Source organism: Galeopterus variegatus, unplaced genomic scaffold (genome assembly GCF_000696425.1).
Source record: "Galeopterus variegatus unplaced genomic scaffold, G_variegatus-3.0.2 Scaffold4055, whole genome shotgun sequence".
NCBI classification, from domain to species: domain Eukaryota; kingdom Metazoa; phylum Chordata; class Mammalia; order Dermoptera; family Cynocephalidae; genus Galeopterus; species Galeopterus variegatus.
This window is the reverse complement of record NW_007730166.1, coordinates 53,883-115,422: the sequence shown is the minus strand read 5'-3', so window position 1 is coordinate 115,422 and position 61,540 is coordinate 53,883. Positions and strand designations below refer to the sequence as shown.

At 54.0% G+C, this 61,540-nt stretch overlaps 1 protein-coding gene across 1 annotated transcript; it reads left to right on the top strand.

The window, feature by feature from the left end:
- Positions 1–20,256: 20,256 nt before the first annotated feature.
- Positions 20,257–42,281, top strand: UNC5B (unc-5 homolog B (C. elegans)). The gene is made up of 18 exons (XM_008586631.1): positions 20,257–20,358; positions 22,014–22,064; positions 22,561–22,837; positions 27,520–27,663; positions 28,118–28,221; positions 29,493–29,673; positions 30,409–30,576; positions 31,369–31,533; positions 31,748–31,780; positions 33,703–33,897; positions 34,163–34,552; positions 35,202–35,289; positions 36,096–36,264; positions 36,403–36,636; positions 38,498–38,647; positions 39,247–39,411; positions 40,224–40,405; positions 41,462–42,281. The coding sequence occupies exons 1-18, from the start codon at positions 20,257–20,259 to the stop codon at positions 41,625–41,627; spliced, it is 2,964 nt and encodes a 987-aa protein (XP_008584853.1). The 3' UTR covers positions 41,628–42,281.
- Positions 42,282–61,540: the final 19,259 nt, after the last annotated feature.

Sequence of the window (61,540 nt, the reverse complement as noted above, 5' to 3'; positions counted from 1 at the left end):
AATTAGCACCATTAATACCTGAGAATAATCCACATTGTGGGTGTACTTTAATTTTCTCCACCAGTTTGCCCGTTGTTGGATATTTTACTCTGGTAAATAACACTGCAGTGAACATCTCCATATTCACGGCTTGGTAAATTCCTTGGGAATAATTAGCACCATTAATACCTGAGAATAATCCACATTGTGGGTGTACTTTAATTTTCTCCACTAGTTTGCCCGTTGTTGGATATTTTACTCTGGTAAATAACACTGCAGTGAACATCTCCATATTCACGGCTTGGTAAATTCCTTGGGAGAGCTTCCCGGAAGTGGAATTGTAGGTGGAAGGACATGCCCTCCTTTATACATGTTGTCAGATTGCTTTGTGGATTTGGAGCAAGAGTCGTCCACAAGTTGTCATTCTCAGAAATCTCGATAGATGTTTATGGGCCCATGGGTGGTAAAAAAGTATTTCCCAGACAGCACAGACTTCTACGCATCACCAGGCCACACTAATTATGGGGAAAAGAAATGTGACTTGGGCACAAGGAGCTCAAGGTTCTTACTTCCAGAGTTGGTAACTGAGAAACACCTGGCCTTTAGGGACCTGCTTTACTGAGCAGGCCACTCCTCTTCCATAATTAGTCAGATCTGGAATGAGCGGAAGCCCTTTAAAGTAATTTGCTCTTTTAATATCACCGCTGTGATCTCATTTCATTTCCTCAACTAAACTTTGTTCACTGAGAAAGCCTAAGGCTCCTGCTCTCCACCAGCCCAGGCTGAATTCTCACCCTTTCCAAACAGTGGGTCTCACTTCTGGAAGCTCTGCTAATATTGATTTCACCTCTGACAGGTTGGATCCAGGTGAAATAGCTGCCCAACTACAAAAGGGAAAGCTATCGTGTAAAAGATGTGGCTCTATACATAGGTGACAGTCTGCTACTCCATACTCTCTGACAAGCTCTGCACTGGGCATTTTTGTGTGTGTTGGGAAGGTCATGTCTCAGGTGATCCTCCCGTGAGCCCTCTGAGATTGTTCTGATCACCCATTTTACAGATAAGGAAACTGAGGTTCTGAATCTCAGTGACTCAATCCCATTGCCCCTTCCTAGGGATTGTCAGGTGACACTGCACAGAGAGCTGGGGTGCTGCTGTCACAGTGTCATACTGTGGTGACTGGACACTGGAGGTGACCAGGTGAGAGGCTGTGTGCCTGCCACACCCTGCACCACTGCCACTCACATGGCCACTCCCAGCCCAGGCCCCCGCACCTCCAGAAAGGGAGAGAGCTGAGCCAGCAGAGCTCTCAGGCCATTGGCAGCCAGCTAGGAGAGAGAACACGGTGATTTATGGCCAACTTGTCCCCCCAGTGCCCCGCCTGCGCCCGGTGTACTTACTGACTAATGGAAGCTTGCATGGAGGGAAATAATTCTGCCAGGAACTGGCTCCAATGACAGGGCAGCCACCAGCCTCAGGGCAAGGATGGGATAGAGAGCAGAGGGAACTTGGCAGAGGCCAGAGACAGAGGCACAGAAAGCTCTGAGAGAACAGATGGAGCCCAGGCAGGGACTTGGGGCTACAGAGGATGGCACCGCCTGACAGCCTAGGCCCAGGACCAGCTTCTCCAGGGACCCAGCAGGGAGCTGAGAGGTGAGCCAGGAGCCCAAGGTTCCACATGCCACCAGCAATCCAGCCTGTGCGTTTGGTGTGTAGGTTTTGATATTCATAGAACATCTGAGCTCACCTAACCTCTCAATGACAGGTTGGAAAACAGGGGCCCAGAGAGGGTCAGGGACTTGTTCAGGTCACACAGCATGTCAGTTACTGAGCTGAAACAAGAGCCCAAATCCCCTGCCTCCCTGGGATGTCACAATAACATTCTAGACAGCGAGGAACATAGTGGGGAGGTGAGGAAGACCTCAGAGAGGGCAGGGAGGAGAGTGGGCAGCAAAGCGGGGGATATGGAGTCGGGGAGGGCAGTTGGGGCCCAGTTATTAAAGAAGCTTGCTAAGGGAGAGAATTGGGACAACACCTACAGTGGGACCCAGAAAAGGGGTCCAGCAGCTAATCCAGACCGTCCTTGCAGGGGCATGTTGTAGGGGGACCCTGGAAACCCACAACTCCGATGGGTTCCCTCTGTTAACCTGCAGGTGCTTCCAAGAGCTGAGTAGGAGAGTCGACAGCCCCCCGGACCTTTCCTGGCTCCTTTCCACTGCCTCCTCCAGCCAGCCTGCCAGCCTCATGCTGGGAAGAGAGGAGCCCTGGGGTCCAGCCCCAGATCCTCCCCAGCTCTGCTTGTGAGCTGGGCCTACCACTCACCTCTCCTGAGCCTCTGTTTCCTCATCCGTTAAATGGGACCATCATGTACATCTCAGTGTGCAGGTGGGAGGTGCCAAAGAGACAGTGAACTGGGAAGTTTGGGTTGAAAGAAAGCCTAAGTGAAGAGGAGATGCTGGCCTGGCACCTCTCCCATCCCTCTCCCCCCTCCAGGCCCACCTAGATCAGTCACCTTGGTGGCTAGTGACTCAGTGATGTCACCCATCTGTGCAATGGGCAGAACCGAGGCCACCTGCCCAGGCTCCCAGCTCCTCTCCCCGCCCCTGGTGGGAAGGCTGGGCAGCACGCCCCCTCTGCTTCATGCCAGGTGCTCCTCAGAGGTGGTGTGTGGGTTTAGAAGGTGTTGCCCCTGGCCGGGGGCCCAGCAGCCATCTGGGGCCTGACAACGAGGAGTGAGGAAACAACCACGCCTGTTGCAGGGCAGAGAAGAGCTCTGTCCCCTCCCTGGAACCAGGGCAGGCTGTGGCCAGGTGTGCAGGAACTGTGCCAAGTCACCTGGCCTTGGCAGCTTCCACAAACACAAGGCCTACTGTGCATGGGTGGCAGGCCTGTGCTGAAGCCCTTTCACGCACATTATCTCTTGGAGGTAGATGATATTCTGGTACCCCCTTTACAGATGAGAAAACAGAGGCCAAAGCCTTGAAACGACATGCCCCGAGGAAAAGGCTGCTTTAACCAGGAACTGTTTTTGAGAGTTTACCTTGTGCCAGGCACCAGGCTAGGGATACCACACATGATCACACTGATTCTTCCCAGTTATCCTCTAGGCTAGGGACTGTTCATAGCCCCATTTCACAGGTGAAGAAACCAGGGCCCAGAGAGGCAGTTACCTGCCTAAAGCCCCACAGCTGTTGATTCTGAGATTCTATCCGGGGTTTGTTGGGTTCTTTCCACTGAGAACAAGGCTCCTTCACTCTCCAGGTGAGACATGGGGTGCCCTGAGCCCTGGCAAGGGCAGGATGGAGGCAGGGCACACACCTCTCAGCCCAGGCTAGAGGAGTCTGTACATTGCTTCATGCTTGTCTCTGTTCACCTGCCGGCCAAGCCCAGCACGGGGGGAGAGGGCTTGCAGATCAGGGAACACGGGGGTGAAGACCTGGTATTCTCAGCCTTTCTTATTTCTTGAGGGTCCAGAGTCCAGCCCATGCCCCTCCACACCCAGCCCTGTAGCTCCTGCAGGAAGCCCGGCCTTTTCCTGAGCTGTATGGAGGGGCCAGCTCTCTTGTGTCTTTCCAAGAACCCTCCACTCCGGCGCATCTGAGAGTAGCAGGACAAGCCATGTTGCTTGGACAGCATCCTTTCAGAGGAAGAAGGTCCAGAGAGGGGAAGGGACTTCTTCAAGGTCATATGGTGTGGGGCATCCCAAGTAACCCTTCTAGAGTTCTTCAGCAAAGAGCAGGAGGAACCAAGGATGGGCTTTGCTCAGGCCTACCTGCTTCCAGGGTCACCAAGGTCCCCTCCCCACCCCAACATTGCCTTTTCCCTTAGGGTTGATTCCCAGCCCAGCAGAGGATCCACCTAATAGTAAAAACCCCTCCCCCCTAAGCATCCAAAGCTTCTCTTTCTCCTCTCTGCCCAAGGACCGTCCATTCACCCTCCTGTCCAGCAGGCAGCTGGCAGGTAACAAGGGACAGGCTGAGCCGCTGGGTGGGCAGCCCATATGGGGCCACTTGAGCCAGATACCGCCAGAGTCCCACAGAGTAAGCTGGGATAGAAATGGCCCAGACTCACCTCATGGGCATGCAGCGGGAGGTGAAGTCTAGCAGGTCATTAGAAGAGTAATAGTCACTAACCTTAGACTTGGACTGTCCTTTATAGTTTATAAAGCACTGTGGCATCCATGAGAAGAATGTAGTGTTCAACTGTCCAAAGATTAAGAAACTGAGGCTCAGAGAGGTGAAGTGGCTGGCCCAGGGTCACACAGCCAGTTAGTAGTATATGGGTAGGACCTGAGCCTAAACCAAGCTCAGTGTGAGTTTACTCAGCACCCCAGTCAGACCCTGTGCTGATCACTTTCACATATGTGACTCTGTTTACCTTGAAAAGAGTTTAACAACAGGCCAAAAGATTCATGTGGATTGTCCCATTTTACAGAGGAAGAAATTAGGGCACAGAGTCCTGTGACTTGCTTGGGTCCACACAGGGAGGTAGAGTGGAGCACAGCCATGGCCGGGCTCAGCAGGTCGGTGGGCCTAGGCTGCTGCCCGCCTTGACCAAGGCCTCGGGGGCCCCTTCTTCCCCCTCCTGACATTGGGGGCAGAAAGCCTAGGGCAGCTCCGAGTCTGCCCATCTTGGATGTGGGAGAAAATCGTCTGCTGGGGACAACTCCTGGAACAGCAGCCTGGGTTTGAGCCAGAGCCTCCTGGAGACAAAAACCTGGCTGCCAGGCAGGACCTTTGTTGTTGTCGCTTCTGGTGGAGAGAAGTGGAAGTGCACAGGGTTGGGGATGGAAACACAGGTGTCACTCCCTTCTGTGGCCCAGCATAGGGATGGCCTCTGCTCCCACCTCCTGCCCAGAGGGTGGCTTCTCTTCCTTTGCCAGCCATTTCCAGCACCCCTGTTTCCACACCTGAGATCCCAAACCCAGCTTGAGAAGCCACATGTGAGAAATCCAGCAAGGAGCGCCAGGGGCCCCTCCCCACAGCCCCTCCACTGCTGAGCCATCCTGTTCCCCTGCAGACCCAGTGGATGGAGGCAAGAGGGTCAGGCTGGGCCTGGGAATGTGGAGGCCTCTGATGGCACTGGGTGTGGCCTGTAGTCCTGCTGGCTGGCTGCCCTGTTTCCCAATTAAAGTGTCCTTCTGAAAATGCCCTCCAGTCCGGGCCTAGCACTGCCAGGTGAGGCAGGCACCTCCCAAAAATCTCAGTGGCTTTCCCACCTTCCTTGCAGGGCCTCTGGGCTCAGTGGAGGCCTCTGATGGCACTGGGTGTGGCCTGTAGTCCTGCTGGCTGGCTGCCCTGTTTCCTAATTAAAGTGTCCTTCTGAAAATGCCCTCCAGTCCGGGCCTAGCACTGCCAGGTGAGGCAGGCACCTCCCCAAAATCTCAGTGGCTTTCCCACCTTCCTTGCAGGGCCTCTGGGCTCAGAACCTTGGTCATCCAGGTGAGGCTGGGGGACATTGGGGCATGTTTAGCCTGTCATTGTCACTATCCTCCCAGAACCAGCTCTCTCCCACACCCCTTGCTGGAGGCAAGAGGCCACCCTTGTTAAAGAGCCTTGAGAGCTTGGATCAAAGGCGCTATTGAGAGCTGGGGGACGCCAGGGGCAGAAGACAGAAGGAGGAGGAGGAGGTAACAAGACGACTGAGTCACCACACGCAATTGTGGTGAGTGGGCAGTGGGTGGCTGGAGCCAGGTTTTCAGACTGGGAGGAAAGCCCAGCCAGGAGGCCCAGGAAGTGGCAGGCGGGCAGCTGGGAACCATGCAGTGGTTGCCGCTGTCACACTGGGACACCTCCACAGGTGAGCGAGCCTGTTCCCCGGCTGTCCCTTACAAAAGCACCTTCTGGTCAGGGCAGCAGAGCAGCCAGCTGGTTCCGTACTAGGGGCCTGGGAGGGTGGGCTTGAGTCTCCAAGTCTTTCCCACTCAGGAAGCCCAGAGCATAGGGACTGGTCATTACAGAGTAAGAGCCACTCAGTTATTGAGGCAAGTCACCCCAACCCTCTGGACCGTTTTTCCCTTGGGTGAAGTGAGGGCGAATAGGAACTCATCGGGTCATGGTTGGTGGATTCTCTTCTTCATCACTTGATTAGTGTGGCTGAGTGTTGTCTTGTGCTGAGGAGTCTGAGACCCTGTCCAGATGTGTCACGATTGATTAGTGATGCCTGCCACAGCCTCGGGATGGGCCAGGCTGCTGTGCATTTGCCCCTGGACTAGATTTCCTCTGAAGCCCTTGCACACTCTGACATCTCAAGATTTTGAGGCTGACAAGGCCCAGGCTGGGGAGGAAAAGGCCTCTGACATGCTGACTCTGCCTCTGTTGGTCCTGAGATGCCAGTGGAAATCTGAGCTTCAATTTCTTCATCTTTAAAAAGAAGAGGACTCAGCTGGACCTCTCAGGCCTCAACTTGCAAATTACATCATCCTCAGGATTAACTGAGCCCTTCTTTGTGCCCCACCCTGTGCCCGGTACAGTGAGGGCCACAAGGTGGAGTGTACCTATGCTCTAGAATCTTTTCTGCGTGGGTCTGGCTGGAGCCCTGGATCGGTCTCTTACTGACTGTGTGATTGGGGCAAGTTATTTAAGTGCTGAACCTCGGTTAGTAATATAGCAGTGATGGTGCTGGTCTCATAGGGTTGCTGTGCAAGTTAAATAAACTGTGTAAAGCCCATGACCCCCAGCCGGGTACAGAATGCTCAGCCCCTCGATGGGGCTCTGATGGCAAGGGTTAAAAGAGAAGCCTCAGCTGGCTTCTTTGCCTGTTCTGACCTTGGCCTTCAATGGGAATTTTGATGGGGGTGGGATGGAGGGAGGTGGGAAAATGGTTTCAAAGTAACACAGGCCCAGAACGTTAGCTCTCGACTCTCCCAAGACCACAGCCTCAGCCTGAGCTGGCTTCTCCATAAACTCCCGGTTCCTCCCTTTAACCAGCCCCATAAAAAGGGAAAGGGGCAGGAGGGAGTCCGGCTGCAGACTTTGTAATTTGGCTTGGAGGCGGCTCCTGTTCATTTTAACCAGGCTGTAATTACAGCTGGCACCCAACACCCCCTCATTACCAGGGCCTGGAAGGAGGACTCTAATTATAGCATGCTGGGTCCCGGCTGGAGTGGTTGGGGGAAGGGGAAGACCACAGAGGAGGCCTGTGGAGGCAGGGAGGGACTCTGAGCTGGCAGGAGGGACAGGGGAAGGCAGAGCTGGGGGTGGTGAGGACAACAAACTGCCCTCGGGTGGGGCTGCCCTGGGCCCTAGGTGCCCTTCCTCCAGGCTCCTCGCTTCTTTTGCTTTGAGAGCCATCTGTGGGTAGGACGGGGCATAAATTGAACGAAGCCTACTTCCTTAGGGAGAAGAGGACCCAGAGGAGCCCAGGAGGTTTATTCATTCATGCAAGAAGCATTTATTAAGCACCTACTGTGAGCCAGGCTGGCAGTGGGCAAAATAGGTACCATCCAGCCAGGGTTGGTGTTTGGGCAGAAAGCACAGAAAAGCCATCCTGCTGGTGAAAATATCTGAAGACATCCACATTGGATAGCAAATGGATGCTGTCCTGAGCCTGAGTGCCCCCCAATCACCCCAGTCACTGCCCTGGGCCCCCTGAGCCTCACTTGGCACAGCAGGGTCTCCAGGACCCTACCCCAATCCCTGTGAGACTGTTGGGTGCACAGGTGGTTAAATGTTGTGTGACTGTCACTGAGCATCTGCTCTCTGGGACCGCAGGGTCTGGTGGGGCTGAGCATTAAGCAAGGAAATACATAAATGAAAGGTGATGAAGGCAGGGAGGAAAAGTGCCAGAGGAAGAGCCAGAGCCCTGGTCCAGGTGGGTGCAATCAGGGCAGGGCTCTCTTGGAAGTGCCTGCTAAGGTGAGACCTGAAGAAGGAGCAGGATTAGCCAGGTACGAGCAGGTGGGGTGGCCAGGCAGCACTGCAGGTGTCCCCATGGGAGCTTGCAGCCTGGGAGTCTCACAGTCTGAGGTGTCCCCACATCTGGGTGGAAGCAGCGGGATTTCTCCTGCATGTCATACAAAGAGCACTGGACTGGGAGTCTGTAGACTTGCTGTCCAGACACAGCTCTGCCAGAGCGCTATGTGACCTTAGGCCAGTCACACCCTCTCTGGGACTCACCTTCCCCATCTGTCTAAAGAGAGTCCCCTTCAGACCACAAAAGCTCTCTTTCTACCTCAACCTTGAGGATTTGAAGAGACCAGCAAGTCCTGTGATCAGTAAGTCCTGTTCAAATGCCACTTTTCAGGATGCCCTTAACTGTGTAAAGCAAGGAGGCCCTGCAGCCAGAACAGGGGTTAGAGGGGATGGAGAGCTGGGGTTGAGAGCTCCAGACTGTCCCTTCTCTGAGTTATTAGGAGCCACCCGGAAACAGACACAAAGGGAATTGTGCTGAGCTAGAGTCAGCCCCCAGGCCTCAGCTGAGAACAATCAGGGAGGAAAACCAAGGCCATTTGTCCAGCACAGAGTGCCGCAGTGACGGCGGCTGGGAAAATGCCGAGTATTTCTCAGCTAAAATTAGCCACCTACTAAACCTTTACATCAATGGCAACCTGAAGGCTCTATTGTTTTGAACTTAGGATCCCAGGGGACTTGAGGGCAGGGGATCTCAGGAGAAGCAAGTGACCATCTCTCTCCCAGAGGCTGAGCCAGCCAGCGTTGAGCCAGCCCTTGAGCCCCAGGGGTACCCAGTAAGATGCCAGAGGACAGACAGAAAGACAGGGAGGGAGTCTGACTATACAAGGTCACCAAGTGTTGGTGGCTGATGCAGCTCTGGTTCCCCCATTTGAGACATTCTCCTTTCATCAGTGACATTGATCGTGCCCTGGGCTAAGCTAGGGGGAAGGTGTTGAACTAGGAGGGATTGCAGGAAATATAAGTAAGAAAATAACTTGCCATCCTTTCCAGAAGAACCAGCCACAGTAGACATTACTCGTTGCTAATGGAGGACAGTTCCTGCCAGTGGGGTGGCAAACCTGGCTCAGAAGCTTTCCTCTGCTACTCAGTAACTGTGTGACTCTGGGTGACTCTAGGTAAACAATAGAGGTGACTATTGATACCAACCTCACAGGCTTGTTGCAACAATTAAGTGAGATAATGGTGGTGTAGATATTAACAATGGTGGTAATAATAAAAATAATAATGCGGCTTATGTTCATCAAGCCCTTTTGATGTGCCTGGCACTGCTCTAAGCTCTTTGTGTGTATTAACATGTCTAATCCTTACAAGAAATACAATTGCTCCTGTTTTGCAGATGAGGAAACGGAGAGACTAAGTAATTTGCAAGAACACAGGTGTCAGCCATCATGATCATTATTACCACACCAGTCCTGATTCAGATTAAGGTGGCTAAAGCCCAGCACCAGGCTGCCATGTCATTCCTCTAGCTCCTTTTGAAGTCTCCAGCTGAATCATGGAAGGGCTAAGGGAGAGGGACTGATGTAGGGTAAGCACCATTATGTGCACTAAGTGTTTGATGTTTCTATTGGGAGGCAAGGAAGCAGAGCAGTGGACTGGCGCAGCCCCTGGGAACGTGTTAGAAACGCACATTCTCAAGCCCCACCCCACATCCAGTGAATAGGTTCCAACAAACACTCCAAGTGAGCCTGGTGCATGCCACAGTTTGAGTACCACTGGTATAGAGGTTAAAGAGCATGGGCTTAGAGTAGGGAAATCCAGATTCAAATGCTGGTAACCCTGCTTTGTGACCTTGGGCAAGTAACTTAACCTACCCGTGCCTCAGTTTCTTCACCTGCAAACTGGGTGTAATGGTAAGAATACCTCCCTAAAAGGGCTGTGGGGAGGATTCAATTAGATAATGCATGCCAACTGCTTGGCACGCCCTGGGAGCTGTCTAGCACTGTCAGTGGTAGCTGTATTACCTGTTAGTACTGACCATGTACTAAAGGTAAAAGTGGATCCAAGTGCTTTTCTCTTCGCCTTTCTCAGGGAAAGGACATAGGTATTATCTCCAGGGCCACCAACTTTGAGAACTACAGTCTGGAGAGGCAGCAATCCCAGACCCTGGGCTTGTGGGGCTGGGGTCCTCGCTGCATGCAGGTGGCCTCACGATTTCCGGGAGCTTGTCTTTGCTGTCTTCTCTCCACCTGTGTGTTTTTGACGGCTCCTCGGAGGCCTCTGGAGAGCCATACTCTCCTCTCTCATGTCTTCCTCCCCAAGGAGAGGCTCCTGGGGCCAGGCCGGGCAGAGAGCACAGCTGACAGGCCCCACCTCCCCTGCACAGCTGCTGCTTGGGAAGGGTCTACCCACCCTCGGGAGCTCCAGGCTCCTGGTGAGGTTCCCCACCCCCCACCTGGCTGTCCTCAAGTCCCCGGAGCCATCCATATGCATTAATGTCATTTCACACTTTCATACCTCTGGCCTCCAGCTGTCTCTGGGATGTGGGCATAGTGATGCTGTGCCTATTCTACAGATAAACAAACCAAGGCCCCAGGAAGTAAGGCAGCTGGCCCAGAGTCAGTGAACTAGTGGCGAGCTCAGGACTATTCTGGTATTTCCTTCCACTGAGCCATGCTTCCATTCTTTCTTTTTTCCCCTCTCAGACTTCCTTATCCCCCCTCAAGAAATCCATGAAAGGAAACTGACTAATTGAGTGCCTGTTATGTACCAGGATCATTTCATGAGATCTCTGCAGCTGTGAGGGGAGGTAGGCCTAGAGATGGAACAGCTCCCCTGAGGTGACATGGTGGCAGAGGTGGGATTGACCAGGTCCCACTGCCCCCAGAGCACCTGCTCTTTGGATAACATGATGCAGTGTTTCCGGCTCTGAGCCACCCTGTCTGGAGGAGAGACCTCTCATGCACGCGGTTGTACTCCTGCCTTCTGCCCTTGCACTGTTCCTCTGGATGCTTGCTCGGAGGACGAGGTGAGCGGGACTAGCCCTGAGCCAAGGAGGCACAGTGATTACATCAGCAAGTGCAAACAAGCAGGTGGAGCTGGGACCAGCGTCCCTCGGGGCTGGAGCTGAAGCTCCATCCTCCCCACTCGAGTCTGTTTCATTCCCTCCTTCCAGCTTGCATCAGCCTTTTGCAGCTCCATGTCATCACAGAGTGGGCCGGGGCAGTGGCCAGGAGGCAGGTTGGGTTGGGGAATGGGGTGCTCAGCTGATACCGCAAAACCCAGAGGAAAAGCCTGGAGCTGCTGGTCAAGATGTTAGCCAGCACCCCTGGCAGGCCTGGAAGGCACACCCAGCCGTTTCTTACTGGGAAAAGCAATAATAAAAATTAGCAAGTGCATGAGCTGCCCAGCTGGCAAAATATTTTCTTACTTCTGACCTTGATGTTCCCAACAGCACTGGCAGGCAAAGCAAGGAAAAGTGATCCCATTTCTCAGAAGGGAAAATTGAGCCCCAGAAGGAAGTGGTTTCCCCAAGGTGATTTCATGAGTTAGTGGCGGCACCAATGCATTTCAGCCTCAGAATGCCTGCGATTATAGAAGCCTGAAGAGTGAGAAATCCCTGCAGTCATCAAGGCAGAAGTAGTCAAAGCCTGCTTCTAGAGGAGGTGGACTCGCTCCTTGCCTCAGGAGGAGAGAGCTACAGTCGGAGCTATGGGTTTAGCTATGACCCTGACCATGGATCAGCAGGCAGAGGAACCATTACATGACTGAGGGGCTAGGCTGGATGCAGATTGAGCACTGGTCTGAGTCGAGATGTCTAGATTCTTAACCTTGAACCTTTGCTGGGAGCTCCTCATTGGTAGGACTGAATTTTGGTTGTTGCTTTCTCGGCCCCACCACAGCCATGGTCAAGAGGAAGCACTCAGTAAATATTTGATGAATGAATGAATGAGGATGAGTCCCTGCCCACCATCCTGCCACCCTTGCAGTGCACCTGAGCAGCCATATAGGCCTTCCCCTTGGCCAGTGCCACCTGTCTCCCCATGTCTCTACCAGCCAACAGCTCAGCTGCTCACCCAAGCCCAGGGCTAGTGTCTTACCCACTGTTGGGAATCAGAGAGGCAAGGTCAAGAGCATTGGCCTGAGTGCCAGGATGCCCACATTCCAGTCCTAGCTTTGCTTCCAACCTGCTGTGTGACCCAAGGCACGTTACCCCTCCCTCAGGTCCCCAGGGTGTTGCTGGGGGCCTGAGTCTACAAGGCCTGCCCTCCCTGGGGCCAATGAGACCTTAGCCCCAGTCTTGGCCTTGAAGAAGGAGGCCAGAGATGGCTGCCTCCCTCCCTTGTCCCTGGGGACTGAGCAGGAACCCAAATGGATTCCAGGTTCAGAAAAGTCCAAGAAGAGGCCCCTTCCTCTCACACCCCACTGCCAGGTGCTCTCAGGGCTCTTTCTTTCTCCCTGTCCCCATGATTCCATCTCTAACTCTGTCATCTCCCACATTTGTCCTCTTTCCATGACCCATTTCACAGATTGGCAAAGTCTGGGGACCCCTTTTCTCTCTCCCTGCTGTGACTCCCTTTATGCCAGCATGATGTCCATAGAGCAGTGGTACTATGGCCACAGACTGGCTGTTTGCCCTTGAAGAGGTCGTTGCCCCTCTCTGGCCTCAGGGTCCCAATGTGGAAGCAGAGAAGTTGGACTCGGGTCAACGGCCCTATAGCCCAAGATCTGAGCCACCTCCTAGTCATGGTGCTGACGTCAGTGGGCAAGGATCGTGGTGGTTTTTCCACTTTGCAATGTGTTTGGCAGTTGTGTCCCCTTTGCAGGGAAGGTTTGTTCTGTCCTAGAGCATGACGCAGAGGAAGGCAGGGGAAATGCGTGCCTCAGGCGCTCTAAGAACAGGCCTGACTCTGGGCTTTCCAGGGTGGCATGGAGACTTAACCACCAGCCTGTCGGGCTGAGCCCAGGCAGCCCCTGGGCCAGAGGCCATCCCCATGGGCATTTTGACTTTTCCAGGAGAAAGAGACAGGACACTGGGCATCTTTCTGCCCAGCACCCAAACCTGCAGAGCCAACTTGATGTCATTGCCGAGCCAGCTCCCCATGCCAGCTCTGCATCCTGCAGCTCCACCAATGACCTGGAATGCTATGCCAGGAACAGTCAGCCCAGCTGGCCTGTGCCCATTTGACGTATGCGACTGGAGGGTGGGGTGGGGGGTGGGGTGAGTGATGGAGAGAGATTTTGCTTGTGGTTTAAAAGTCCTCAGTTAACAGCCTTGAAAGGAAAACATAGGATACATAACAGTATATAGTGAGACTGCATTTAAGTAACAAAATATTTGTGCATCTAAAAAAGTCAGAGAGGATCAACATCCAGTGTTAATTGAATTGGGGATGAGAATGGGGTAATTTTTATTTTCATCTTTTTTTTTTCTAAATTGTTTACAATGCAAGGTATTGCCTCTGTAATCAGAAAAGGAAAAAAAGTTTTCATTAAAGGAAAAGAAGGATTTTTAAAAAGGAAGTCTTCCCTCCTCCCCTGAGAGTCAAGTGCCCAGTTTCTCTTTCTGGCTTTGCTGCCCAGTGCTGTGTGATCTGAGGCCAGGCCACTCCCTCTCTGGTCTCCATCCTATAGGGCAGCGGTTAGATGGTCTCAGAGGTTCTATCAGTTGGTGACATCCTGCAGGATGGGGTTTCCAAAGGAATGGGTTCCTGTGGCCCAGGTCAGCCCAACTGGTGCCCACCCCTGCAGCTGCTCCCTTCCACCCCCACCTGCCACCCCGGGTTTTTTGTGGGATGCTGGGCAGCACAACTGGAGAATATCCTGCATCGTAGGGGGCCCAGCTACACAAGCAAACAAGATTTCCAGGCCCTCAAGGAGCTTGCCTTCCAGAGAGCAGACCTGTCCAGAGACAGACAGCAAACAGTCAAACACAAGGTTAATTCCAGAGGGAGGTGAGCACTTCAGGAAAAAAAACAGGACAGTGTGGCAGTGGCATGGGGAGGGGAGAGGATGGTACCTTTACATTGGATTGTCAGGGAAAGCCTCACTGGGAGGTGGCATTTGAGCTGAGATCTCAATGACAAAGAGACAGCCAAGAGAATGTGGGGGAAGGTGAGGGTATTGGGTGGGAGGGCATAACTCCAGAGGGAGAAACGAGCATAGGCCCTGAGGTGGGAAAAGCAAGGTATGTCCCAGGGACTGGAAACACGCCTGGTGTCTAGGGGCACAGCAAGTGATGGGTGAGCATGTGAAGTTTGAGGGTTCTGTGGGAGTTAGGATTTTCTTCCACTAGAGCAAATGATTTATATTTTACAAGATCACCCCAGCTGCTATGAGGAGAGTGGATTTTAGGGGGCAAAAGGAAAAGTAGGGGGCACAGTGAGGAGGGATTCGGGCAGGAAGACATGGGCAGGAGACTGCAGGGAGGTGGTGATGGGCAGCTGTGCAGTTCAAGGCACCTCTTCCACGCTTGTCTAGCAACATCTGGGTGGATCCGGCACTGTGAGCTGGACGTGGGGCCAAGGAAAGGGGCACCAGGAGACTCCCCAGATTGGACCTGAGTAATACGGTGTTTAGCAGAGTCTGAAATTGCACCTTAAACTCACTGCATCCCTGTGGATGGGGGAGAGGTGACCATATAAAATAGCAGATCCTCCACGAGCCTCAGCTCCAGGTGGGGAGACTGCATTGCCTTGGAAGGGACAACAGCGTTGACAGAGCAGCCCTAAGAGAGGAGCCACTGTCCCAGCCTGGCTGAGGTTCTCGGGGTATCCCAGGGACATGGGTGGATGTGACCTAAGGTGGGGTGTGTGTGGGCCTCTTGGTGTGAGCATGAGTGTCTGAGTAAGGCTTAGTCCTGGGGGCTGTGCCGGGCTGGAACCAGACCTCTGCCATGGATCTGTTTGTCTGGGGCATCCCCAAACTAGTCTGGGGCTTGGGAGGGTCAGGCCCACAGAGGAAGGGAGGCCAAGCGCTGGGGTTAGGAAGCTGAGACCCACTGCCCTCCAACAAGCTAATCAACTTCTGAGAGGACAGAAAAATAGCTTCCCCTGCTGGTCCCTCAGAGCCATGATGGTTTAATGGTGAGAGCTCTAGGTTTCCTGGTAGCTGTGACCTTTAGCATGTCCTTTCACTGCTCTGAGCCTCAGTTTCCTCGTCTGTAAAATGGAACAACTTTGCTGGGTTGTTGCATTGATGATGATGTGTGTTATCACATTAAAACACAGGTTTTTAAGTGCCAGGTGCTGGATAGATGTTTTTTATCTGGAGTGGGATGGATGAGAAGGCTTTGAGCTCATTGTCTGGGAGAGGATGGGGAAGCAGCATGCCCCTTCCTCAGGGCCCAGGCCTCCTGGCACAGTGGCCCCCTCTGACGTGGGACAGGAAGGGAAGCCAAAAATAAGCCCCAGAGGCTCCCAGACCCAGGCTGTTGGAGCCTGCAGCCAGAGGAGGGGTCTGGAAGGATGGCCTGGGGTGTGGAGTGTAGTCGCCACTGTGAGTCAGGATAGACCAGTGACTGTGGTGTCCCTCCCTACTTTGTAAGTAGTGAGACCCCCTGTAAAATGGGGCCCTGCTCTCTTCCAACACTCCCTGCCCGCCCTGGGGCCTTGTCCCCAGCCTCCCATCAACTCTTGCTTGCCACTCAGTCTTTCGAGGGGAGAGGTTATATAGGAGCAGAGGACAACCCCTTCAGGATGCAAACTCCTGCCTTGGTGGCCATCTTAGTGAGACCACTTCCTGTGGCCCGCACAGGAAGTGATGTCACAGCCATGGGCAGGTGCAGAGGGCATGGGAAAAGAGCTGCGCAAGGGCTTCCTTTGTTAGCAATAACTTAGCGTCCCCAAGTCTGCCAGCCCCCATTTGTCATCAGTAACGGCCATTGTAACCATCCCTGAGGGGGGCCCCAGCCTGAACCCCACAGCCGCGAGGAGCCAGGGCCAGATGGAGGAAGGGCTTTGTGTCCAGGGAGGGGTCCATCCATGTGGGGCTGTGCGTTTTTAAAACATAATAATACGTGGGCTCCTCCCCCCCAACTCTTCTCACTCCCCACTGAGCACATCAGCCGTGCAGTGAATGGGAGGGATTTTCCATGCAGTGGGAGGTCAAGTCTGGCAAGAATTAGCTGGTGTCCGGGGGCTACAGAAAGACTGTGATTGCTGATGATAGATGTGCCCAGCGTGGGGCGCTTCTCTCCTCACCTCCCGCCTGTTCCTCCTCTCCCCTCCCAGTCCTGCACCAGCCAGCCCTGGAGACACCAGCCCCGCTCAGCTGCAGATGCCCTCCCCTGGGTGCTGAGCCTGGGGGGCCCAGGCCTGGAGACAAAAGCTAGTGGTGGTACCAAACCGCACTGCAGCCTCCTGCAGAAGTCTCTGCCCTGGGGAACAGGGCTGACCGGAGGTGGACCCAGCTGAGACGGATGGTAGTGAGTTCTTATCCCAGGCCCAAGAATTACATACAGATCCCTAAGCCTTTACCCACAGGCCTCACGTGGCTATGTTGTCTTTCTGGGCCCTGTCTCCCCTCAATCCCAAATCAGACACTGGGTTGTGACCCAGATTGGCTGTTAATTCATTGTGTGATGTTGCATTAGTCACTTCCCCTCTCTGAGCTAGTAGAACACAGGCCTCCAGGGGCTGCAAGCCCTCTGAGCATCGACTTCCTATGCTTCCAGCCTACAGGGGATCAGGTGGTGAGAGGCCAGGAAAGCTGCCAGTGTGGGGTTCCAGGCCTGCTGACATGCAGCTCAGCCAGAGAACAGTCCCTGCCTGCTGCCTCTCCCAGGGCACACACTATCCAGTTAGCAAAGCCCACTTACGTCTGTTTTCTCAGTTGGCCTTCACAATAACAACTTGAAGTTGACAGAGCGGGAACTGCTATCCCATTTTATAGATAGGCAAACTGAGACCCGAGAGGTAAAGTAACCTTCCCATGGTCTCGCGGTGCAGAGTGAGGATTTGAACCAGGTCTGCTGGCTCTCAGGCCAGCCTGTTTTGCCGCAGACCCATGGAGCCCAGGCCCTGGGGCCAGGATCACAGTAAGGGAAGCGGAACTCCTCTGGCCTCCCTAGGAGTGGTGGTGACAGTCCCCCATTCAGGAATGTTTGAGCTGCTCCTTCCTTTTAGGGACACTCTGGGAAATACAGTTGTTTTACATTTGTCCTAAAGCCTCTCCTTCACCTCCAAGGCCCCTTGCTCCTGCTTATTCTAGTGGCTTAGATTCTGGCACCTCTTAAACAAGCCCGTGTCTCCACAGCAGGCACTGCCCAGGCCCTGCTCCTCCCAGATGGCACCTGTCCTGGACACTGTGAAGGGGCGGGGAGGACACCAGGGAGGAGGTGGTGTGCTCCCTGCCCTCCAGGAGCAGCTGCCAAAACTGCCAAGGAGACTTCGAGCTGCCCAACTCAAAATATACTTTCCAGAAGCAGGGGGGTGCCCATCAGACTCCACCCTGGTCACCTCACCTCCTTGCATTTTAGGTGGGTTGTGAGCAAAATGGGACTTGTCCGTAAGGAAGCCAGGATGGAGGTGAAGTGCTACAAATTTGTGTCTTGCAGAGAATATTCGAAAGAAAAACAGAAGGCCAGGGAGGGCGGCCTGCTCCTCCAGAGACTGGGGCTGTCGTGGGAAGAGGAAGAGCAGTGCTTGGTATGACCGCCAAGGTTAGAATTATAGCAAAGGCTGGCACCTCGGACAGCAAATTGCAGCTGACAGTAAAGAGGCCTTTTCTGCTAGGTCCGTCCAAAGTAGACCCTGGCTGAGAAATGCCGTGGTGAGCTCCCCAACCCTGGAGGAACGTGAGTCAGGGTGGGACAGGGAATGGATGGGGGTGTTGGATGAGACGGCCCTTTAGGTAGCCTCCGTAGAGACCTCATATGGGCAGGTGAAGGTAAATTAGAAGTGAGGGGTGAATGCGCCCACAGGAGGATCACGAGGCGCTGGTGGTCATTGTGATCTGAGGCCTGGGTGGGTGGCCTTGGGTGTGGCTGAGAGAGCCCAGCAGCAAATGGTTCCTCCTCCTCCTCCCCTGGGTTCCACACACACTCCACCTTTCAGCAACCATCTGTGCCAGGTTTTTGGGCCAGGAATAGCAATGGCAAGAAAAGTGACCCTACTTTAAGCAAATTTGCTTTGTGAGGAAAAACTGTACTCAACAGGACACTTTCACACATGAACAGATTCCCCACAAGGGATCTTAAAATCTCAGAGTGTTCAAGCCAGAATAGAGCTGGAGAAATTGGCTTCACCAAAGTTCCTCGTTTTCCAGGTGGCGACTCAAAGGCCACACGGCCCCTGTCAGTCCCCAGCTGAGACGCAAACCCGGGGCTCCTGGGCTCCTGAGCTCGGCGATTTTCTTTTTCTGCGCTGGACCACCTTGTCACTAACACCTGTGCACGCTGTGTTCTCTTTCATATCTTCTTCTTGGCATATCTGGACCATTCCGTATGTGGCTTTAAAGGCAGGTTGCATTTTTACAACTTAGGCCCAAATGAGTGCCACTATTAGAACAAAACACTTTATGTGGGAAATTTTCCTGCCAGCAGGAAACCCAGATCCGGCCTGGCTGAGGCAAGGTCTCTCCCAGGGGAACCCTGCTCGGGTGTTTTATTCTCCTGTAAAGATGGAGCCAGCTGGGAGGGTTACAGCAGTGCTGGGGGTGAGGGACAGGGGACCAAGAGATGTGGCTTCCAGCCTGGCTCCTCCCATTGGCCAGGTGACCCTCGATGTCCCTCGATGTCCCTCGATGCCCCATGTCTTCATCTGTAAAATGGGGAGATAATCCCCACCCTAGGGTTGTGAGGAGGAAATAAGGGGGAATGTTTGTAGAACCTGGCACATAGTGTATGTGAATGCCAACTTCCAGTTCAGAAGGCAGATGCTGGCATTACGTCACCCGAATTGCTCCCCAGTTCTGCTACTTACCACTTCACAGCCCTGCACCAGTTTCTCAAACACGTTTGGTCTCAGTTTCCTCATCTGTAAAAATGGTACCTCACTCACAGGGCTGTGGTTCCCAAACTGTGTGCCGAGTCACCCCAGGGTACTACAGCAGACTCACGGGTGCTGTGGGATATTTTTAATCTTCGAGGGAAAAAGCAATCCTGGACGGCTGTCAGATACTGCTCTGACTACTGGCTCAAGGTAGCTCACGGTTTCAACATGATATCACTCTACTTTCCTTCATTTGGCGCTGTATCTTTGCAAAGCTGGGATTTGGGCATTTTGGAGTACCCCGTGACAAACAACGAGGGGGGCGGTGTCCACTCTGATCCCAAGGTTTGAGAAGTTGTGCGGTGCCTGAGGGGTGTGCACATCCCCATCAGTAAGTCATCGTGGCTGTTTAGGAGTGGAATAAAAATAGTCTTTTTCTTCCAATGTACATGTAGTATTTTCCCAAGCAGCTGCTAAGTTTTTCGGATGCAAATAATTATGAAACCATTTGGATTTAACTACTTAATAGCTTCTTAACTGTTAGGAATTTATTTTTGGCCTTGGGATACCATGAAAAAATTACTGACACAAAAGAGCAAAAAAGTTTGGGCATCTTTGTCTAGGGTTATCGTGGGGCTCGCTGAGATCACAGGAAACATCCTCTAAACAGCACTTGGTAGAGTAACACCCAGGAACCTGACACTCCACTATTCTCCCTCCAGGGTGGCACCCACAGGGCTTGGCTCAGGTTGCCCTCAATTGGACCATCTGCCGAGCCTCCCCCAGACACCAGGGGACAAGGAGAAGTTAGAGCTCGACACAGGCCCTGGCACCACCCCCTCCACACACCCCCACACACCCCTGTATTTAATTCGCATCCCTGTGCACCTGCTGCGTGTGGCCAGCACAGAGTCCACCCATGGTGCCTCCAGAACACCTGGGTTGTGGGGATGTTGGCAAGGGACAACAGCTACATCGAGAGCCAGCCGTGCTGCCATAAGGAGAGGGACCAAGGGGGTCGTGGCCTTGTCCCTGCCGAGGCCAGAGATGAATCTTTACATGAGGGCTGAAGGAGCAGCGGGTGGGAAGGGCAGGGCTGTGGGGCCCCAGACATAGGCCACCATGCTAATGGCTGGCTAGCATTTGCTTTCCTCAGTCGTGTCTGCGCCCGCTTTATAAATGAGCCGCATTAGGGTTATAAAACAGAGTCGTAAATACAGCCTGCAGCGCTGCAGAGAGTAGGGGCAGCCATTACCTGGGGGCTGTGGCAGCATGGTTACAAGTTAGGGACGAGCATGTGACGTGCACCCATGGGCTACCATGCACCTTCTCTGTGGCCACAACGCACCCCAGGAGGGTGGCCGGGTGCCCCCATTTCATCGATGAGCTGCCTGAGGCCAGTAAGGGGCAGGTGCAGAACTGGGGGAATCTGAGTCTAAAGTCTGACCTCTGGGGCAGACTCATTACACCCCAGGGGCTGAGACGGGGACAAGATGCTGGTGGTAAGAGGTGGGCACGGAGCCCAGCAGGCTCTCTGCTGCCCAGATGCCCCCACCCATGGCTCCATCCTGCTTTCCCCAGAGCTGCCCAGCCTGGTAGGGAGGCCACAGTGGCTCTCTGAGGGTAGGCACAGTGACCACCTCTCAGGCCACTGGAAATTGATGTCCATCTCCCTTGGGTGTGACCAGGTCACTGTGTCATCTCCCATCAACCCCTTAAGCTCTCAGACCCTAGGGGGCTGCCAATGTGCCTACAGAGACATGTCCCCCTGCCTGGCAGAGGGAAAGGGGTGTGGGGGAGCCCTACTGTCCTCAGAAATACTCTGTGCTGTTCCCAGGTTAGCGGCCCTCTAGCCAGATGGCCTTGGTCAAGTCACTGGCCCCACTTGGATGGTTTCAGTGTCCTCAGCTTTGAGGCAAGAAGGATGGTCCCAGCCTTGCAGGGCGCCCTCTTCGACAGGAGAGCCCTGTAAACTACAGAGTCCTGGCCAGTGTCAGGTTGCTATTAGGATTCTCAGGTGTGGGGACACCCATAATGTTACGGGGCTACATCAGTGCTAGGCAGTGTGGAGTCCTGGGCAACATCCCAAACACTAATGTCTGTTTCTTGGGTTCAAACCTTGGCTCTGCCTCTGGCTAGCTGTGTGACCTTGGGCAAGTTGCTTAACCTTTCTGAGCCTCAGTTTTCCTATCTGTAAAACGGGGACTAATAGAACATACCTCACAGGGTCGTAGTAAGAATTAGATAAGTTAATAACTATGTAAAGTGCTGGAAACACAGTACCTGAAGCTAGGTGAGCATCAGTTGTGATTTCAACAGAGCAACACGTACCTAAGGCGTGCCAGGCCCCTCCTAGGCATTCGTGTGTGTCTATCTCATGTGATCGTCAAAGCAGCCCAGAGGGAGATCAGGAGTGTCCACCTCTCTGCCCTCTTCTGAGATGGAGGAATGAGGTCGGAATTACACTCTCCCTGGGTCACACAGAACTTGCTGGATGGAGCTGGATTTATACCCAATCTCGCCGGCTTCCCCTTCACTCTCCCAGGCCAACCCCATCCCCGAAATACACACACACACACACACACACACACACAGAACCCAAGGCCTAGAGCCAGGAGCCACTGATAATCCATGCATTTTTCTCCCAAAGCCACCCCAGTCTTAGCAGGGTCACCTGGTCTGCAAAGAGAAAACCCAGCCATGTATGTTTGGTTCATTCTGCTCTTGGAAAGCCCATGTCCCTGGCCCTTCTGCCTGTGGGGGCTCCCTAGGGCCCAGTTGGCCTCCTGGACTGGAGAGCAAATGCGTGCTCCTAGGGCTGGGCAGACATGCACACCACACCTTCGTTCAGCATGTCCTCTGGAGCAGTTAGCAGAGGAGGACATGCCCCCACGGCTGTCCCTGGCCACTTAATCAGTTGGCATTTGGCGTTGGAAAGTCAATTTTCCTGAGTGGATCGTAAACCAATTGCCTGGCCTGGCCCAGTTTCCCTCCCTCTCACGCTGGTGTGGCCGGGCCCCTCCCTTCCTGTTTGTCTCACCTCCTGAGGTGCTGTTCTTTCCAGGGTGACAGGCAGGCGGGAGGGCCAGGGTTTCCACTCGGCCCCCTTTAGGGGAGGAGATTGCCGCGGGCTCGGCCTTGCTGGGTTCCCTGTAGTTTCCTCATCCGTAGTGCTGAGGGTGTGGATTTTTGGCTGCTGCGGGAGAGGCTAAGGGCTGGGAGGAGGTCTCCCTCCACACTGCCTCCACAGCCCTCTGCTGAGACCTTGGGCTTCCTGGAGGAGGAGGCCTGCAGGGGCCAAGTACCAGGGAGCCAGGCCTGGTGCAGCCGCCCCCAACCCACCCCATACTCCTGTGGGCCCTGGCTCATCTCTGCGCTTAAGTGGGCCTGGCTGGCTGGGGCTGCAAAGGGCAACCGTGGCTTCAGGGCAGAGCCAGCCTGGTTTGAGCTCCAGCCACAGCTCTTTTCCCAGCCCACCTTGTACTGTGGCATCACCCTGGGAAACTGGAGGGAGACCAGGCAGGGCCAGTGCAGGGGACACTGGGGAGGGCCGAAAGGGTGTCCTTGCCCTGACAGATCGCCTCTTCTCTCTGGGCCTCCCTGACTTCTGCATCTGTAAAAGAGCATCACAGAGCTGGACCAGCTCTAAAGCCCAGCTTCTTAAAAGCAGGGCAGGAAGGGGAAACTGAGGCCTCAGGAGTGCCAGACATTGCTCAGATCACAAAGCATGTTCTCAGTAGGTCTCCAGCTGCCCGCCCTCTGCCTCTCCGGCCTTTTCTCTCCATGGTGGCCCCCAGGGTAGGCGAGGGGTTCCACAGGGCCTCACGCACGTGTCCACTCCCTCTACAGGCACTGATGCCGGCAACGAGGAGCTGCCCCACTCCTTCCCGTCCGCGCCGGCCGAGCCGCTGCCCCACTTCCTGCAGGAGCCGCAGGACGCCTACATCGTGAAGAACAAGCCGGTGGAGCTGCGCTGCCGCGCCTTCCCTGCCACGCAGATCTACTTCAAGTGCAACGGCGAGTGGGTCAGCCAGAACGACCACGTCACACAGGAGGGTCGGGACGAGGCCACCGGTGAGCCCGCCCCCCTCGCCCGGGCTCCCCAGGACACCCCAGGCCCAGGGATGCAGGGGGACAACTGATCCTGGGTGGGCTATGTCCCGGGTTCCATGTGAGACTTCACACAGCCATGGGACACTTCTCGGCCTCAGTTTCCCCTCTGGGGTTCACCAGGGACCAGTATTTCCCCAAGTATTAGCGATGTGTCCCAGCCTGACTTTAGGTGACCATTTGCCACGACATTGGATAGCGCCGAATTCCTGGCTGAGTGCTTGTTCCTCCTCCGTTTGCTTTCCATCCTCCGCTGTGTCAGGGCACAGGCTGCAGCCGCGAGCTGGGGCTCGCAAGTGCTCCCAACACTGGCCGGTCCCCATGTTTAACAGAGGCGGGGCCGCTGTCCCACAGCCCTGGCGCCCCATGGCACCAAACCAGAGTCAGTACCGTCACTGTCTTCACAGGTCCTTCTGCTTGTGGAAAGTGACACTGTTTTCCATTCCCAATAATGATGTGACATTCCCTATAAAGAAATACACTGTTTTAGGTTTAAAAAAAAAAAAAAAAGAGGTGGATAATGTCATATAAATAATCATGCAGGCGGTGCCGGAATGGAGCCCACATCCCGAGGGAGACAGAAGAGCGGCTGAGACTAGGAAACAGGGAGGCGGTGCGGGTCCGCTCCTGAGATGTGTGCGGGGTCCCGGGTGCCCCCGGGCACGTGGAGGCCCCAGGTGCTCACGTCTTCCAGAAACTGGGCCTGCCTGCGGGCTGTACCTGAGTCTGAGTGGGGGGATGGCCTGTCCCAGGGCTTAGGACAGGGAGGCAGGGCCACCACCCCTGGTCGCCCGATGGATGGTGGCTCGGGAACGCCGGCCGACCCAGGGCTCAGGTGGCTCCCAGGCTCCAGGAGCCTGTCTTGTTTGTTTTGTTTTCAGCATCTTTTCCCCGATTCTTTCTCAGCCCTCTCTTCTGTCCACCGCTGGCCTCTCCCCTGTCGCCCCGTCTCTCTCTCTGACTTTTCCTTTTGTGTTTGCGTCTCTCTTGCTCTCTCTCCCACCTCCTCCCCTGTCTTTCCGTCTTCCTCTCTGTCTCACCCTGTGTCTCTCCGCTGACATTTCTCTCTCACTCTCTGTCTTTCTCCCTCCATCAGTTTCTATTTTGCCATGAAAAGCTCACAGATTTCAAAACTATCCAGACTCAAAACCATATCCTGAATGTACTTAAGGCCACTGAACACTTAAAAATGGTTAAAATGGGAAGTTTTATGTTATGTGTATTTTACCATGATTTTATCTTATTTTTATTTTTTATTTAATGTTTAGGTAGAAAATTATTTTCTCAACATACAAAAGAAGGTAAACATCACAAATCGAATTTAAAGTCAACTGATAAGGAACAAATTTAACACAGAAAGATGAACATCCTTAATGCGTAAAGAACTCTTAAAAATGAATTAGAAGGGCCGGCCCGGTGGCGCACTGGATAGTGTGCCGCTTGGGAAGTGTGGCGGCGCTCCCGCCCGAGGGTTCGGATCCCACATACAGACCGGTTCCCGCTCACTGGCTGAGCGAGGCGCGGGAGCAACGCCGAGGGTTGCAATCCCGTTGCCAGTTCCCGGTCCAGTACGGGGGCAACACTGAGGGTTGCGATCCGTTGCCAGACACGGAAAAAAGACAAAAGACAAAAAAAAAAATGAATTAGAAAAATCTTAACAGAGATTTGGTGAAGGACAAGTCACACACCCCCAAAGAAACACGCATGACTAATAAATCCATTCTAGAATGTTCTTGCGGGCAGAGGCGGTGGCCCACGGCCCCTGCCTCAGGACCCTGGGTGTGCTCTGTTGCTTGCCTAGATTTTTTTCCACAATTTAAAAATAATTTTTAAAAAATAGGTTTGGAATCCCATTCTCACCCTAAATCTAAAAATAAAAAAGAAATTTTTTAAGGAAAAAGAAAGCGACCCCATATTTCCATAATTGCCAGACATCAGATATCCTCATTCTCTGGCTGTGTGACCCTGGGGAAGTCACAAAACCTCTCTGAGCCCCAGTCAGTTTCTCTCTCTCTGTAAACTGGGATGTTAACAGAAGGTTCTGGTAAGGGTGGAACAAGGCAGTGCACGTGCAGCACTGAGCAGGGTGCCAGGACTCAGCAGGCTCTCGATAAACGCCTGCTTCCTCTGTCCCCTTTCTGGCTTTTTTCTGGCCTCTTTTTCTCTCTGTCTCACCACCAGTCCTTCCTTTTCTGTCCCCCAGCCCCCTCCGGCCTGTGTCAGAGGTTAGCCATGGGGTTCCAGCAGAGCACAGGAACAGTGTGCCTGTAGGGGCCCCTCACAGATGATTAGTAATAGTAATAATAACCCTGTGATTATTAGTAATAGTAACAGCATGGCTCTTACTCCCTGCCACCACGCACACAGGCCCTGCCAGCCCTAGAAATTGGGGCAGTGTTGTCCCTATTAGCTGCCTATAATGGACAGTGATCCAGCAGGCCCTCCCTGGCAGCAGCAGGGACTGGTTCCACTTCACCCTTCTGCTTTTCACCTCCCATCCTCCCTGGCACTCTCTGAGGCCCTGAAAACACAGAGGAGGACAGCCGTGGGCCAGGAGAGGTGGGCATGGGCTCACCAACCAGCTCATGCCAGGTTGGGGCAGGCAGCCCAGCCCTGGGTGTCCTGGCCCAGGCCCCGTCTGCCTCAGCCACCATGCTTGGGAGGGCAACCTGGTGCTGGGGCCCACATCCAGGAGACCAGAGGCGCCCGTCCTTGTCTTCTCTGAGTTTCCATGATTGCTGGGGACCATGGGCAACATGCCAAGCCTCACTGAGTGACAGTTTCCCACTGTCTAACTGTTGGGTGCTGCTGAAACCTTGAATGGATGGCCCCCTTGAAAGAGACCACTCTTCCAGGTTCACAGCCTGGTGAATACCGGGCAGGGGCCCTGCTGCCCAGACCACACAGCATTGATGGTAAAGCCGGCACTCCAGGCAGCCACTGCAGGCAGACAGAGCCACCCACCCACCCCTGAAGCAGCTTCTTCCTCCAATGGCAAACCCCTGCCATTTAAATCCCTGGCCATTAGGTCCTCACAGTCTGGGCTCCCAATACAAGGCCCCCCACCACCACACCCCTGCTGATGTGGGAGAGTTACGGCAGCGACTTCACTGGGAGAAGTCCAGAGAGGCATTGTGTGTTAGGACATAGAGCTCTAACCTGGGCAAGATACCAGACAGCTGATCTCTGCTCTGCAGGCAGCCTGCTGGGAGGCTTTGGGCCTGCCACTTACCCCCTCTGGGTCTCAGTTTCTCCTAATGTAAAAAGGAAGGGGCCGGCTAAGATCCAGATGACTTGCCAGAGTAAATTTGTGTCCGCCTAGGCTGGGTGCTGTAGCAGAGTAATCACTATGATTCATTTAGAGTTTACCCTGAGTGTGTTCCTATGATAAGGGAACTCAGGTTCAGAGAGGCTAGGTAACTTGGCCAAGGTCACACAGCTGGGGAGTGAGGATGGGGCCAAGATTCAACCTGTCCAGCCATCTGTCTACCATGCCACGATACCACAATGAGTACAGTCCTGTCCTCAAGGGGCTTAACAACCCATGTGCCATGAGAGAATGAGATAGGACACATCACAGCAAGGAGAAGCAGCTTTAGGAATTCTTAGACAGTCAGGAAGGCTTCCTGGAGGAGGAGTCCGCACAGTCCTCCCACAGCCTTTGGGGAGGGCTTCAGATGGGTGCCCTAATCCAGGTGGGTCCACTCCTTTCCTGGGCACAGAGGGCTTTGTCAAGGGAGGTTGGCAGGAGATGAAGTGATCCCCCCATGTAGGCTGGTAGATCCCGTTACCCAGGGAGGCCCCACAAGCTCCTGAGAAGCCACCAGGGAGAGGCTGGCGTCACAGCTGTGCCGCATGTTCCCTTCAGATACGTGCTGAGGCCCTTTCTGTGCCAGGCCCTGGGCCCCAGCAACAAACAGGACAAAGCCCCTCATTCTCCTGCAGGAGAAAGATGATTAACACATGAACACATCTAAATAACGTGGTCCCAATAGGGTCTCTACGAGAAGATCAGTCTGGGTAGAGGAATGGTAACGGCACAAATGTCCAGAGCAGTGGTGGGAGGGCCAAATGGCACTCTGTGAGCGGGTGGGAGTGGGCATGGGGGGGGGACTTTGTTCTGGAAGTGAAGCCAAGCCAAAAGCTGGCAGATGAAAGAGCCCCAGGCAGGACACCAATGTGCAAGGGCCCTGTGACTAGCAGAGCCCAGGGAACATGAGGGGCTGGAAGATGCCCAGTGAGACCACAGTGGGGTGGGGAAGGTGTATCACAACGCGGCTACAGAGTCACTCGGGGGGTAGTCCCTGCAGGCCACACAGAGGATCTGGGTCTTTATGCTGCGGGAACTGGAGATATGCTGGGGGAATGACACATCGTGGTGCATTCTGAAGTGCTCACGCTAGCTGCTGGGTGGAAAGTGGATCGGAGGGGCAGAGGGCTGTGTCAGCCATTGCAGCGTCCAGGCGGGTGGCGATGGCAGCTTGGGCCAGGGTGGAGGCAGAGGAGATGAGAGGAAGCAATAGAAATGAGAGGCACTTTGGCAACAGAGCCAACAGGACTCAGCGTGGCAGGGAGGGATGTCAAGTTCGGGTGACTTGTGCCTCACATCCCTAGACCTGCCCTGATGGCATCTCTCCTCTTCCCAGGCCTGCGGGTGCGAGAGGTTCAGATCGAGGTATCGCGGCAGCAGGTGGAGGAGCTCTTTGGGCTGGAGGATTACTGGTGCCAGTGTGTGGCCTGGAGCTCCGCGGGCACCACCAAAAGTCGCCGGGCCTATGTCCGCATCGCCTGTACGCCACCCTGATGCTCCCACCACATCCCCTGGGGTCCCCTCCCCTTTCTCTTCCCACAGCCGTGGGAGCCTCCTATAGCATCCCTGGCTGAAGTTGCCCACCCCAGAAACATCTGGGCACACAGATGCCAGCTCAGAAGAGGATTCCTAGACCTAGAAGCTGGGCCACCTCTGGCTCCAAGATTTCAAACAGCCCTTTTTGACTTTCTGCATAAGAAACCTAACAGCTTTCTCACCCATCCTGGGCCACTATGTACTTATGATCCCAGGGTCAGGAACCCTTACTCCACCTAGTGAGACCCCTCCTTAGAAGACGAAATGCCCCAGGTGAAGGCCAGGTGTCCCATGAACAGTCCTCTGGTGCGCACTGCCACCTAGTGGTGACAGCAGGGCACATCAGGATTCAATCCTGCCCCTACCTGACTGTGCTTCGTGATCCTCACTTCTCCCAGATTTACGCAAGAACTTCGATCAGGAGCCTTTGGGCAAGGAGGTGCCCCTAGACCACGAGGTTCTTCTGCAATGCCGCCCGCCGGAGGGGGTGCCTGTGGCTGAGGTGAGCAGGATGGAGGGAACACTGGGCATGGTGGAGGCCAGCCAGGCAAGGTTTCACCGCCAGCCACCCTGCCACAGCCTCCCAGAACTCTCCCCATGTCACAGATGGGGAGGTTGGGGCTTGGGACAGAAAAGGGAACTGCCACCTCTGCAGAACACAGCACATGCAGTTCCCAGCTGGGCCCTCCATAGGTGTGACCCTCCAGATGGGTAGAGCTAAGGCAGGAACCCCGAGGGCTCCTCGGGTAGACCCCAGCTTCAGCCTCCCCTGCCCCCACCCAGGACCCAAGGCCCCAGCTTTATGGACACCAAAGGGTCTCATAATGTATGTGTCTGAGTATGTACTTGCACCACAAGCTGAGGATCCCTTCCCCTCCTCACCTGTCCCCTCCCACCACCCCTGCTGTGTTCCAGACATGTCTCCACTGCCCATTCCTGTCCCTGCACTGGTGGTCCAGAAATTAGAGCTGGGCATGGGGGAGCATGTCAGCTTTGCCCCGGGGCCCCAGTAGAACAGGAAGTTGGAGAAGACAGGCCTCCAGCTCAGGATCAGCCCTGTCTGACCCCAAAACTAATCACGAATCACTTAGCTTCCCTGCAGCCCGTGCCCACATCTGGACAACAGGCTGTGCACACACCCTGTGTGATAGCTGCTGCTCCAGTGGTTCCCACATGTGCTGGACACTCGGCACGGTGGCCTTCACAGCAGCCCTGCAAGGTGGATCTTGTCCCATCTTGTAGCTGGGAAACAGCTCTGGGAGGGGTTATGTGGCCACCTAGGGTGAGGCAGCTGGTGAGTGGTAAAGCTAGGATTTGAGGCCAGGGACAGTGCTCCTAATCACCTGTCAGGCCTCTCACCCTGGCTGACAGAGCCGGTCTGAGGAGTTAATGAGGAAATCAGTACTGCCAGCTAACACCAGTTCAAGACTTACTCTGAGCAAGGCACTGCTCAGCACCTTCCACCAACCAGCTCGTGTGATCCTCCCAACAGCCCTGTGGGGCAGATGTCATTCGCTTCCCATCCTATAGTGGGTGAGATTGAGGCCTTGAGTAGTAAGTTCCCTCCCAAGACCACGTGGGGCTGTGTAGTGCCTAGCATGGTGTTCAGCCCTGTGGAGGTCCTGCCTCACCAAGTCACCACCCGGCGTGGACCCACATAGAACTGCTGCTCTGTTGACAGTCAGAACGCCTTTTCCCCTCTATAGTGGGCCCACTCCTGGGACACAGCAAGTGGGCTCTGAGCCTTCACTGCCCCCAATCCTGCGCCTGCAGGTGGAATGGCTCAAGAACGAGGACGTCATTGACCCCACGCAGGACACCAACTTCCTGCTCACCATCGACCACAACCTCATCATCCGCCAGGCCCGCCTATCAGATACGGCCAACTACACCTGTGTGGCCAAGAACATCGTGGCCAAGCGCCGGAGCACCACTGCCACGGTCATCGTCTATGGTGCGGGCTACTCTGGGGTGGGGGGTGGGAGGAGAGGGCCTGGGGCTCCATGTAGCACCGACCTGGCTCTACCCAGGAGGCCAGCAGGACCCCTGAACAGGTGGAGAGAATGCAGCCCAGGGAGGAGCGATGACTTGACCAAGGTCACACAGCAAAATCAGTGGCCAAGTTGGGCATTTCTGGGTCGCCAGCCAGGAGCACTCCCCACTTCTCAAGACCCCTTGCCTATCTCTGAAAAAGACCCACTGCTCTCCAAATCAGAGAGCTGAGATGGGGCCCAGTCAGTATCCCCATACCTCAGCCCATTGTCCTAGCAGAGTTAGGGACCAATGCCCAGGCCTGTAAGCTGTTCTCTGCTACCCCTTGGGTCCCATGGGTTGGAGGGGCAAAGCCACAGCCAAGGTGACTTTAGTGTTATACAAACAGCCTTGTGCTCGGTGCCAGCACCAAGCCGAGTCCCAGGTCCCCCATCACTCACAGGGTGACCCTAGGTAAGTGTCAGCTCTCTCTGGACATTCATTTGCCGTTGTACAATGGGGTGAGGAACAGAGTGACCTTCCGGGTCCCTCTGGTGCTGATGGTTGCAACATGCCTGCCTGGTGGGATCTAAGTCCCCAGCCCTGTGGGCAGGCGGGCTCTAACTAGGGAGGGCCCAGCCTCAGCAAATGGGCCTCATCAGAGTGGGAGATGGGTCTCAGAGCCAGGCCAACCACGTGACGGCTGCCACCCTTGCAGTGAATGGGGGCTGGTCCAGCTGGGCAGAGTGGTCACCCTGCTCCAACCGCTGTGGCCGAGGCTGGCAGAAGCGCACACGGACCTGCACCAACCCTGCCCCACTCAACGGAGGTGCCTTCTGTGAGGGCCAGGCCTTCCAGAAGACCGCCTGCACCACCGTGTGCCCAGGTAAGGGTCACTGGCCAGGTGGCACCCTGCCATGCCCACCCCACCTCAAACCCTATCCCTGCCTACTGTGGTGTGCCAGAGTCAGGATCGCCATTCCCTCCCGGCATGGGAAGCAGAAGGTGCCTGTCCCGGGGCCCACAGCGGGCTGAGTGGCTGGACTAGATGCTCTGACCTCTGACCTCTTGCTCTGCCCTGGGCTGCTGGGTAGATGGAGACAGAGGCTCTGAGCTGTAGTCTGAAGGGTGGGCTCTTTTCCCTGACCCTCTAGCCTGGGTTCTGCCCTCCAAGCCAAGGGTTTTCAGTGTCACCCCTAGGCCAGTGTCCCAGGCTGCCCGGGGCCCAGGAGAGCCTTCTGCACCTGTTCAGACACACTTTGGCCACGGACCCATTTCCTATTGACAGTCCTCTTCCCTTTTGTCTTCCTCTTACTCTCTGTGTCCCCACCTGCTCGTCTGTCCTTGCACATCTGGATATGTCCTCTTCCTGTGGTTGCGTGTTTGTATGAATGGTGTGGTGTTTTATACTCTGGGTTTGTATCTTTGTGTGTGCAATTGTGCCCGGTGCTGTGTCTCTGTGAATGACCTTGTGCATCTACTTCTGTTCTCTTGTCCACTGCTGCATCTGCCTGTTCACTGGTGTGGGGCTGTGTGGATATGGTGTGGATTTCTCTGTATGGCCTGCGTGGGTCGGGGCCTCTTTCCCTGCCACGGTGTGCACGCGTGCATGTGTGTGGTGCTGCGTCCTGCGTGTGTCACTGTGTGTGCGGCGTTCCTGCGTGCTGTGCTCCCACAGTGGATGGGGCGTGGACGGAGTGGAGCAAGTGGTCAGCCTGTAGCACCGAGTGTGCCCACTGGCGCAGCCGCGAGTGCATGGCGCCCCCGCCCCAGAACGGAGGCCGTGACTGCAGTGGGACACTGCTCGACTCCAAGAACTGCACCGACGGGCTGTGCATGCAAAGTGAGTCCTCGGGAAGGCGGGGCCCTGGGGTGGGGACTCTGGAGCCAGGTAAAGGACCCTCCACAGCCCAGCGCCAGCCTCAGTGCCCGGCCTGCAGTGGAGTGGCCCTCAGCTTCCATGTCCGTCCTCTCATCCACACCATCTCCCCATCGACTTCTCTGCCACCTTTCCCTATCACCTGTGTCATTGTCTTTCCCTTTATTTCCCTCGACAGATAAGAAAACTCTAAGTGATCCCAACAGCCACCGTAAGTCCCATTTCATGGCTGTCCTCTTTCCTCTGGGGGATCCCGGGTTCTCCTTGGCTGGCTTTTCCCGGGTATGGGGTGCAGGGCAGGGAGAGTTGAAGCTGCCCCCCATGCTAGTACCCTACAGGGTCCCCCTGCACCCCACACTGCATGTGTCTGCGTCCTCTATCGCAGACAGACAGGCAGACCCTTGGCTGTCAGAAAGGCTCTAGGACACCCTGCTGACCCTCCTGTTACAGGAGAGGAAACTGCCTCTCAGAGAGAAGAAGGGACTTGCTCAGCACCCAGCCAGGAAGTAGCAGAGCCAGGATATGGTTCTGGCCCAAATGTTTTTGTGGCCAAAGCTGAGGCTCTTCATGCTGTGTCCTCAGCCTTCCTCTCTGGGACAGGGCCGGGGACAGTGCAACACCTGCCTACCCAGTGCCCCTCTCTGTGCCCCAGCAGCTGGACCAAGCCTCCCAAGTTATCTGTGCTGCCCGCTACCCTGCGCCCTCCTGCCCCGAGGGCCCGCACTGCCACCGCAGTAACGGCAGAGCAGTAAAGCCACTTTGTCAGATTGGCCTGTGGTAATTGAACCACAATTCCCAAGTTATTCTGGAATCAGAAAATCAGCAGTGAGGCCCTGGGCCCAGCTTGCAGGGGGCCTGGCTGGTGACTGATTAGAGCATAAATCACTGGGCAGGTGGCCCCAGTGTCAGTGAGGACATTAGGAGGCAGAGCCAAGCCAGGGGAGCTGTTTCCCTGCTGAGCAAAGAGCCTCCAGAGAGGTGAGAGCCCAGCCCCGAGGGGCTTCTCTGGCTGCTCTCTTAGATGCCAGCGTCCTCGGGGGGTCCAGGGATGAGGGCTCCTGAGAAGAGGTAAAGGGCATAGGCAGATGTGGGCAGTGGGCAGACATCCAAGCTGAAAGCCATGCCCTGCCTTGCTGTAAGGCTCAGCTGGCCCCAAGGGCACAGGAGCTTGGGGGAGCCCAGGCAGGGGAAGCAGGCTGCCTCCCCAAGGGCCCCCCAGGGCAGGAGAGAGTGGCAGGTGCTTCCTGGAGCACCCACCAGAAGCAGGGGGAGGAGCCGCCACCTTGGCGGCTCCTGTCTTGACTCTGTGCTGTCCAGCAGGGCAGCCACCAGCCCCATGTGGCTATTTAAACTTATATTTAACTTAATTAACGTTAAACAGATTTTTAAATGCAGGGAAATGTGCCCCCGCCACGCTTCAGTTGTTCAGTAGCCACATGTGGCTAGTGGCTGTGTGTGGGACAGCACAGACACGGAACATTCCCACCGTCCTAGGAAGTTCTGTTGGAGGCCCTACTGTAGACTCCACCTCTCTGACCTTGACGCCTTCCTGCCTGGCCTTGTGCAGGTGTTTTATTTCCAGCTGTGCAGCAGCCTGCCTGGGAGAGGGAGGTGTAGCCACGGGCTGCCTCCCTGAGCCTTGTTCTTTCCTCCCTCCGCCCCATTGCTGTGCATCTCATTCCGATCCTCTGCTCCCCCCTTCCCCTCCACCTCCTCTCCCAACCTCAGAGCATGAATGGGGGAGGGGCTCACACTGGCAAAGGTTTCTGGGAGCCAGGACCTTGGGGCCTGTGGAAATCACTGCCGGCTTCGAGTGAGGTTCTGTAGGTTTAAGTCTCAGCTCTGATAGGACAGACTGTGACCCCAGTGACTCTGAACCACAGACCCATCTGCTCAGCAGTGAGCAAAGTTAACTCATGGGAGTGAACACTTTTGTTCTTTTCCCTCTCTTTGCCAGACTGGGAGGGAGCAGGGCAGGGGTTTTGAGGCCATTTTACTGATAGAGAGACTGACTCAGAGAAGCTCAATTCTTGCCTGAGGACACCAGCCTGTCGTGGCAGGGCTCAGACTAGAATTTAGCACAGTGCCAGTTCCCCAGGCCCTGGTCCTTACATGACGCTCCTGTCCCCACAGTCCTGGAGACCTCGGGGGACGTGGCGCTGTATGCAGGCCTCGTGGTGGCCATCTTCGTGGTTGTGGCAGTCCTCATGGTGGTAGGGGTGGTGGTGTACCGCCGCAACTGCCGCGACTTTGACACCGACATCACCGACTCATCCGCCGCCCTCACTGGTGGCTTCCACCCAGTGAACTTCAAGACTGCAAGGCCCAGTAAGGACCCAAGGACATCTGGGGTGGCGGGCATAGTTGGGGGCCCAGAGGGATGTGGTGGCAGTGGCCAGATCAGAGCTGGGGCTCTTGACTCCCCGGGGTTTTTCCAGAGTTTGCCCAAAGCTTCCTGAAGAGGGTGGTGATTGAGTCTTTTGCAGCTGGACATTTGTTGGGATTTTGTAACTGGAGTGCCCCTGGCAGCAGCAGGGACAGGACCGGGCCAGTGAGGCATGGCTGGGTCTGACTGCAGCTCTCACCCCTGCAGGCAACCCGCAGCTCCTGCACCCATCTGTGCCTCCTGACTTGACGGCCAGCGCTGGCATCTACCGTGGGCCCGTGTATGCCCTGCAGGACTCTGCCAACAAGATCCCTATGACCAACTCACCCCTGCTGGACCCCCTGCCCAATCTCAAGATCAAGGTCTACAGCTCCAGCACCACCAGCTCCGGGCCAGGCCTGCCTGACGGGGCCGACCTGCTGGGGGTCCTGCCATCTGGGACGTACCCTAGTGATTTCACCCAGGACGCCCACTTCCTCCACCTGCGCAGTGCCAGCCTCAGCTCCCAGCAGCTCCTGGGCCTGCCCCGAGACCCGGGGAGCAGTGTCAGTGGCACCTTTGGTTGCCTGGGCGGGAGGCTCAGCATCCCTGGCACAGGTGGGCCCCTGCCCTGCTTGCCCATCAGCCTGGCCTCAGCATGTCCTCTCTGGACAGCCCCAGCGCCCACCCAGCAGAAGATAGGACTTTCCTAGTCCCATTTCACAGATGGGGAAAGTGAGGCCTGGGGATAAGAAGTGACTGTAGAATCGAGAACTCTGCTTAGAAGGCTTGGGGTTCATGCCTGCCTGTGCCTTCACTAGGGCAGAGGAACCTAGGGCCAGCCCCTCTCTAAGCCTCAGTTTCTCCATCTGTTAAGTGGGGGAGAATAGCCCTATGTCATCCAACAAATGAGCCCTATCCTAGAGCTAGCAGCAGAAAGGGTGCCCATCATAGATTGCAAAGCCAGCAATTGACAGCTTCCCAACATCTTGCACTGAGCTAGGGGTGAAACTGGTACTGGGACCTTCAGATCCCAGACCAATGTCAGGGGCTCCTGTGTTACTGGACTAGCCAGCTGAGGTCAGTGGCCCAGCTTCCCCTATGCATTCGGTCCCTAGATGCTCTGTCCCCACCCCTGGCTGGTGACCACCTAGAGCTCAGGAAATGTCTTTCTCTGTCCCAAGCTGGAGCCAGCTCCCCATCCTCTGTTCTCCCAAGCTGCTGGACTCCCTCCAGCCTCTCCCTGCTGACCTCCCTCTCCCCCTAGGGGTCAGCCTGCTGGTGCCCAATGGAGCCATTCCCCAGGGCAAGTTCTACGAGATGTACCTTCTTATCAACAAGGCAGAAAACACCCTGTGAGTAGAGAGCCCAACCCCGGCCCCGCTGCCCCCGCCTCTTCCTCTCTCCCCTGCTGCCTGCCCACACCACGCTGGGCTCAAATGTGACCCTGCTAAGCCTGAGCCTTAGGCCAGAGGTAGGCCTTCAAGGAAAACGTTATCTTCCTGTGTCCAAGTTTATAACTTGCAAAACCAACACCACAAATCATAAAACTGAAAGTCAGTTAACAAACTGGCTGCAAGTATGGCAAAAGGCTAAATATCCTTACTCTGCAAAGAGGCTTTATAGACCAGTAAGAAAAACTGAATATCTTGGTATGAAAGTGGGCAAAGGATCTGAGCGAGTGATCCACACACGCGCTTTCTTACACACTCACACACACAATGGCCAGGAGGGCATGAGAAAGTGTGCAACCTAATTTTTAAAAAAACAATCTTGAGATATTGGGAGCTTTTTTGCTTAAGGAATTTTTTCGAAAATCAAAAGATTTTTTTTCAAACCTTAATGCCCTCATGGCATGCTGGCGGGAGTATAGATTGATACCAGCCTTCCGGAGGGCAATTGAGCAGCACCTATTGGTAACATTCCAAGAGTGCAGAACCTTTGAAAATTTGAGCAAAGAATTTCGAGCTATGAGAATGTTTCGGTATAATAGCAAAAATCTGGAAACAACCTCAAGGTTTATGCCATTTTCTCGGGGGATCCAGAGCCCAGAGTGGCAGAGACCTGCCCTTGGTGACCCGGGCCTCTGCAGAGTCTGTGCCCTTGCCGAGCTCCTGGGCTTCCCCTCACTCCTCCCTCCTGCCCTCCCTCCCGCCCCTAGCCCACTTTCAGAAGGTACCCAGACAGTATTGAGCCCCTCGGTGACCTGCGGGCCCACGGGCCTCCTACTGTGCCGCCCTGTCATCCTCACTGTGCCCCACTGTGCCGAAGTCAGCGCTGGCGACTGGATCTTCCAGCTCAAGACCCAGGCCCACCAGGGCCACTGGGAGGTGAGAGGCTGAGGCTGGGGGGCCAGCTCAGCAGCCCAAACCTGCCCCGGGAGGTCTTGTGGGGAGAGAAAGCCCCTTTCCTCTGGGCTCAGCCTGGATGACTATGATCTGTCTACTCTCCCCTGCTCTCCCCTGCAGGAGGTGGTGACTCTGGATGAGGAGACCCTAAACACCCCCTGCTACTGTCAGCTGGAGGCCAGGTCCTGCCACATCCTGTTGGACCAGCTGGGCACCTATGTGTTCACGGGCGAGTCCTATTCCCGCTCGGCAGTCAAGCGTCTCCAGCTGGCCGTCTTCGCCCCCGCCCTCTGCACCTCCCTGGAGTACAGCCTCAGGGTCTACTGCCTGGAGGACACACCCGTAGCACTGAAGGTAGGGCCAGGCCATGCACTGTGGCTGCGTCACCCCTGGCCGGCCAGCCAGCTGCCCAGTCCCTTCTAAGCACCCCTCCCCCAGCAGCAGCCGCATTCAGTCACTCATGCATCTCTCCAACACTGAAATGGCATCAGACCCCCAAGATATGAGATGAATCAGGCACAGGCTCTAGGTTAGAGGTGGAGACAGATGAGGCTTGCTGAGGGCTCTGATGGGGGTCAGCCAGAGGGCTGAGGGAGCAGCAGATGGGGAGGGGCTTGGGTTGGTGGGGAGGGGGTCTGAGAAGGCTGATCTTAGACCTAAGCCCCAGAGCGCAGGTAAGGAGTTCCCAGCAGAGGGAGGTGAAGGGCATTCCAGACAGAACAGCCTGTGCAAGGCGGGCGTGTAGTTCAGTGCGGCCTGAGCATATGTGGGGCGGGGGGTGTGGGAGGGCAGGAGACCCCGGCGGGGCTCAGCCTCCCAGGAGCCTTAGGGGCCCCGCTGAGGAATTTAGAATCCACCCAGTGAGAAGGGGGAGGGATCAGGAAGACACCTGTTCATGGGTGCTCTTTAGAGAGACCCTGCAGCTACACTGCAGGGCCGGAAAGACAGGAGGTGGAGAGGCCAGTTGGGAAGCTGGGGCTGGATCCTGGGCTGCAGGCAGCAGCAGCGGCCAGGAGGCGGGGGCCGGTCTCTGAACTTAGTCAGTAGAACGGACAGAACCAGTGACGGGTGGGATGGGCAAGGGGAGGGGTCTGGGCTGATCGCCGGGCCCCTGGCATATACAAAGGAATGAACAGTGGTGCCCCTGGCTGAGGGAGGGGCCGTGGCAGGTGGGCAGTGGTTGGGATGGGGAGGGAGGGTGGGGAGGGGATCAGAGTTTTAGCACCTAGAGCCTGATGGTATTAGTACCACCTGCTCCCACATGCCTCAAAGCCCTTGTCCGTTCCCTCCCTACCCTTCCCGCAGTTCCCAGGGCCTCTGTCTCATCCCAGATTCCCACTGGAAGAGTCCCAATGCTGGTCCTGTTTAAACCCCTTTCCCCCTCCATCCTTCCATCCTCCCCTTCCCAAAGCCTCGAGGTCCTTTCCTGTGGCTCCATGCCCACTCCTAGGCCGTGGTCCCTTCTAGCTCCTTTGTCTCCCTGTCTCATGTGGCTTGTCCCAAACTCCACATTGAAGACTGATGCAACGTGGACGAAAAGGCCCCATGGGGAAGTGAGTGTCTCCTGCTGGAATCACACTGGCCTGAAATTCCAGGAGGTCCAGAGTGGGTGGAGGCTCCTGGGAAATGCTCTTGCAGCCTGGACGTCTTGGTACTGGGGCGTTGGCTCATGTCCAGCTTTGGCCAGAGAATGGTGCGGAGATCAAGCAGGAAGTTGACACGCTTTGGCCCAGTAGCTTCTTTGTTTATTCAGCTCTCCATCAACGTATCCATTCGTCCCTCCCCCCATTTTTCTATTTATCTCACCATGTACCCATTCAGTCGACAGCCCGTATGTCCATCCAATCATCACCCATCCGTCCGTTTATTTATATTTTCCATCTATCCTATTCCTAACCCATCCATTTGTATATCCATGTGTATACCCATCTGTCTGCCTTTCTGTCTAGCCATCCGTCTATCCATCCATCCATCTTTCAGTCCATCTATCCATCCAGTCATCTGTAAATGCATTTATCCATCCATCTGTCCTACTGTCTGTTTATCCATCCATTTTTCTGTCCACCCACTCATCTGTCCACTCCGTAAGCTTCCATGAGCACCTGCCGGATGCCCAGCCCTGTGCTCAGATGGGTCTCTGCAACCCGGCTTGCAGCAGAAAAGGGCCCATTGGCCAAACATGACGGGCTCCCTTCTCATTGCCCCCGGCCCACAGGAGGTGCTGGAGCTGGAGCGGACTCTGGGCGGCTACCTGGTGGAGGAACCAAAACCCCTGCTGTTCAAGGACAGTTACCACAACCTGCGCCTCTCCCTCCATGACATCCCCCATGCCCACTGGAGGAGCAAGCTGCTGGCCAAGTACCAGGTGAGGGCTGGGTTGAAGGAGAGAGCGGGGAGCTGGGGATGGGGGTACCACTTAGGGGGCTGCCCAAGGAAGACCGTTTCCCCCTCCCAGGCCCAGGCCCTGCCTCTTCCCTCTGTCCTGCAGCCTTGCCCCTCCCTGGTGTCTCTGTCATTGCCATCTATGTCTCCCTCCTCGCCCCCCCCGCCATCTCCATGCTCCCAGCCATCCTCAGGCACATCCCCACATTCAGTGCCATTGACAGCCACGCTCACACTTCTGCCTTATCCCACATGCCCACACACAGACACCTGTATCCGTCATTCTCAAAGAGGCCTTCCGTCTGTATGAGTGTGCATCCTCTGCCCCACCCCCTGCTGTGTGACACCATTGAATCCTTCCCAGCCCGAGACACAAAGAGGGCCTGACACAGATGCACCAGGCCAGCTTCGGGGCCCTTGACCAGTTCTTCTTCCTCTGTCCATCTGTGCAGAGGCTGATCTGCCCCCTGAAGGTCTGGGCCCTCCTTGAGGCTGGCCCCATCACCCACTTCCACCTCCATCCCCTGTGAGGCCAGGGCAGGCTAACCTCGCCTGCTTGGCCCTGACCCCCTCCTCCTGCAGGAGATCCCCTTCTATCACATTTGGAGTGGCAGCCAGAAGGCCCTGCACTGCACTTTCACCCTGGAGAGGCACAGCTTGGCCTCCACGGAGTTCACCTGCAAGATCTGCGTGCGGCAGGTAGAAGGGGAGGGCCAGATATTCCAGCTGCACACCACGCTGGCAGAGGTAAGGGCCAGAGGACACCTCTGTGGGGCTGGGGGCTGCAGTACACAGATTCCTATGCTCCCCGCTTATCTGGGTGGAAATGCCATCTCCCATAAAGACACCACCCAAGTCTGAGCATGGATTTGGTCATTTTTAGCTAAAAATTGCATTTATTGAGTGCCACTCCTATGCTTGTTGTGTACCCGGTGACATACATTGTCTCACTGAATCTTCATGACCACTGGGAGACAGATAAGACAGATATGATCCCCACGTGGGAGATGAGAAAGTCAGCTTTAGGGAGGGCAGGTATCTGCACACAGTCACGGCAGGGGCAAGACCAGATCTGAACCCAGGTCGATGCAAGGACCAAGCCTGTGGCTCTCTACCACCATAAACCCAGATTGAGGCTTAAAAACCTAGACCACCCAGACAATGCTAGATCCTCCTTTCAGTGCATAAAGAGCACTAGATGTAGGTCTGGACCCAGCTCTGACACAAACTTGGCATGTGACCATGGGCAAGTCACTTGCCTTTCTAGACTTTATCTTCCACGCATGTAAAAATGCATCTACGTGGGTTAGGCTTTGGCTGAGGCTCCTCGGGCTTCCTAATCTGAGGCTGCATCCGCATTTTCCTGGGGCGGTGGGTTCACATGGTGCACCCCCTGAGGGCCTGGAGGCGGACCTGCAACCCTTGTCCTTGGGGACTGGCCCTTGGGGGAGAAGACACTAGCCTGAGCAACTGGAGCCTGCCCAGAGTAGGAGGGGCAGGAGTCTGGAGGGGCAGATGCTCAGGAATGTGCTTCTCACTCTTGCCCCCTGCCCTTCCAGACACCTGCTGGCTCCCTGGATGCCCTCTGCTCTGCCCCCAGCAATGCCATCACTACCCAGCTGGGACCCTACGCCTTCAAGATCCCGCTCTCCATCCGCCAGAAGATATGCAACAGCCTCGACGCCCCCAACTCGCGGGGCAATGACTGGCGGCTATTGGCACAGAAGCTCTCCATGGACCGGTGAGTGTCAGGCCTGCCCCAGCCAAACCCCGGCCCACCCCCACCTCCCTTCCTCGAGCCTAGCAGGGTCAGTGTGCAGGCATCCTGACAGGCCATGGCCAACTCCCAGCTCACTGCCCACTTGCCACCATTTGCAGCAGATCAGGGGCTCAGGCATGGCTGTGCTAAGTCCGAGAATACTCTTACTTTGAGGAGCGTCATCTCAGAGCACTGGTCTGAGAGCCAGGCAGGCTCTAAGTGACTGCCCTGCTATCCTCCCTTGGCACGGAAATAAAGGTCCACCTGCCATCTCATGGGATGACTGTGATAAAGAATCACATAAGGCTGGGACACCAGCTAGATGTGATACCATAAGCACACTAGTGGCCCGGGACAGAGCAGGTGCCCTGGAAATGCCTGCTGAGTAACAGAATACACCTTGGGGTCAAAACTCTTTTGGAGAACTTCAAATATTGGATAAATTACAATGGCAATAATAGTAATATTATACTTACTGAAAAAGTGTTTAATCAACCTGCATTGAGCAGATGCTATGAACAAGACATCTTGCTAGAAATGGGTAGGATTTACGAAGATGGCTGAGGCTTTGTTCCTACTCTCAGGAGAGTTCATGGGGCAAGATCAGTCAGGGAATGAAGGTGAGAGGAGGACAAGGACGGGAGAGAACGGCGTGCTGGGCTGCGACAGTCTCTCTTGGTGCCAGCATCTTTCAGTGATAATGATGATGATGATGAATGATTATAAAGAACAAGATTGTTACATCCTGGAGAGATTGTTACATGCTTGACCTTTACTTTAGATGATCTGGGATCTTATCTGCAACGTTGGGAGGTGACTGGCATCATTCCCATTTTAGAGATGAGGAACTGAGGCTGAGAGAGTTGCATTGATTTGCCAAGGCCACACAGCCTGCAAACAGAGGAGCTGGGATTCAGACCCAGGACTGTGGGACCCCAGAGACCAGTCTTCCCAATTCCCTGTGCTCCCTCCACCCCAAGCTCTTGGGAAGTGCTGAGCATTCGGGGAGCCCAGTGCCCTTATCTTCCCCTCCACCAGGTACCTGAATTACTTTGCCACCAAAGCGAGCCCCACCGGCGTAATCCTGGACCTCTGGGAAGCTCTGCAGCAGGATGACGGGGACCTCAACAGCCTGGCGAGTGCCTTGGAGGAGATGGGCAAGAGTGAGATGCTGGTGGCCATGGCCACCGACGGAGACTGCTGAGCCACCTGGCACCGCAGCTGGCGGGGACTGGCAGGAGGCAGGTGCAGGGAGGCCTGGGGCAGCCTCCTTACGGGGACATTTGGCCTCCATTGCCACCTGGCTCACAGCTGGAGTCGCCCCCACTCCTCCCTTTTCCCCAACCCCCAGACCATGACCAGCCTTAGAAAAGTCCATGTACTCTGTTGTTGAGGGCCCAAGGCAGGAATCCTTCTGCATCCCCTGCTGTCTCTCCTGGTGGCCTCAGACCTCCGTGTGGGACTCGGGATGGGGCCAAGGCCTCTGGAGGCAGTCGAGGGGCAAGGAGGGGCCTCGCCCCACCCCCACCCTCCCGCCCTCAGCCCCATGACTTTGGGTTCCGTCGGTTTCAGTTCCGTTCTTCATTTTCTTCCTGTTACTCTTTCTCCTCCCTAAGCCCCCTTCTGCTTTCACTCCCTTTTCCTCTTTGAAGAGTCAAGTACTTTTCAGACAAACTGCTTTCTCCCACGCAAAAGCAAAAAGGAAAAGGAACGAAAGAAAGAAAGTGTCAGCCTGCTAGTGAGGCTCAAAGAAGACAAACACCAAAACCACAAGGGAAAAGAAAAACCCAGTTTCTTAGGAAACGCAAATTATTTATTATCCAGATATTTGGATAAGTCCTTTTTAAGAAAAAAAAAAACCCACAAAAAAATAGAAAACTCTTTTCTTGAGTGTGGATGAGAGTGGGTGTGCTCATGGTTCTGGCCAGGAGTGTGAGTGTGAGTGAGTGAGTATGAGAGTGTGTGTGTGAGTGTGTGTGTGTGTGTGTGTGTGCGCGCGCGTGCGTGTCTGTGTGTGTGAATCAGGGAGAGACTGAACAGGGGATACTTAGCTGCTAGTGAATCCATCTTGGACTAAGTTCTGACAAGGCCTCGGTCTCCCCAGTTGTGCAGGGAATAGGTCAGACTGGTTTTAGTCATGGTACCAAGTTTTCTCTAAAATCTTAAGCAGACACCAAATCCATAAAGCAAAGAAGCTTGTGAGGGTTGGAGTAGGTGGAGTCCTCTCTCCCGACAGCCCCAGGCAGACACCCCTCAGCTCCTCTGGGCTCCTGGGAATCCAGATTAAGAGGCCCTGGGATGGAAAATGTAGGTGAGCCAGGCCAGCTGTGAGCCAGGGAGAATTGTCTGGTCTGGTCCTGGCCTGGTGGCTCCTAGAGAGGGGCTATATGTAGCTCAGAAGTGGGGCTCAAGCAGAGATAAGTAGGGGAGGAGAGGCCTCCATGGACACCTCTCCTGAGGGGCTGGGAGCTTTACCCCCAGGGTGGGGCCAGCCACGGCACCCCTATCCCCACACCACCCAGGTGGGTTATAGAAGGCTGGCACACCCAGGAATCCAAAATCCAGCCTCAGTTTCTCCTATAAAACAGAAGAAATGGATAAGAGGGCCTCTCTAGCTGCAGAAACCTGTGCTTACTCCCCAGCCTCGGTGCGGCTTTAGGAGCTTGTGAGCAGTCAGCCCACACGTGGGAGGTGCAGGTGGTGGCCTGGCTGAGCTTTACACACCGGGAGGGGAGGGGGACAGTGGAAAGCTATTTTCCCACCTCTGATCTCCACAGGCGCCTCCTTTAACCCCCTTCTCCCCCACTCTCTGCAGTGTGGGAGAACTAGAAGTAACCTTTCTGAATGGGCAGGGTTGCCAAGGCGAAGGGGCTGGCACCCCCCACCCACACCCAACCTGTTCCAGGATGTCCCAGAGGGCCCTGAGGTGGGAGGCATGAGTCCCCAGCCCCTTTCAGCTGGCTGGCAGTGGCTGGGACCAGTTCTTGCGGCTGGCACAGAGGCCTCATCAAAGGCCTCTCCTGCTTGGCACTCAAGTCAAGGCAAGTGCCAGCATGGCAGCTCTCCATGGCAGCTCCAGGCACTGACCCCAGGGCTTGCCCCAGCAGGCCCCTGAGCAGCCGCAGGGACCAGCCTTGGCGCATCCTGGACTTTGAAAGTCTCATCTCCTGAGAGCAGAGCAGGTTTTAGGGCAGCAGTCCCCAGCCTGGCTTCCCTGCTGTGGTCTCAGGGGTTCATGGGACTTCTCACCATCCACCAGCCCCCCTGGGGTGGGCCAACGAGAACCTGCCCAGAAGTTGAGAGAGGATTCCTTCTATTGAGGATGCTACGGGGTCTGGGCCCTGGCTGGACCCCTAAGGCTGACAAGGCTTCTGACCCCAGTGCCTGTGTGGACACTGCCTCAGACAAAGGCAGTGAGCCCTCCCTGCTAAGGGCTCTTGTCTCCTGAGGGCCCAGCCTCACTGGTCACTCTTAGCCCAAGCACATGGGTGAGCCTCTGTCACATGGTGTGCCAGGGAGTCCGAATACCAGGAATCAAGTTCCAATTCGGCCATTAAATTGCTGTGTGACCTCAGGCATGCCTCTGCCTTCTCTGGGCCTCAGTGTCCTTTTTATACCTAAAAGGCCTCGTGGCTGCTGTCTGGGCCCCTTGGGTTCTGACACACTGTTTTCTGGGCTTCAGAAAAGAACCCTAGTGGGCAGAACTTGACTGTGGTCTGCCACGCCCTTCCTCCCTGCCCTTTTCTGTCCTCTTCTTTCCCACCCTTGGAAGTCTGCTTGTCTCAGCCCCCAGGACAGGAGCTCTTGGTGGGTGAGGCCCAGCCAACCATCCAGGTGCCATTTCCAACCTGACTTCCAGAAATTGTGTACCATGGCCTGGAGCCCAGAACCAATTGGCTGGAGCCTCCTGGGAGGTTTCAGACTATCCAGCTTGATAAGAAAAGCCCAGAAAGGGTTTGCTGCCTCCATCAATCTGCCGAGGCTGCTGCAACTACTTCTGCACACTGCCTGCCTTGGGGGTGGGTTCAGAGGTTTCTCTCACTGGGACGTACCTTGGGAGCTGCAGCGTGGGTGCAGCTGAAGGCTTGCAGGGCTCGCACGCAGGTGTTTACGTCTCTCTCATCTCTGGGGTGTGTGTGCATGTGTGAGTTCACCTGTGCTTTTCTCTGGGAACATGTACACATGTCCCCACCTGCGTGTGTGTGTGTGTGTGTCCTCCTCTGCATCCCAGGCTTGGACATCTGGAGGTTGGCGTGCCTGTTTCTGCCCTCCCTGAGTCCACAGGGTCAGTCGGTTTATATTCTACGTGCCTCTCCCTCTTCCTTCTCTCGCAGTGCCCCAAGCTCCAGAGATTGGGGGCAGAGTCCTCCTGAGGGCAGGGGGGACCCTTCTCATCTCCTGAGTGATCCAGGGTCTTCTGGCACCCTTTCCCCAGCTCCCAGGCAGCTGAGCTGGGCCTTAACAGGGAGCAGCTCTCCTGGGGGAAAGGGCTGGACCCCCTACCTGGGCCATGGACATGGTTATATGTCCGAGGGGGTGCAGGACTCCAGGAATAACCCCCAATCCCACCTCTGTTTATTCTGTAAACTACAACCTGTAAATAATGTTTAGCATTCCTATTGTAACAAAATTAATTTTTATGAAATAAATTATATTTCCTAGTCTAATAAAAAAATTCAGGTTGTATTTCTGCTGTCTTCTCGGCTGTCTTTCCATTGGCAATTGGGATGACTGTCCTGCTCTTGTCAAAATTCCATGGGGGTTGAGGGGAACGGGTGTCACTGTCAGCTCATACTTCTCTGAGCCCCTGGAGATGATCTAGCTCAATTGCCTCATTCTACAGAAGGGAAACCTGGCCCAGAGAGGGGTACAGACTCCCCTACAGTTACACAAGTTAGAGCCCATGCTGATCTGGATCCCGGTCCCTGCTCACCAGTCAGTGCTCTCAGTGCATAAGCATTCATGGAATCCGTTCAGCAGTCAGTCTTTTGAGTCTGCCACGGACCAGGTAATGAGCAGGAGAGATGACACACGTGAAGCCCCAGCATCCCTGACCGTCTCCAGGTGTAACCCTGCTGGGGCTGAGGCTTAGGGGTCAATTCAGAACACTCACCTAGGACATTGTGCAGAACATTGTTCAGGCAGAAAGAAAATGATGGGCAGGTTAGGATCGTGTGACTTTGGACTCAGGGCTGCCATGCGTGGTTGGGCAGGTTACTGGACCAAGACTGCCACATCTAAGGAGGGGTGGGTGCCATTCCCACATACAGTATAGGTTAACATAGTTATTATTAGATGTTTCCAGCAGATAGCAGTAAGGAGTCTTGTTCTAATAAAGTCAATACGCTGGTGTTAATTTTCCCACAGACAGGTCTTTAGGAGGGAGACGCCTTTTTCTAATTTGCACAAAGGTGCTATATGACAGGCAGCGGCCACATTTCAGCTGGTACCCTCTGCCCTGTGGACCTCAGGTCTCCCTGAGTTGAGTTTGGATGCAGCATTTCCAGCATATATTGCCTGCTCTGCAAGTGGATTGTGTGGGCTCTTAATTTTGGGGTGAGAGCACCTTTGGCCCCGTCGTGGAGAGTCACAATGCCTATCAGTATGTTAAAGGTTCTGAAAAGTCCTGCATGAAGCTGGTCTTGTATTAAACAGGCTGGCCCAGATGTATTTGGCCATGGAACTCTTCCAATCTATTCACGCCCTGCAGCATGTGGTGCCTATGAGACATGCCATCTCTGACTTTCTGGGGCCTGTGGCTCTGGGGTCTCTGCCAGATGTGCCCCAGCCGTTTTCCTGGGAGTGGTGAGCACCTGTGGGCTAGGTCTGAGATGAAGTTACCAAGACAAGGGAAAACCCACGTCTGTCCATGGGGAGCTTATGGCCTAGTGGGAGAGGCAGAGCAGGCAGGACACACATGCACAGCCATGCACGTATTGTCAGTGCCTGGGGACCCAGAGTACCTGCAGCAGTCACATTCAGCGAGGACTCAGCACAGATGAGTTTGGGGTAAGAATTTGTAAGGGACAGGAGGAAAGGGACAGCTCCCTGTGTTGGGGGGAGCTGTGAAGGAAGGGATGGGGAGGTAGGAGCAGCAGTCTGGAGGGCTGGGGGCACAGTCAGGTGTGGGGCAGTTATTTCATACAAGTAGCCCCCATAGGCAGGCAGATTATCCCCCCAGGAGGCAAACGTACCCATTCAAACCCCCTCACCCACACCCACTACCCACCACCTAAGCAGGCAGGGCTTCTTGTCACCTGTCCCTTGGAAGCTCACCTGAAAACAGGTTGGGTAGAAGGTAGGATGCAAAGAGTTCTGGTCTGGAGAGCAGGGGGCCTGGCTTCCAATCTTGATGCTGTGGGAGTCACTGTTCCTCCCTGAGTCTCAGTTTCCCCATCTGTGAAATCTGGGGCTTAGACCTGCTGCTCTGGAAGAGCCCTCTAGCTGGTGCAGTTCTATAATTGGGGGGTCCTGGTTCTAGGCAGGGGTAGGACAGCTTCACCCCTTGGACCCTGCTCTCTGTCACAGGCCCGGGGGTGGATGCGGGAAAACCAGGAGAGGGCAGAGGATGGGGTTCTATAATTGGGGGGTCCTGGTTCTAGGCAGGGGTAGGACAGCTTCACCCCTTGGACCCTCCTCTCTGTCACAGGCCCGGGGGTGGATGCGGGAAAACCAGGAGAGGGCAGAGGATGGGCTGTTTCCATTCCTGTGACCAAGTGGCTGCCCAGTGAGGTGCCCCAAAGCAGGGCGGTGAGGTGACACAGCAGGCATGTGTGCCCACCCAGCAGCCTCAGGCCACCACCTGCTGCCCATGAAGGGTGCTGGGCAGGGCTGCCAGCTTGCTGTCCCCTCCTCCACCAGGGGCCATAGAAGAGCAAGTCCACTCTAACTCCAGCTGACGGCTCGAGCTCAGACACAGAAAGACCTCGTTCAGCTCCATTCTGCAAATTTTTCCAAACTTTTGCCCATTTTAATTGAAAATATGATACATGTCTACAGTTTAAAAAATTCTAAACAACAGAAGGGGTGAAAAGTAGATTTCCCTCCTTCCTCTGTCTCCACCCCGTCTGCCCCCTCTGTCCCCAGTCCCCTGCCTTAGAGGCAATTGTTACATTTCTTACATTCTCTCAGGAAGATCTACGCATATACAAACACATATTTGTATATGCAAATATTTAAATATAATGGATTTGATCCAGGAGTCTCAACCCCTTAAGGTATAAACATGAAACAGTTTTATTTCTCCAATACCTGATTAGAAATTCATTTGGTGGACAGCGCCCTCCCCACCAGACAGCGGGCTCCCGTACCAAAGTCTCCATGGAGATCCTTCACTTTCCCTCCCCTGATACTGTTAAGACAGTCTCATTTTGGTTGCTAAGGTTCAACCCGTCCATCTTGGATTGCCAACCTCATGTTTAACTAGAGCCCTCTGGGCCCCCTAGTGCAGGCCAGTGGGGGGCTGGGGCTGCCTGCTGTCCATGCCGTCCCCCAGCCTCCCCTTCCCCCAACAGCAGGATGTCTTCCTCCCTCGTGACCCAGTGGAAAACCTGCCATCAAGCTGATTCTGTCTTCACGCGTGCATGGGGCACAGGCATCTCACACCAAGAACCTAGCCATCTTAGAACGGGGCCCTGGAGAAGTGAGTGACCGTCCTCAACAGGATGCTGTTTCTACCCTAATCCCTGCCCCGCATAGAACATTCCAGGGACAGGCAAGCTTGAGATTAGGAACTTTCAAGCCCTGATTTTTCTTTTTTCTTTTTTTTTTTTTGACTGGTAAGGGGATCGCCACCCTCGGCACAGTGTGGTCTTCACCACGCTCAGCCAGCGAGCGCACCGGCCATCCCTATATAGGATCCGAACCCGCAGCCTTGGCGCTACCAGGGCCACACTCTCCTGAGTGAGCCACAGGGCCCACCCCAAGCCCTGATTTTTCAAAACACAAATTGGGAAGGGGAGAGGGGGTGAGGGTTCTCTGCTCCCTGTTCAACAACTCATTCAGCAATCATATCGGTCAGCTCCTAGGATGGCAGCAGCACGCACCACCTTGGGGAGTCCACAGTCCAGAGGCGAGACAGGTAAATAGATGGGCAAGGGGGCTGTGTGAGCTCAGAGAGGCCCCGACTAAGCCTGGGGGCCTGAAGGTTTTTCTGGAAGAGACAGAAGCTTAGACCGCTGGGGTTGGTTTCTCCAAGACATAGCTTCTCAATTATGCATTTTTGTGGGAGATACTTTTAGGCAAAAGCACACACTGATGTTCTCTTACGAAACTTCTTTCTAACTGAAGATGATGATGTCCTTTTGGCAGGCGATGGGCTAGACATGAAGGCTGCTGTCTGCCAGAGGTGCTGAGATGATCCGTGGGCCCTACTCGGGCGTGTGTGCATGGGCGTAAGTTGGTGTCTTCTCAGTGACCCTAACCCAGAAGATGGGGGGTGTCTGGGGGAGGGGGCACCCATGAGTCCATGCTATTCCAGCAGCTATGAGGAGCTGGTCCATCCAGTTCCTCAGCCTAAGAAGCTTCCCCTAGGTGAGGGTCTGCCATACCTGGAAATTCAATCAGTATCATTGGTCTAATCCGTAGATGGGCACAGCACAGTGGGAAGGGGGGGGGGGGGCGTGAATCAGGTGTGGATTCAGCCCCAAGCAGCTCACAGTGGAATAAAAAGTGAATTCCCAATGCTGATAGCAGACTCTGAGAGTGGTACCGACAGAGTGCGTGGGAGCAGGAAGAAGGGAGAGGGTCCTCAGCTCTCCAGCCTTGAAAGATGGTGGTGTTTATGCAGGTGGAGATTGGGGTTGGGGGTGGAGGGAGCAGCATGACCACAGGCCCAGAGTCGAGAAAGCCCAACATGGAGAAATGGCTTGCGAAGTCAGAGAGGGTGCACGATCAGACAGGGGTCTGGGAAGGACAGAGGGGCTGTGCCACCCAAGTGCCACTGGGGCGTGGCTCCCTATGGGTCACCCACTCTAGGTTCACATAGATGTGCTCCTTGCATTTGGGGGTGGCTCACAGAAGCCAGGCCTCAGGGCTTTGTCCAGAGACCAAGGGTGAAAAACATAGATGTCTCCAGGATTTAGGCTGCTCGGTCATGTGAATGAGAAAATCAGCCCTATCAACACTTCACAAAGAAATGGGCCTGCTCGGCGCTGTCTTGAAATGCAAGGCTGTGTGTCTAAGCATATCACTCATTTCCCACTTTTCTGAGTATGGGTCTCTACTTGAGTGAAACAGGAGGATGAATGCTCTGTTCAGTGGCCTCAGTGAATAGGCCACAGTGCAATAGGGAAGCCACAGGGGGACGTGGAGACTGTGGCTAACTGGAGCCCACGTGGCCCGCCGGAAGGGGACCCTCACTACTCGGCTCAAATTCATGGTCGTCCAGCAGGACTGAGTGCCCAGCACTGCTCCATCCTCCTGCTTTTAGAAACCAGGAATTAGGGTTTGAATTTGTATGTGAAATCATTCTGTTCATAATTGTTGGCTCGAATTGTTTTTAAGCACTGTGCAGGCCACACAAGACCACCCGGTTTGTGATCTGCTGAGCAACGGGGAACTGTGGAAAGGTTTTGAAGCAGGGGAGGGCCACGCGCAGACCTGCTCTGTTCAGGGGTCAGCTGGCTGGGACATGGCCCCGAGCCCCGGGCCCTCTCTACAGATTACCTGGGTGCTGTTTTCCTTTCCCCGAGTTATATCAGGAGGACCATGGTGCCCATCCCAGCTACTTCCCTCCCTCCCCCAGCTCTCCATGGGAAGGCGGCCAAGGCTTTTCCTGTCCCTAGGATCCTCTCCTCTACCTGATGAAACCCAGGCTAGGGCTTGGCTACCAGGCTCTCAGGGCGCAATGATCCCCCTCCTACCAGGTGCCCGGGGATGGGAACCCAGCACCCACACCAATAAATACTCTGATTACCCAAGGCAGGTACCCTGGGCAGAGGCTGGGGCTAACCACTGCAGGGGGCCATCAGAATACATTTCGCAGGCCTCAAGGAAGGTAGACGTGGGGGTCCTTGGCTGCTATCTAACTCGTCTTCACCAGATGCCAGGATTCCCTCCACAATGACCCAGACAAGCACTTTCCCAGTCTCTGCTTGAATACTCCCAGAGAAGGGGAGCTCGCTGCTTACTAATAGTAATAATAACAGGTAGCATTTATTAACTGCTTACTGCTTTTCACTGTAGGGACTGATTTTATCCTCAGGAATCAATGATAATAAGTCTAAGCCTTCCACTGCCTGTCAACTTTTCAAATATTTGAAAGCAGCATTCACCCATGGCCACCCCGGAGCCGTTTCTCCTCCTGCTGGAGGCTCCCAGGCCCTCCTGTGGCCTGGCTCATCACCCACGTGCCCTTCAGTGCTCCCAGGGTTTGTGGCGGCTTGCTTCCACTTCCTTAACTCCCACAGGGCATGACGGTGCTCATGTCACAGGGTGTGGGAGGCATAAAGCCACCAACGTCTGGGAAGTGCCAAGCACAGGGCTTGGCATTGATGAGACTCGGGAAATAGAAGCTGACATCATCCATAGTCCTGGCTCAGCTGCAGGTTCAAGGAAACAAGCTTTGGGGTCTGCCTGACCTGAGCTTACACCCAGATTCTACCATCTGCTGTCCATGTGCCCTTGAACAAATTGCTTCCACTCCCAGAACTTTGATTTTCCAGCAGTGGGGGTGGCAAGCCCTTCCTCACAGACCTACTGTGTAAGGATTAAATGAGGTAATAAGTGTAGATATTAAGAAAGTAATGAGTCCTTTTCCATTTTGTCACTGTAAACATCAACAGCAGCTGTGGGTGCGTCACTGAACGATCTCTACCACCTCCCTTACTCCGAGCGCTATACTTCTGCTTATACAGCCTAAGCTTACCCCTTAGATGAAGACGAAAAGAAATAGCTCCTTGCGTTTGCAGGCACCTGAGATCACAAAGCACTTCCACATGTGTTCCATCAGTGGTGCCCCACGTTTTTCCTTCTCATGTAGCCAGGAGAAGGCCAGTGAGCCACATGGCTAGAGCCAGTCCTCTCCTGACTCCCAGTCCAGTGCTCCCACAATAGCCCCACCCCGTGGGGCACATAACCCAGCTGCAGCCCATCTCCCCAGCCTGCACTGCCCCTGACATTGACAGACCCTTGTGGCCTTCCCTAAAACCCTCAAACCTATCCCCTCCTTGATTTCCAGAATCAATCCCACTACCACCGCTGCTGGAGATAAGCAGGACAGGAACTCTCCTCCTGGTTTTACAGATGGGGAAACACAGACCCGAGGACAATTAGAACCTTGCCCACCTTGGTTGGAACCAGAGCACCTGGGCTAGTGTGGGTGATTAGCCAGGGTCAGTCTCAGCTCGACACAATCCTGCTTACATTAAACAAGATTTTACAGCTTTAATGTTGGTGAAGGAAGTCAGACAATACACAGATATAATACATAAAGATATAACACATTTTTTTTAAAAAGCAGGGTTTGAGCTAGGATGACTGGGGAACTCTGGGGAAGACCACCTCAGTACCACCAAACAGAGATATGAGGAACCAGAGAAGCAATGTCTCCGAGGGAAGGGAAGCTCAGAAAAGTGCAATACCCTGCACTTCCTCCAGCCCCTTGCCCAAGTCACTTGCTGAGTTCTAATCAGTGAGTGCCCAACTGAAAATAGCAGCCAAGAGGCTAGAAGCTAAGCAGAGCTTTTGACTAACTCACTACTACAGAGAGACTGAGGCGGGAGGAAGGCCCACCCAGGAGGAGGATTCTAGTAAACAACCGAAGCTTCCAACCGAGATCCCTGAGAGGCTCCAGCCTAGGAGTAAGAGCAAACGGGAGGCAAGTTGGGCCTCAAAAAGACTGAAACCAGCATTCTCAATCCCCTGCTCCAACTGCCAACCAGAAGCTAAAGTTAATTCTCTCTGTAGGAAGATCAGCACGTCTGCTTTTATTTACAATGCCTGGCATTCAGTCAAAAATTACTGGACATGCCAACAGTTATCAGGACGAAGAAAATGAACAGATAATAGAAACTACAAGGCCAGCCCGTGGCTCACTCGGGAGAGTGCGGTGCTGATAACACCAAGGCCACGGGTTCGGATCCCATATAGGGATGGCCGGTTTGCTCACTGGCTGAGCGTGGTGCTGACAACACCAAGCCAAGGGTTGAGATCCCCTTACCGGTCATCTTTAAAAAAAAAAAAAAAGAAAGAAACTACATATACTGGGGCTCGCTGGTCAGCTCACTCGGCTAGAGCATGGTGCTGATAACACCAAAGACTTCACTGGCCAGCCGCCAAAAAAAAAAAAGAAAGAAAAGAAAAAGAAACTTACATGTACGAACATCTGAGTGAGCCCTGATTCTGGTCACCAGGGTGATCCCTGAGTCTAGACATCTAGTGGACTCAGGAGCCAGTTCTCTCTACTCATCCAGGGACAGACAGATTCTGGACCCTTGACACCAGGGGCTAAATCCCAAGCCTCATGCTGGACAGAAGACCCTTGTTCTCATATAGACATGAAGTCTTCTTTCAAACCAAGAACAGATTCTCACATCAAAACCAGAATCCCACACTTGAACCTTACCCCCAACCTGACACCTGGTTGACTCCAAAAGTTTAGACCACTGGTTGACCCTACGATAGTAGGAACCAGGTCCAGACACCATGAGGACAGAGAGTAAGCCCTCCTGCCCACCTCACAAGGGACACAAAATCCTCACGCACACCTAGACTAAGTCCTAGACATATGGAATCCAGAGCCCCAGACAAGAGCCTTATCCCCTCACCCAACATCTGGTTATCCCGAGACTAGATGTGATGTCTATCTATCTATATATATATCATACATATGTGTGTGTGTGTATATATAGGTATATATTGGGGGGTGTAGAGTGTCCAGGGTCCAGACAACTGGTCAACTTTGGGGCAAATGAGAGGCTACCACCTGTCTCCTGGAACTCTTGCCCCTTGGGCTCTGTGGCCAGATCAGACACCATGCTGTGTCAGCCAGAGCTCCAGTGGGACAATATAAAAGCAGCCACCAGGTGGCACCTGAAAATCAGTGTGTCTGGAACCAGAAAGATTCTGGACCCCCAGGTTGGCAAGACCCCTGGAGACTGACTTGTTTCCTAGTGCCCTGCACACCACGTTTCTCTCTCCCAGGGAAGTGGGAGAGCAATGGCGCCAGCACCAGGGCACCCTCCCCTGGCCTGACTTTACCTTCAGAAGAGCAATAACCAGATTTACAGCTAGCTTCTTAAAAGAAGGCACAGGACGTAACAGATAATGAAATGACTTCTTTAAAGTGCATAAAGAAAAAACCCACCAATCTAGAATTCTAGACCGAGTGACAATATCCTCCGAAAGGCATTTCTAGGATGAGAAAACTTGAGACTTTCATTGCTAACAGACTGACATTTAAAAAAAATACTAAGAGGAGTGAGTTCTTCAGGCTGTCAGAAGTGATCCTTGGAGGAAGCAAATGTAGGAAGAAATGAGAAACAATGGAAAAGGTAAATAAGTGAATGAATAGAAATTAACATGGACTGTAGAAAAAAAAGGAAAAAGTAAAGTCTTATGAGTTTTAAAATAGTGTAGAATTAAATTATATGAAAATAGTAACACAAAAGTTGTGGCAGGGTATACAGAATTAAAGTGTTCTAAGGTACCTGCATTACCTGGGAAAGTGGGAAATGTACTAATTGATATAATAGTCTAATAGATTATGTATGGCTAAATATAATCTCTAGAGAACATTTAATATACAGAGTTGAGAGAGGAATAATTTAAAAAAGTGATTGGTCCAAACAGAGACAAGAAAGGAGAAAAGAGGAACATAGACCAGGTGTGCCAGTAGGAAAAAGCAGTAGAGTTAAACTCAAATATATCTGTCCACCAGTGATTACATTAAATGTAAATGAACAAAAAACTGCAAGTTAAAGATAAATAGAATGGATTTTTTTAAGCATGCCACTTACAAGAAACACCCCTTACCAATAAGGACATCTGATAAAATTAAAAAGATGGAGAAAGATATATCATGGAAACACTATCCAAAATAAAGAGGGGCCAGCCCATGGCTCACTCGGGAGAGTGTGGTGCTGATAACACCAAGGCCACGGGTTCGGATCCCTATATAGGGATGGCTGGTTGGCTCACTTGGGAGAGTGTGGTGCTGATAACACCAAGGCCACGGGTTCGGATCCCTATATAGGGATGGCTGGTTGGCTCACTTGGGAGAGTGTGGTGCTGACAACACCAAGTCAAGGGTTAAGATCCCCTTACTGGTCATCTTTTACGATAGATAGATAGATGATAGATAGATAAAATATAAAGTAACTAAACTAAAATTAGAAAAATATACATTAAGGCAAAATTCACAACACCAAGGCCACGGGTTCGGATCCCTATATAGGGATGGCTGGTTGGCTCACTTGGGAGAGTGTGGTGCTGACAACACCAAGTCAAGGGTTAAGATCCCCTTACTGGTCATCTTTTACGATAGATAGATAGATAGATAGATAGATAGATAGATAGATAGATAGATGATAGATAGATAAAATATAAAGTAACTAAACTAAAATTAGAAAAATATACATTAAGGCAAAATTCACAAATTTGATACTAAACCCTAATCAATACATTACTAGAAAAGAAAGCCATAGGCCAAACTCTGTCATGAACATAGATGCAATAATCCCAAGCAAAATGCTAGCAGGTAGAAAGAAGCAATATTTTCAAAAAGCGATAAACCAAGTTGGGTTTATTCCAGAAAGGCAAGACCTGGTATAACATTTGAAAATCAATTCATGTAAATTTATCACACTAACAGAATCAAGAAAAAAGATCATATGACCATTGTGGTGCATCACATTTTCCAGATATGGCTGTGGTATATCTCCCACCTTCTTCCAATGTGACCTTGGCAATCCTCCATCAAAAGGTGAAGTCTACGTCCCCTCCTTCTCCTCTGTGACTACTTGACCAACAGAGCACAGTGGAAGTGACCTTGTATAAGTCCTAAGGTTAGATCGTGAAAACACCACTATTTCCTTGCTTTCTTGTGACGCTCACTCTCAGAACCCAGTCACCATGATGTAAGGAAACCTAAGCAGCCACATGAAGAAGCCACTCGTATAGGCAATAATCCCAGCTGAGGTCCCAGCCAACAGCCAGCATCCACTACCAGACACGTGTAAATGAGGAGATTTTCAGGTGATTCCAGCTGAGGCCACAGACACCGTGGGGCAGAGACCAGGCATCTCCATTGTGCCTCATCCAATTTCTGACCCATGGAATCTGTGCCATAATAAATATGTTTTTTATGCCACTACATTTGGGTGTCATTCATCCTGCAGCCATAGTAACCAGCACAGAAGAGCTTCTGGAGTGCTAGGAATGTTGTTTCTCAATCCACGTGCTGGTGGTATGGACATGTCCATTGGGTGACCATTCCTAAACTCTACACTTACGATTTGTACATTAATATACATGTACATTACACTTCCATAAAATGACTTCAAACGAGAAAACAGAAAACAGTGGAAAGGATGCAATAGTGAGTATGAGGTGAAAGCGTAAGGAAGAGCAGGGCTTAGGGATGCTGGCGGACTCCTGGGCAGGTGGGACAGGAGAAAAGGGGATCTGGAGCCCAGAGCGGGAACCAGATTTAGGAAGCGGGGACGGCGGGGAAGTGGGGAGATTTCCCTGTTGTAACTGGAGAGAAAGAGAAACAGGAGCTGATGGAGGCAGATTTGGCGCTAAGAAATAAGAGCCTCCCTAACTGGTGGCTTCTGCTTCCTCTGTAAAGTAGGAGGCAGGAGGTCAGAGCGTGTTGGGGTGGGGTGTGCTCAGGGGTTTGAGGAGGAAGGTGGCAACAGCTCTTACTGACAGCAGGAGCCAAGACCTGCGGTGGGGCTGCTGGGGAACCTGGAAGCCCATCGTGGGTTGGTAACCATGAATTCCAAGTGGAATCACCAGCCTGCCAGCGACCCTCCAGGGAGGCTCCTTTGTCAGGTGTAGGTGGGCTCACCCGGGGTTGGCCCACAGTGCCACAAGGAGACAAGGGCATGGAAGTTTAGGGTACTGCTAAGACCTTACTGAAATGATGGGCCTTGGGATCTAAGCTGGCTCAGGATGGAAGGAAAACAATTCCTGATGATGGAGGGGAGACAGAGGAGTCAAAGGCTGGAGTCTCCAGGAAGTCCACAACCTTCTCAGAGAAAACCGTTGAACCGGAACGCAGCAAGGAGAGGTGGTTAGCATCTGAGTGGGGACTTGAATTAGAATTAGTGATGTGGGGACAGAGAGGACATGAGCCAGCATTATGGGTGATGCTTTATCTCCCAGGATCTGTGTGCCCTGCATGGGGACCCAGTAACCCTGGAAAGCCTAGTGAGAGAACCCAGCCTGCCAGCATGTGCAGTGACAGGAAAATGCCACAAGATGGCAGTATGGGCCTGTGAACCCTGTGCACAGACGCCTGGGCATTCACTAGGCTGACTTCTGTGCTGGGGCTGGAGACACAGGAGTGATTAGTGGAGCCTTCGCAAAATATTCAGGTTTTTCCTGAATGTTTACTCGCCTGCCGGTCAGCAGGCTCTGGGTAAGGAGAGAAGAGGGGAGCTTGCAGAGCTTCAGTCTTGGAAGATAGGGGCTTGTGTGATCTCCACCCCCAACCATTTTAATGCAGCCCCTGGGTGAGCTCTGGAGGCAGAAAGGCATCAGTTTGAATATTGGTTCTGCTGCTTACTAGCTGTGTGACTTTGAGCAAGGTACTAACTTCTCTGTACCCCCAGTCTCCTCATAAGCAAAATGGGGCTGACAATTGGACCTACCTCCTGGTGGAGGATCTCTCATACGGTGGATTCCGTGAGTTGATTCCTGTGGGGGCAGAGCCAGAGCAGGGCTCAGCATTCTCAAGACTCACCTTCTTTAACAGCAATCAGCACTGTTTATTGGGCACCTACTCTGTGCTTCACAGAAGGCATTGAGGTTGGTATTATCACACCCCTTACAGATGAGGAAACTGAGGCTTGACTTCCTAGGGACACATAAACAGCATCCACACCCAGGCCTGTCTGGCTCTACCACCCAGTTCTGCTAATCAGGCCAGTCCTCTTTTGTAACAGCGAGATGGCTTCTGCCCAGCACTCAGAACCTTTCAGGGCATTTCCAAACCAAGGAGGGACAGGAGGCTTTTTCAGAGGCCTGGGAGTTGTAAGATATCAACCCAGTGGAAAGTGCTTTGAATGTTTTGAGTTTTCCTTTCTTCTCCTTCCTTCCTGACTTCCTTCCCTTCTTTCTCTTCCCCTTTCTCTCTTCTTCTCTTTCTTAATCCTCCTCCTCCTCCTTTTTATTTTTAAAACATTATTCACGTGTGTTTAGGAATAAAGATGCCTAACGGGTGTGCAGTGCCTCAGCATTCATGCACATCTCCTCTGACACTCTCTGACAATGCCCGTGCATGGGTGGGGACTGTCATCAACTCCGCTGAGTTGCAGTGCCCCATACACCCCAGTGCCACCCCAACACAGAGAGGGGGACCTTCCAGGCAGAAAAGTGTGGCCACTCCACTCCTAGGCACTGAGAGGCTCAGGACAGGCTATCCTGGACTCTAACTGTAGGAGACCAGAACACGCCACCCCAAAATAAGCCTCTCTGGCATAAAGACTATTTTGAACTGCTTATTTTGAGAAACTGCAAACACAGGAGAAGCTCTGAAAACAGAGTAGAAGCTACCCTTTTGTAAGAGAAATTTACATTTTTAAAAGAAATCTCCATTTGTACAGCTGTCTGCTTCTCTGCACCACACGAGAAGGATGATTCTAAATCACTAAAGATTCATCAGTGGAGAAGGCACCGACTGAAATCTGCACGACAACCCCGACCCTAGTTTTTACTGTGCTTTTCCTGGTCACCTCCCCAGGCCCAGGCTTTCCCCACACCCTTCTTTCTTTGTTTCACTTGAAGACAGTATTTTTTCGGGCCGGCCCGGTGGCGCACTGCTACAGTGCGCCGCTTGGGAAGTGTGGTGGCGCTCCCGCCGAGGGTTCGGATCCCACATACAGACCGGTTCCCGCTCACTGGCTGAGTGAGGCGCGGGAGCAACACCGAGGGTTGCAATCCCGTTGCTGGTCCCGGGGGCAACACTGAGGGTTGCGATCCGTTGCCGGACACGGAAAAAGACAAAAAGGAAAAAAAAAAACAGTATTTTTTCTTTCTTTCTTCCTTTTTGTAATCTCTATACTAACAAGGATTGAAGATGGCATTTAAGCCTGAACTCAAAGCAACATTTTTGAGATATACTCATTTCTCTGAGTGTGTATAGGAGATAGACGTGTTATTAAACTTATTTATTTTTCATTGGTGAATCTGTCTTTTGTTATAGGGGTCCATCCCACCTAAGAACTCACGAGGGCCAAAGGAAATGATTTCTTCTCCCCTACAGCACTTATCAAAAAGGGGCCTGTGGGGGCCGGCCCGTGGCTCGCTTGGGAGAGCGTGGTGCTAACAACACCAAGTCAAGGGTTAAGATCCCCTTACCGGTCATCTTTTACAAAAAAAGGGCCTATGGTCTGCACAGGACAACCTCAGACGAGGGTACAGGGACCAGCCAATCACTGGGGCCTGCCCAGCCTCCCCCATACTGCCCCCACCCCCGGTCCTAACCCCAAGTCTGTCGGTTGTCAAGTCTGTCTCCTCTCTGCTCCAGCTTCTTGACCCTGTCTCCTTCTTTCTTCTTTTTCTTTCTTGGCCACTGGTGGGTAAGGCTGGCAACACCTTGACCTTGGTGTTATCACACTGTGCTTTAAGCAACTGAGCTAACCAGCCAGCCCTCCTCCCTTTGTTTTGATAATCTGTCAGGGTAGATGTTTTTATTTCTCGAAGTGCCCACCACAAAGAGACTTGCCCAAGGTCACTCAGCTGTCAGGGGCAGGGGCAGAGAAAAAGCCCAGGGCTCTGACTCTCACTCTTGCACTCCTTCCTGATCCCCCATAGCCTCAAACTTTCCCTGGGAAGCTGAGTGTGCCCAACGTTACCACGCTCATCTTGTCCCCGAGCTAGACGCAACTACCGCCATCTGTCTAGATCCTGGAGGGGAAGACGGGCACCACTGGCCAGGAAGCAGCCCAGTGGGTCCATTAGCAACCTGTTCCTCCAAGCCTTTCTGCTTTGGTGACAGAGGCCATCCCTCGAGCCCCTTCCTAACCCAGCCCTAGCAAGCAGCTAATCCCCGAGTGGCTGTGCCTCCTCCACCTGGAGAGAGCCCCCACCCTCAGAGCTCTGGAGGAGGGCCACGGGTGCCTCTGACTCTCTCGGCAGGTGTCCCGGAGCTGTCTTTCTCACTGGCATACACGTGCATTCTCTAAAGATAAAGATACAAATGACTACATACCACTCAGGACTTCGCATGTAGAAAAAGCAATCAAGTGAGAAAGCACTGGAGCTCCAAAGAGACAGGTTCATGGTTTGGGGGCTGGGCCAGGAATAGCCCTGACCCACTGCCCTCACAGGACCCAAGGAATTTTGTCACCAATGCTGTCCCCTCCCTCCTCAGCCTAACCCTCCTGCTTGCAATGTGGCATGGAAAAAAGAGTCTTGGCTCTGGGGTCTGCCAGTCCATCATTGCCAACTGTGCCTCAGAAAGCCACCTCACCTCTTTGAGCCTCGGTTTCCTCATCCGTAAAATAAGGACAACGGTCCCATTTCATTGGGTTGCGGGGATCCAATAAGAGAACATTCGTGAAGATGCTTTTTATACTAGAGGATTTTTTTTTTTTTCAAACGTAAAGAAGGCAAAAATTAAAGCCTAAGGAACACCCCCCCCCCACCACCAATAAACTCTACCACATTTTGGGGTAAGAGGCTCTTCCTTGGAAGTGAAGAAAATTTGCAGTGAGAAAATTTCCTGGCATCTATCGCCTCATTTAATCCTCCCAATAGTTCAAAATGGACTCTGGGTTTCAGAGAGTTTAGAAATTTTACCACTATCCCTCACCTCACAGTCGTGCAGCCAAAATCCACGATGGGCCCTTCCAGCCCCTTCCTGTCCAGGGCTGGAGGGCTGACAATTTAGGGTGCTGTTCCTCCAACTTGCCTGCTGGTGGAGCTGGTTAAACAGATCTGTTGCTGAGCCCCGGCCCTGACCCACGGAGTGACGGATTGCACTCCCTCAGGTATTTATTGAACATGTATTGTGTGCTCAGTGCTGGGTGAAGAACAGGAAGCAAGACAGAGAAAGTCCTGTCCTCGGAGCGGGAGCGCCAATTCTCGGGAGGCCCCGGAATCTGGGTGCGAGCTGGGAAACTTTCATGATCAGGCCAGGGTCTGGGGAATGCTGGTTATAAAATGAGAGCCTGGGACAGGGGGTGGGCATGCTCTGAGAACCTGTCCACACTGCCCAGGGCATGGCCTCCAGGGAGGGACACCACGGCACATCTGAGCCCTGGGGTGGCGACGGGCAGGATGTGCTACCGATGGTCACAGAACTTCAGGCGTGCAGAGTCCTCCAGATCCCTGCTCTGAACTGGCCGACTGGGCGGAGACCAGGGGTCAGGAAATTTCCTGCTTCCTTATCAGGAGCACACCCTCCCGCTGTCCTTACATGCCAGGGGCTGAGGTCACAGCGTGAGGGCTGGCAATGCTTCCAGCCAAGTTTTGTCTCCTGGAAACATCCCTCTAGCCTGGGAAGTCAGGATCAGCCTGGATGTGGGTCCTGCTCCATCTCTAGAGTGGCGGCGTCAGGGAGCGTGGGAGCTGCATTTGGAGGGGCCCCCCGCAGGGGTCTCGGGGCGAGGTGAGAGCTCTTCCGGGCCCGGGGTCAGGGCTGTGGGAGCTAAAAGAGAAGGCCCCGACAACGGGGTTGGGCCCCAAGGTGGCGCAGGAGCGGGCTGCAGCAGCGCGGGTTGGCATTTCAGCCTCTGGCCTCACTTTCTCCACCTGTGAAATGGGCGCGCGCTGGCCCCGCCCCCGCGCCGGGCGGGGGAACGCAGGAGGGCGGGGAGAAGACAAAGGCGGAAGAGTTTGCAAATGGGGAAGCGCCGGCGTAGGCGGGCCGGGCCGGGCCGGGGCGGGAGGCGGGGCTCCGCCTGCTGGTCGCCGAACCCCGAGTCGCAGCGGCCACGAGGCCGGGGG

Coding starts and splice junctions, on each gene's coding strand:
- UNC5B (XM_008586631.1), top strand. CDS start 20,257: ATGCTGGTGGTAAGAGGTGGGCACGGAGCCCAGCAGGCTCTCTGCTGC. Junction 36,637..38,497: donor ACACACCCGTAGCACTGAAG/GTAGGGCCAGGC, acceptor CCCGGCCCACAG/GAGGTGCTGGAGCTGGAGCG. Junction 38,648..39,246: donor AGCTGCTGGCCAAGTACCAG/GTGAGGGCTGGG, acceptor CTCCTCCTGCAG/GAGATCCCCTTCTATCACAT.